This window comes from Diadema antillarum, unplaced genomic scaffold, assembly GCF_040938485.1.
Source record: "Diadema antillarum isolate AM-2024a unplaced genomic scaffold, OU_Dant_1.0 scf00000029, whole genome shotgun sequence".
NCBI lineage: Eukaryota > Metazoa > Echinodermata > Echinoidea > Diadematoida > Diadematidae > Diadema > Diadema antillarum.
The window spans coordinates 5689892-5755422 of record NW_027270918.1 but is presented as its reverse complement, the minus strand read 5'-3'; the positions used below and the strand labels follow the sequence as shown (position 1 = coordinate 5755422).

At 37.6% G+C, this 65531-nt stretch overlaps 1 protein-coding gene across 1 annotated transcript; it reads left to right on the top strand.

Moving 5' to 3' along the window:
- The first annotated feature begins 27493 nt into the window (after positions 1-27493).
- On the top strand, positions 27494-41127 carry LOC139738535 (thrombospondin-2-like). Its single transcript, XM_071649160.1, has 5 exons — positions 27494-27715; positions 28531-28686; positions 35676-35852; positions 37059-37235; positions 39450-41127. Exons 1-5 carry the CDS (start codon positions 27643-27645, stop codon positions 39770-39772), a joined length of 906 nt encoding a protein of 301 aa, XP_071505261.1. The 5' UTR covers positions 27494-27642; the 3' UTR covers positions 39773-41127.
- Positions 41128-65531: the final 24404 nt, after the last annotated feature.

Here is a 65531-nt window from a genome sequence, read left to right as displayed (position 1 = left end):
TCATGCTTCAAGATGTTGCGCTAAGTTAGTGAGAAAAACAGATGGAATGGGATGTTATTTTCTCCCCTGTCAGAGTTAAAGGACAGAAATGGCATACTACGTGCAGTATAGTAGTTCGAAATATAACCGACAATTCGTTTGCAAACACAGCAATTGAAATTTTCTTCTAAATAATGATCAGTTAGATATGAATTCGTATCAGCATTGGGACTGGGACATAATTGTGTTTGAAGAAAAAAAAAAACTTCGGAAGTTTCACGATTTTATGTGCAAACTATATGTCAAGTTGTGAGGTGATGACATCATCAACTCACTCATTTGTAAATTCATATATACTGTTCAAGAACTCTTCTGTGAAAAAGGCAAAACTGTAAAATTTCATAATTTTCATAATATTTATCCGATTTTGATCAGATTTTCAATGTTTTTGCAAAATTTTACTAGCTTTTTGAGATACGGACGTGTATAAAACTTTTATAGATATATCATTATATAATAACATGTTGCATAAACAAAAATCATGCCTATTTATTGTGATTGCAAACAAAACAGAAATAATAATCGGATGTAAGCATGAAAGGATAAAGTAGACTCATATCCCTTCCTAGAGACAATTCAGTTCCAAATATCGATAGTGAAATCTGTCTTGAAAGTCTTTGATGAGTGTATGTATTATAGATACATTGTAGTTTTTTTCCGGAAAAATTTGTATCATTTCATCCAAATCCTATAATGTAATGTATACACAAGTTCTTGAGCCTTTTCAAGTTTGAATGTACGCTACAGATAATAAGTCAGTGAGTACAGGACGCTACAGATAATAAGTCTGTGAGTAACATTCTGAAAAAAAAAGAACAAGACAAGACAACGAAGACGAAAAGCTCTCTCTCCGATCCTAGCCTCTCCTTCATCATCCCTGCGCCTGGCCCCTATCTTTCAACCCCTTATGCTATGGCCCCAGTCACATATAAACACGGATCCTCAAGGATCTAACACGATGATCAGGGAAGTTCCGAGATAGTTTCGACCTCGATGGAGCGTCGACTAGCGTTGATACGTATGACTGTACTACATGGATAAGGCCGGAAGAGCGCGGCGTCTACACGGACCAACACGGCATCTACACGGATCAACACGGCAGCTACACGAAACAACACGGCAGCTACCGGTTGCCAAACGGACCACCCCGGATTGCTCTGCCAACACGGCAGTCCCCGGGTGACAACGGATGTTTTTGACCTCCAAAAGTTGCCGTGTTGGCCTCCCGGATGTCCAAGGATGCCCAAGGCATCGACAGGGATCTCTCCCCGGATCACCCCGAATCAGATCCGGGGTGATCCGGCATGTCTATGTGACTGGGCCTTACGTCTTTTCCCCACCTTTAAAAAAGGAGACCTCCGGATGATTTTCAGACTTTTACATTTGAACAACTTTAAATCAGTTATCTCCTGAGTACAGCATTTTAGAATTATATAGTGATTGGGATGAGGAGTAAGAATGTTTTCAAGACTTATAACAAATTGCAATGAACAAGGATGATGACATGGCAGCCTCACCATAAGAATGCATGAGTTTGGGCTCAAGGAAGCAGAGCAAACGAAGAAGGCATGCATATATTATACACAGGGGAACTTGTTGGGCAAGCGGTGCTGTAATGGAAAATACATCTGAATTATATGAGACTCTATGTCATCAACGCTGTTCAGTGTAGTTTGTTCAAGGTTTTCAGAGTATTGGTTTCTCTGCTCAAGTACATACCACGATAAATTCCACAAATCTATACATGGAACTGTCGATTTATGTACTACATGATGTGGAATTATGAAAATCGTCTGGAATGCCCCTTTGATAAGGTTCTCAGCTAGTATCAATTTACACACAGACACAAATACAGACAGACAGACACACACAAAGACAGACACAAACACTCACACACATAGGAAGCTGGATGCACAAGCATTTATATTACAGACACATGCAAGCATTCATGAAAAGGTTTATTCTCAACATCTGCGCGAGCATCCTCTTTGTAGCTTTCGATGTTAACTAAGCTGTTGCCCATGTGTATAGCATGTTGGGGGTTTTTTTTTTCATGCTATATAGGGCCTAAAGAGAAGAATACTTACAATTTCTCTTTAGAAATTACGTGTCTTTTGGTTTGTATTCTTGTATTGTTAAGTTACAACGGTTAAACAGTCAAAGAGAACTTATTGTCAACCCCTCTTTAAGGTGACAAGGTATTCAAAAATTTTAGCAATAAAGACAATATAAGTTCAGCTAGATGAACTTTCACACGAGCAGCAAAATTGTGAAAGGTAAGACGAATTAGAAAGTGAAAGCTAATAGAGTGATGTCCGTTTATCCTCGGAAGGGAAGAGAAATCATGGATCATGATATGAAAGACGAAACTCGGGTTTGCACAGCAGTTTCGTATTTTTTCCTGTTTAGCCAATAATAGCAAGCCTTTGTCGTATATACGCAGGAATTTGTCCCCCTCCCCCCCCCCCCCAACTTGGGGGGGGGGGGAGAAAATGACTGTTCAATATTCGGGGGAACACGCGAACGAGGGAGCGCGGCGGCAGAGTGTTGGAACTTGGAAGGGGGTATCCCTCCTCTCACAAGATGGAACATAACATTTTTTGTTTGTTTTTTAAGAGAGAGAGCGAAAAAAAAAGAAAGAAAGGGAGAGAGAGAAAATGTGAATGGCTTATCGTATCTCACGCGCGTGTCTACACTGTACAATAAGTCTGCGTAGCTCTACCGAACCGGGGGTGTCAACGGGGAAGGTAATCTCCCTCAAACGCGAGGCATTGCCTTAAAAAATAAAATAAATTCCACGACCTACTGCATGCTTCTGGTAAAACAGTTTGAAAGTTTTCAATCCAAAGAGTAAGAAAAATACCCAGATAAAACATGGATTGCTAAATCGTGGTATATCATCATTACCTCTTGTTCCCGCGTGAATGTGCGTCTTGAACGTGTGCATGATTTAAAGTCATGGTGGTGTACCGAGGGATGGGAGAATGTGGGAGGGAGGTATCCCCCTCACACACGAGGGAGTTTTTGCATTTTTGGAATCGAAATTCAACGATATGGTGTTTAGGTGGAAGATCTGGTGCACACTATTTGGTGGAAAGTTCTGGCTGATTTTCCACCCCAAAAAGTAAGAAAATTATTATTTAGGGAAAATATGAATGGTTAAATTGTGGTATTTGTCGTCTCCTGTTCAGCGATAATGTCTTCAGCGTGTGCAAAACTCTTTGAATGTGGAATAGCCGTCACTGGCAATGACAAAATAAACGACAGTGAATACATTGAGTGATGACAGACATTACGATAATTCCGAGTGTATTTCAATTGAATTCAACTGATTTTATTTCCATATAAAGTGATACAAGGTAATATAAATAACGCTTACATGAGTAAAGAATTTAAACTCACACAAATATCAAGAATACATAATACAGTCATAGTAATTTCGTCTTAACATTTCGGTAAATGAACAAGTAAGCGACTAAAATTACATTTTCAACTGTATACATGTATATGGAAAAGAGAAACCCACAAGAAAATCATAGGTCATCATTTTTTTTTTGTGTGGAATTACTCAAGAAGATAAGGGCATCTCAAGGTCTGTCAAGGCAAGTACTCCATACGAAAATCTTGACATCATGACGTCAGACAAAACGGACAGAAAGAAAGATTATAACAAGGACAAGAATGAAAACTAGAAATGTCGCTATGGCGACTGGTATGCCTCCGCCATAATGCATGATTCTCCTAATAGGTCTATAGTACATGTGGACAATGTGTGATTACATTTTCACAAAATTGGCAAAATATTAAAATGACATGTTTGTCACAAATGTATTGAATGTTCACCTTCCTTGACCTATGTTTAATTGGATGAATAGGAGAGCGTGTATTTGGGGATTTAAGAACTTTAACTTCGACTTTGACCCTTTCATAAGTTTACACACTTGAGTAATTTTCAAGGTATGGAGAAAAAGTGCAATTTCTGTATTGAACAGTAAATTGTTATCATTTTCATCTGGCCTTTGATTCATAAGAGAATCACTGTCAGGCAGAACATACATAAATATATACTAAGCTTAAAGATAACTTGAGCCACTTCCGAGATATGGAGAAAGAAGTAAGTTCAGCACTTTCACTTGATCTTTGACCTTTTGACCTTCTTGGCAAAAAAAAATCCCAGAGAATCTCCAGTGGGTTATACATGCATACATGAAGTTTAAAAAAATATAATCCTGCTGGCATTGCATAAATATAAGGAAAATAATACAATTTTGAAGCATTGCCCTTGACCTTTGACCCCTGACCTTTGACCCCATGAAACCCCAAATTCCCTAGCTAACCACTGCCAGTCAGTACATGCATATATACTTTGTTCCATAAAGATACCTTGAACAATTTCCAAGATAGGAAATTGGAAATCCACGGACGGAAGGACGGACGGAAGGACGGACGGACGGACAACCCGAAAACATAATGCCTCCGGCACCACTTCGTGGCGGAGGCATAATAAGAACAGAAGTGGCAGGGAAAACAAACCAATTTAAGATAGGCATTAGAAAGGAAAGGAAACACAAACGAGTGGTCTATAAGTAGGGTTTTTTATGCCTCCGCCACGAAGTGGTGCCGGAGGCAATATGTTTTCGGGTTGTCCGTCCGTCCGTCCTTCCGTCCGTCCGTCCTTCTGTCCGTCCGTCCGTCCGTCCTTCCGTCCGTCCGTCCGTCCGTCCGTCCGTAATGAATTTTGTGGACAAGGTAACTATCAAAACCTGTTGAGGTATCCTAATGAAACTTGGCATGTATGTGTATTAGGGGGTGAAGTTGTGCCTATCAACTTTTGGGTGCACATGCTGAAGGTCAAAGGTCAAAAGGTCAAGGTCAAATACATAAAATTTCACTATTTCCACCATATCTATTGAATGCCTGAAGATATTTTCTTGAAACTTAGTGTATACATGTATTACTCAATTAAGATTCTCTGGTGATAGTTTGGGTCATGAGATCAAAGGTCAAAGGTCAAATGGTCAGGGTCAAATAGAGAAAATTTCACTATTTCCACCATATCTATTGAATGCCTGAAGATATTTTCTTGAAACTTAGTGTATACATGTATTACCCAATTAAGATTCTCTGGTGAAAGTTTGGGTCATGAGGTCAAAGGTCAAAAGGTCAGGGTCAAATACATAAAATTTCACTATTTCCACCATATCTATTGAATGCCTGAGGATATTTTCTTGAAACTTAGTGTATACATGTATCACCCAATTAAGATCCTCTGGTGAAAGTTTGGGTCGTGAGGTCAAAGGTCAAAAGGTCAAGTAAAAATATTAAAACTTCTTTTTTTTTTCTCCGTACCTTCGAAAATTGTTCAAGGTATCTTCATGGAACATAGTATATACATGTACTGACTGGAAGTGATTATCTAGAGAATGTAGGGTTCATTGGGTCAAAGGTCAGGGGTCAAAGGTCAAGTGCAACACTTCAAAATTTTACTATTTCCCTCATATTTATGCAATGCCAGCAGGGTTATTTTTTTTACACTTGGTGTATGCATGTGTAACCTAATAGAAATTCTCTTCTTTTTTTGCCTCAAAGGTCAAAAGGTCAAAGATCAAGTGAAAGTGCTGAACTAACTTTTTCCTCCATATCTCGGAAGTGGCTCAAGTTCTCTTGAAACTTAGTACATATTATGCATGTTCTACCTGAAAGTGATTATCTTATGAATTTTATAGGGTCAAGGGCCAGATGAAAATGGTAACAATTTACTATTCAATTCAGAAATTGCACTTTTTCTCTACACCTGTACCTTGAAAATTACTCAATGCCTAAATGTATGAATGGGTCAAAGTCAAGTTAAAGTCCTTAAAGGGATAGTACAGTTTTGGTGGAGATGAGAATTGGGCGTTTAACTTTTTGCGAGATACCAAGAAAACACTTATGATATAGTACAGAGCATACCATTTTAAGAGGAATTCAAAGTTTATTTGATGAAAATCGGGTGTGGAATGAATGAAACATCCAAAAACAAAGCAAAACAAAGCGATCGTAATAAAGTGTGGGTCCCACACTTTATTAGAATAGCTCTTTTTTGGATATCTCAGCCATTTCAAAACCAATTTTCATCAAATAAACGTTGAATTCCTCATAGAATTACATGCTCTTTCATATTTCATAAGAGGTTTCTCATTATCTCACCAAAAAATGTTAGAAACCTGAAATTAGGTCTCAACCAAAACTGTACTATCCCTTTAAATCCCTAGATACATGCTCTCCTATTCATCCAATTAAACCTAGGTCAAGGAAGGTGAGCATTCAACACATTTGTGACAAACTTGTCATTTCAATATTTTGCCAATTTTGTGAAAATGTAATCACACATTGTCCACATGTACTATCTACACCTAATAGGAAAATCATGCATTATGGCGGAGGCATACCAGTCGCCAAAGCGACATTTCTAGTTTTTGTTTGTTTTTTCTTCGAAAGATCGCCAAGGCATGAATAAAAATCTTAGATTCAGTAAAGAATTGCCAATTTATCCGGACTATTAGCATTTCTACATTAAAAAAGAAATGTTTGCTCTTTTTTTTGATATATAGGATGACATAAGTGATTTTTTTTTTCACTTTTGATTTGAAGGAACAGTCAGAGCATCTTTTAGAGTGCAGTCAAGACTGTTCCAAAATTTTGGGCCACTGTAAACAAGTGTATTTTGAGCAAGAATTGTACTTAATAACTTTATTCTCACACTATATATAGACGATAAGAAAAGTAATTAGCAAACGCGAGAAATTGACACTAAATTCATCATTGTTGTGTGATATTGTTGTTGATTTTACTGATCAAATTGTTTGAAAATCTTTTATCCTTAATCTTTTAAAGAAAAATGTGAATTTGGAAATTTTGTGGCTATGTACAGCTATGCCAAAGAGGGAATGTCCCAGCAGGATTAAAGGTAATTCTAGACCAGTTTGATAACTGGTATGCAAAGAAAGAGTAAAGTGCTAAGCACAGACTCGGTCGTTCATGATCGGGGAATAAGCTAAACGGTACTCGAGGAGGTTTATCATAACATCGTCTACTATACACTGTGGAAAATCCAGTTATGAGTTGGATATCATTAAACGCATATTAGGGACATGTATATGCACTATGTGTTATGCGCTATATAAGCACTGTTCAATTGTTAATTTAATTTGACATTCATAACAGTTTGAAAGAAGCGATCACAGCATTTGAAAGCAAACGTCAGCAGTACAAGAAATTCTCTAAAATTTAGTATTATCGGGATCAGCTATCAAACTGCAATGCTCGTGAGCTGTTCCGGAAAGTGGACAAGCTATCTCAACCATAGTCTTTAAATCAACTTCCAGATAGCAGTGGACCATTAAATTTTCTTCTTGAGCGTTTTCAACAATTCTTTGCTAATAAAGTGAAGACCATCACTGATACACTACACTCGCAGTCTGGTGGCACCAATTTTCCCGATTTCCCTGATCAAAGGCAGCTTAACTGCTCTTTCTCCAACTTCAGACCTGTCACCGAACTAGAAGTCACAAGGATGATAAGGAAATCACCTTCAACAACTTGCAACCTTGATGCCAGTCCCACCGGTGTTCTGAAGCAATGTCTTGTAGAGCTTGTTCCGACCTTGACTTTTCTCATCAACCGATCCTTTCAATCGGGATATTTTCCAGGAGGATTGAAGCATTCTAACATCTCTCCTATCATTAAGAACACCAAACTAGATAAAAATGATCTCAAGAATTATCGTCCGATTGCCAATCTCAAGTTTGTTGCCAAGACGGTTGAGAGAGCGGCTGCATCGCAAGTCCAGAAGTATGCGTCTGAGCATCATGTGCAAGCAAAAACACAGTCTGCTTATCGTCCTTTCCACAGCTGTGAGACAACACTCCTGCGTGTGTCAAACGATATTCTTATGTCTCTAGATGAGGGCCAGGAGGTAATAGTGATTCTTCTCTACTATTCATCCGCATTTGACACTATCAGTCATGATGCCATCCTGCGGAGACTGCCTCAGTGGTTTGGAATCCGAGGTTGTGTACTTGAATGGTTTCGGTCATGTCTTACATCTCGCACACAGTCTGTCGCCATCGATAGGATCCAGTCATCACCCCACACTCCAACCTGTGGGGTCCCACAAGGATCATTTATTGGACCTTTAATCTTTACAATGTACACTGCTCCTTTGGAGAAGATAATTGAAGCACACGGTTTCTCTAAAATGTTCTATGCAGATGATACACTCACTGCATCAGACATATCAGAACTACTTCCCAGAGCAACAAACTGTATTACAGGAGTTAAAGAGTGGTCACGGTTGAATGGTCTCATGTTGAATAGTAAGAAAACAGAAGTTCTTCATATTACGCCCAGACTTCGTTCTCATACGTGTAGTTCTTTTCCATCCAGTGAAATTGATGGCTCACAGATTATCCCTGTAAAAATGGCAAAAAATCTTGGGGTCGTGTTTGATAATCATTTCACGTTGCATGAATTTGTTAGCTCTAGATGCAGGTCAGCCTCATTTGCTTTGTGTAAGATCAACAAAATTCGACCGTATATTGACAAAGGAACCACTGAAAGATTAGTTCATGCATTTGTAATGTGCTACATTGACTATTGTAACAGATTTTTTTTTTGTTTTGTTTTTGTTTACCAGACAACCAACTCCAGAAACTACAAGTTATTCACAACGCTGCTGCAAGGCTAGTGACAAAGATCAAGAAACATGAGTCAATATCACCTATCTTACGTGCCTTGCATTGTCTTCCGGTCAGATCACGTATTGAATTTAAGATCTTTGTTTATTAATGTTTCCACAAAATTGCTCCTTCTTACCTTTCAGAGCTTCTTGTAAACTATGAGCCTATGAGATTTCTTAGGTCATCACGGGAGGATCTATATGTGATACCCTCCATTTCAACAAACAGATGGCAAACGTATAGTTTCAGGCATGTCGCCCCAGAACTGTGGAACAGCATCCCAAGTGATATAAAACATGCAAGTTCCATCAATAAGTTCAAAACGTTTTTAAAAACGTATCTGTTCAAAAAGCAGCATAGTGATTGTAGATGATGATTTATGTAGCATTTTATTGTTTCTGTAATTACCCTTTCCTGTTTATCTCTTTGTTTCCCACTCTAAAGCGCATAGAGACCTTGCCAAAGATATTATGCGCTATATAAGAACGGTACTTGATTGATTGATTGATAATGGTTTATTAGAACAAACATGCAAAGTAGTAGCCCGAAGGCTAAATTATAATGCATCACATAAAAACGTAAAAATTACATCAAACAACATACATTGTATAAACATTTTAACAATAACAAATTCCAATTACATTAACATAACAAATACACAACATTTCCCTGTGATTAATTCAATGCAATACAAAAATTCAATAAATATATTATGCATATCATCCGTAAAAAAAAAAAAAAAACCTCATTAACCATTAACACTTTGACGCTCAAATAACTGTGTCTGCATTCATTTACCCCAAATCCAATTACTCATATCAATTATTACAAAAAACACAAAACAAAAGTCAGTTTCGGACACAAATAATAATAATAATAATAATAATAATAATAATAATAATAATAATAATAATAATAATAATAATCGTATTACTGCCTACTGGACGTAAAGTGTGCGAGGTAAAATTGCAAAGAGTAATAATTGATCAGCGAACTCTTTCCTGTAACCTCCTTGTTGAATCCGGACGTGATCACAATTTCCTTTGTCTATATGAGTACTTCATCTAAAATGTTTATTTGTTTATAGTGTATATTCTTCGCTCTAAAAATCATCGGTATCGTGTCCATTCGTTCACTAAATATTTAGAAAATGGCAAATATATTATGTGAACACTGACTTGATATTTCGAAGTCCAGTGGGAAAGTTTCACGATAAATTCAAATATTGCCATTTGATGAGGGGGTATTTCACTTTATAATCGAAGCTTGGTAGATACTGTGCTTGCAGAGTAGTTTCTATTTTTATTTTCAATTTCATTAATTTTCATCTTCCTCTTGTTTTGTGGTTTTGTGTATGGGTGTGTGAGTGTGTGAGTGTGTGACGGTGTGTGTGTGTGTGGGGGGGGGGGGGGGTGCAGTTGAACCGGACACATACATGCCTGTACATGTTATAAACGGCCTAACAACATGATACGGGGAAGCAAACCTATTATACCGGTACTTGGACTGGTCGCAATGGAGCAGAAGCTAATTCAGTGGTATTGCACCAGTCGACGTTGCATGACCACTGAGGGAAACACTCTAGTTCAAGTCCACGTCACTTCGTGAAGTTGGAAGCGAGACATTACCAAGTCGAAGCTGCATCGGAACATTCTGACGGGCGAAACAATGACGTTACCGGGCAAAGCGTGCCTGGTTGCGTTGGTGATTTTCGTCACATGCAAGTCCACTTTTGCTAGAGGTAAGCTCTTCTTTCAATGAATTTTATCACCATCGTCTTTTTTAAACTGGAAATATCTGATTTTCCATAGAGGGATGGTATAGTATTGTTTGAGATGAGGACTCAGTTTTAAACCTTTTGCGAGCTACTTAGAAACCACTCTATGGGATGTTAAAGAGCATGTAATTCCAAGAGGAATTCAAAGTTTATTTAATGAAAATCGTTTTTTTTTTTCAAAATGGCTGAAATATCCAAAAACAAACAAAGTGATCCTAATTAAAGGTTGGTCCCATCTTTTATTAGGATCGCTTGTTTTGGATATCTCGGCCATTTCAAAGCCTATTTTCATCAAATAAACTTTGAATTCCACTTAGAATTATTCATGCTCTTTCATACTTTGTAAGAGGTTTCTTATTATCTCACAAAAAAGTTATAAACTTGAAGCCCCATCAACCAAAACTACACCATCCCTTTAAGGTTCGACAGCTGGATGGGTGGGTGTAATAATACGCATGAGTGTGCATGTTATACACCCATGCAATGAGACACTTCACTATGTTCATCCATAATTCAGGCAAGACGAATCTATGTAACTCGGTAATAGCATGCGGACAGTTTCACGCATGTGCAGCTCATAGAACTTATCGTCATCGCTCATTGACTCACTAGAGGGCTTTTTACACTTGTGTTTCTTAACCCCGGACTTTCTCCGACCCAGGACTGTCGTTAGTCCCGTACCAATTTTTTCAGCTTTTTACACTCGCCAATTAGTCCCGTACTATGTCTTGTCCGGGGCTAAGGAGAAAACTGACCTTTTTACACTCGTATTTCTTAGCCCCGGACTTTCCAAACCACATGAATATTCATAATTACGCTGTGTACTGTACACGTACACGCACGCACCGGCAGCACTTGATTACCTCGTTTCTGATTGGTCAGTGAGGGACCGGACTTCGTCTCCGTCGCTTAGCCCAGGATTATTTTTTCGTTCTGTTTACACTCACTTGCTTGGCACCGCAATTGCGGTGCTAGCACCGCAATTGCGGTGCTAACCCCTGCTATTTTGCAGGGCCAGATAGTACCGTACTATCGGTGGGGCTAGCCCACTTTGGCAAAAACGAGTGTAAACAGAAAGTGGGCTAAGGATAGTCCCGTACCAACGGTGGGGCTAAGGCCCCCCTTAGCCCCACCGTTGGTCCGGGGCTAAGCAAAATTTTACAAGTGTAAAAAGCCCTTAGGATGTTCTCTTATATATTTCATTGTGTGTGATAAGACAGTTAAATGAGGAAAATAATTGAATTTTTTTTTCGTTTCCTCGATTGCATACGAAACGTCAATGCCTGACCAAATATCCTCCTTAACCTTGGCAGTGATCCCAGCGTCTTCTAGCGGTAGTGATAGGTCGATCGTATGCAAATTATTTCCTGGATCATCGCCCGACAGCAGCTGGAATGAACCGTTAGTAACAGCTGAGAAAGTTGTGTCAGCGCCTCTATCAAGGACTTCATTGAGTGCTGTTATACAGAATATATATATATACATATTATATACTATATGTGTGTAATGAAAGAAATTAGACTTGAGGCAGACGTTGCTCTCGATCTTGTTCTCCTTTTAATCAATCGAGCTTTCGGCCTGTCATCAGGCCTTCATCAGGATTTACCAACAGAACAATAATATGTAATTGGCATAATGTGCCATGATATAATGTAATGTCATATAATGGCAATCTTCCGAAGTATTACCTTTATATACACAAATCAATCATTCAATTCAACACAAAAATACAATATATCATCATTTCATCAACAGAAATATATCATGTCTCAAAAATAGAAAATATATATTAATAATAAATAGTTACTTTACCGTCATTTTAAGCATAATAATTACAAACAAAATAGCATCATATATATATATATATATATACATATATGCATATCATATAATGTATTCATATATGTCTATATGCACTGCACATATGTGTATAATATATATATATGTAATATATATACATTATGTATATATATATATATATATAAAAAACTACAGTTGATATAACACTATCTTAATCAACATTATAACATTATGTTGTGTATACATTGGCATCATATGACATTGCATTATATATCATGTCATATCATGCAAATTATTGTTCTGTTGCTATAGATCTTGATGAAGGCCTGATGACAGGCCGAAAGCTCAATTGATTAAAAGGGAGAAGGAGATCGAGAGCAACATCCGCCTCGGGTCTAATTTCTTTCACTATATGCTACAAGGAACAATCTCTCGCACTATAATGTATGAATACAAATATGAATATATATATATATATATATATAAATACATTGTATACATGTATATATATATATATATATATATATATATATATAGAGAGAGAGAGAGAGAGAGAGAGAGAGCAGACCTTAGGAAGGATATATACGTCTACAGACATGATACAATATGCTAAAACTTCTTTTTTTTTCTAAATTGGAAATAATCATGTGACTATCATTAATTTTTCGACAGTTTTTTTTAGATTCTTATACATTATATGAATTTATAAGTCTATGTATATGCCTGTATAATATGCTGCTTGTGTACATATCAATACACACAGACACTTAATTGTGTTCATCCAAAATTCAGGTAAGACTATTTTATGTAATTTTTTAATTTAGCATTCCGACAGTTTTCAGCAGCACAGATATGATTCATTAGTCACTGGTGATTTACTCTAATGTTCTGTTGTGATTTAATGTAATTTTTTTTTTTGTAAAGAAAGATATTGAATATACTCTTTGCGATTAACCGATTTAAGGCAAAACGCCAATGGCTAATCGAATAACTTCCTCTGTGGAGATTTTGGAGTCCTTTCGAACAAACGATGGGTGGAGCGAACTCTCTGATGTTCATCTTCACTTTTAATTGAAGGTGAAAACTTTTTTTTTTTAATTGAGAAAAACGATGGAGTAGACTCCTTGCAATTCCCCGAGTCTAGGCAAAACGTCAATACCTGACATGATTATTGTCCTTTTATACCTCTACAGAGATTTCTTCAGTATCTTCTAGCATGGTTGATATTTTTTGGAGCGAGACTACAACAGAGGCTCAGCTGAAGATCGGATGGGACTCAGATTCTCTGTCATCGTATGACGCCGAAAATGAAGCAACAGTTGAGAACGCGGAAGGTGCTTTTTCTTTCATATTGTACGAATTTATATGGGTGTGTATATGTGTGTATATTGCGTGTGCACACATTAATACACTCGGACACTCCATTAAGTTCATCCATAAATCAGGCAAGACGATTTTATGTAATTCTGTAATTTAGCATGCCGACAGTTTTCAGCAGCACAGATATAATTCATTGATTAGTCACTGATGATTTACTCTAATGTTCTGTTGTGATTGAATGTGATTTTTTTTTTCTGTAAAGAAAGTGATTGAATATACTCTTTGCGATTAACCGATTTAAGGCAAAACGCCAATGGCTAATCGAATAACTTCCTCTGTGGAGATTTTGGAGTCCTTTCGAACAAACGATGGGTGGAGCGAACTATCTGATGTTCATCTTCACTTTTTATTGAATGTGAAAACTTTTTTTTTGTTTGAGAAAAACGATGGAGTAGACTCCTTGCAATTCCCCGAGTCTAGGCAAAACGTCAATACCTGACATGATTATTGTCCTTTTATACCTCTACAGAGATTTCTTCAGTATCTTCTAGCATGGTTGATATTTTTTGGAGCGAGACTACAACAGAGGCTCAGCTGAAGATCGGATGGGACTCAGATTCTCTGTCATCGTATGACGCCGAAAATGAAGCAACAGTTGAGAACGCGGAAGGTGCTTTTTCTTTCATATTGTACGAATTTATATGGGTGTGTATATGTGTGTATATTGCGTGTGCACACATTAATACACTCGGACACTCCATTAAGTTCATCCATAAATCAGGCAAGACGATTTTATGTAATTCTGTAATTTAGCATGCCGACAGTTTTCAGCAGCACAGATATAATTCATTGATTAGTCACTGATGATTTACTCTAATGTTCTGTTGTGATTGAATGTGATTTTTTTTTTCTGTAAAGAAAGTGATTGAATATACTCTTTGCGATTAACCGATTTAAGGCAAAACGCCAATGGCTAATCGAATAACTTCCTCTGTGGAGATTTTGGAGTCCTTTCGAACAAACGATGGGTGGAGCGAACTATCTGATGTTCATCTTCACTTTTTATTGAATGTGAAAACTTTTTTTTTGTTTGAGAAAAACGATGGAGTAGACTCCTTGCAATTCCCCGAGTCTAGGCAAAACGTCAATACCTGACATGATTATTGTCCTTTTATACCTCTACAGAGATTTCTTCAGTATCTTCTAGCATGGTTGATATTTTTTGGAGCGAGACTACAACAGAGGCTCAGCTGAAGATCGGATGGGACTCAGATTCTCTGTCATCGTATGACGCCGAAAATGAAGCAACAATTGAGAACGCGGAAGGTGCTTTTTCTTTCATAGATTGTACGAATTTATATGGGTGTGTATATGTGTGTATATTGCGTGTGCACACATTAATACACTTGGACACTCCATTACGTTCATCCATAATTCAGGCAAGACGATTTTATGTAATTCTGTCTATTTAGCATGCCGACAGTTTTCAGCAGCACAGATATAATTCATAGTCACCGGTCATTCACTCTATTGTTTTGTAATGATTGAATGTGAAAAGTTTTTAATGAGGAAAATGATGGAGTACTCTTTGCAATTCCCCAATTCTAGGCAAAACGTCAATGCCTGACATAATATTGTCCTGTTATACCTCTGCAGAGATTTCTTCAGTATCTTCTAGCATTGATGATGGTGGGTGGAGCGAGACCAAAACAGAGGCTCAAATGAGGAGCGAATCGGATTCACCTCTGGTATCATGGTCTGAATAAATAACGGCGAGGACGATTCTGAAATAACGACCAGATCTTTGATTATCTACCGGCTTGGATGACGACTATAGGGCAACAGTTAAAGGTCGTGTTTACCTTTGGGAGCAGTGATTTAATGTTATAAAATGTTCAAGATATCACCTTTGATGCATATGTGTAGATCAGTTGTATCACAAAAACCTCTAACATATGAAACTTTTGCAATAAAGCCTAAAATATAAGCAGATATCACTATTTTTCTCACTAAACCGTAACTGTAGACGGTTTAGTCCGGAAACATTTTTGTTTGAACTTTTGTTCACATTACATTATACTGGTTCAAATTTTTCTCTCCAGTGACAGTAAATGTAAAGTTGTGGAGAGTATCGCGTCGTTGAAAAAAGCAGAGTGCATCTTCAGTGTTAAAGGTATGATATTGTATTGGTTGAGGTGAGAATTCAGTGTTTAACTTTTTGTGAGAGACTTAGAAATCCCTTTCTGAAATATCAAAATGGATACAATTCTCTGAGGAATTTAATATTCATGTGATGAAAATCCGTTTTGAAATGGCTGAGCTACCCAAAATGGAATAAAACAAAGTGACCAAAGTCATTCAACCCTAAAACTCTGTACTGTGCTGGTTATATATTATTTGCATTCTGTTGTCTTTCTGGGTCTGTAATTTCACCTGTGTCAGGGCACTTCATGCTCCTTTAGAATATGAATTTTGTAAGGTTGCTGCAATTTTTTCAGCTACCTTGGAGAAGTTTAAATGCAGTTTTGGTATCTATAGTGTCAGAAATTCAAATGATAAGATAGCATATCGACATCACACAAGACACTGATATCACTAATCAGCAATTGCATTATCTGAAAATTGTACATGTTTTGTACCCTGTAAGATAAGATTATGATTTTCATGAATACGTCAGGAAAATGTCTGTGTACCTGGGTTGTTTGATATTCAACAATTGAACAATAACATCCTTGACAAAGTGCTGTAATAGAGTCTTGAAAATGTGCCTGTATAGAACTTCATGTTCACGCTGCAATGTTGCAGTCGCATGACCAGGGCCCTGTTTTATGAAGAGTAAAAATTGATTATAAGTTGATTTCAGCTGTAAGTCTATGGAAGACTGTGTAGTAAGGACATTTAAAATCGATTTTATCTTTTGATAAAACGGGACCCAGGAACTATCCTATTATGAAAAAGAAGACAGATCTGCCAGACCCCCCCCCCCCCCCCCACACACACACGCACACACAAGATTTGTTTATCTATTACACCGATCTGAAGGAGAGCAGCCAAATTGGTGAAGGAAATAAACATTGCAAAGGATCCTGAAACTTGATCTCAGGTGTTGTTGTCGTACACGTGTCCTTGTTGGTTGCATTCTATGAACAATATAGAGTTTGCAGATGTGTGTCATAGGGTAAAAAAAAAAATACACAGAGGCACTCTGTCCTTGAAAAGCAATTTACAATGTATATGCCATTTCCACAGAGTTTAGTTTGCAATGCCTTGTCGGTATTGCAATTTTGTGTCACATTCTGTTATCAAGAAGAGCGGTGAATATGTCAGACATCACGAGCTATGTTCATCCTTATTAGCTAGATTCATTTTTTTCTGTCAAGCGGAAAAACAACGTTTGTTTGTTTGTTTGTTTATTTGTTTTTTAATTCAATTCTGTCTCTGTGATGTGAGACAATAACAGACACTGCGTATTTACCCAAAGAGAAACAACAAGTGTCGATGCTTTGGCCCGAATTCACGAAGGTAGTACAACTGAAACCATGGTTTACACCAGGGACACAAAGTTCGTAGTTTTATATGGGGCACCAAGTGTCGCATGGCCTATTTCGTTACAAAATCAGTCATTTCGTCGATTGAAATGTTAATATTACGTCGACGAAATGGGCGGTGAAATGGGCGGTGAGTTGGCTCAGTCGGTAGCGCGTCTGCCTCACGACCACGCGGCCCGGGTTCGAACCCGAGTCTGGACTGAGCAATGTTGTGTGTAAGCATACCGTCCCTTTTGGCAAGAGGCAAAACACTCTGACCCTCTACTCGGATAGGACATAAAATGGAGGTCCCGTGTATGAGAGAGTAACAACTCATGCACGTAAAAGATCCCGCTTCATTCATTCATCGCAAAGAGCAGGGTGTTTAACCCGGTGAAGTGGTCCCATCTCACATACAACTGGACCCCATGGAAGACCAGCTTAACGTAGCTGAATATGCCCGGGCTATCCAGTCATCTTCTCAGATGGAAAAATGAACAAACGAACAAAACGAAATGACTGATTTCGTAACGGAATAGGCCATGCGACACTTGGCGCCTCATACAAAACTACGGTCTTTGTCCATGGTTTAAACCATGGTTTCAATTGTACCACCTTCGTGAATTCGGGCCCTATAGGGTCCAGCTGATTGAAGTTTTTCTGCTAACTTTCTTGGGAATGTAGACTGAGATTGTGTGAAGTATGAAATGTTGAATTTATATGCTATATACATTGCATTGTAGAATCTTATGTAATGCATGGGCAGATCTGTCTCTGAAACATGACAGTGACAGAATGATGTAAAAGCAAGAAAGAGATAGAGGAAAAGAAAGAGAGCGAGAGAGAGAGAGAGTGGGAGAGAAAGTGGGGAGAAGGGAGAGAGGAACAAGGGCAATAATAGTATCATTGGCTTCCCCCATCAAATCATAAAAACTAGGTCTATGATGGGTTGTGATTTACTTTTCAATTGTAATTTGAACTATTCCTTGTTAGTACTTCATAGGGAAGGGTACATATTGATATTGATCACATAATAATTGTTTGGTTTGATTGTGGAATTCATAAAAATGTCTAATTACTAAATTTATAACTGATGATGAAATTTGACGACACAATCAATGTAATTAACATATACATATTGTTCAGACGTCCGTCGTAGGCGCTGGGTAGTCCGTCGTGCGTTATTCGTCGTGCGAAACTTGTAAAGTGGCGGTCACATGATACATTGGGATGACCAGTGCACTGAGAAAAGTGCGATTTTGGCCAATCGATAGTACGTTGTCCTTCGCTAATTGTGCGTCGGCATTCGTCACTCGTTCGTCAGGCGCGCTGCTCCTAAGCTATGCAAACGTTGTCATTCGCTCTTCGTTGGGATTTTGTGCATGCACAGAAGTGTGCACGGACCTATAAGAGGCATGAATGTACTCGCCAGAAGGACGCCAGACATGTGCAGGGCGCGCTGGATCCACGCAAAATACACGCGGAGCATACGCTGGGTATTCGTCGTATGTTCGTCGGTGGAAGTGTAGCGCATACTCAACGCACATTTACCGCAGCTAATATGAGCGTGCTGAACAGGTGCTGAGCGAATCTCTAGCGTATCAAATGCATATTCGTTGGGAACGACTGGACTAGAGTGAGGTGTAATTATCAATTGTTCATTTCTGTTTGTTCGTATTTGTTTGTTATGGATAGAGCTGTAAATAGTGATTTAGATTTTGACAGTAATTTCGATTGTTCGTATACAAATCTCAATGAGTTATGTAAAATACATCATGATACCTCTCAGTTTAGTTTACTACATTACAATGCGAGGAGTCTTAAGAGAAACTTCGATAATATAATCGGTGATTTGACGATATTGAATTTCCCGTTTTCTGTTATTGGGATTAGTGAGACATGGATGACTGATAATGGTAGTTTGTTTTCTTTAGATGGTTACACTTTATATAATTCTAATCGAATTTCTGGACGCGGTGGTGGAGTTGCGTTGTTCGTTAGAGATCACTTGAAGGTTTCAGTGTTAAACAGTATATCATTTTATTTCCATGGTGTGGAGTCTTTATTTGTAAGTTTTGAATATCAAAATCACAAAAATATTGTTGTTGGTGTAATATATCGCAATCCCTCCAGTAATGAAAAGGATTTTCTTAGTGAATTTGACAGTATCATAAACGAAATGCGTAATATTTCCAAACATATTTACATTATGGGTGATTTCAATATAAATTTATTACATTATGATACACATCCCAATGTACAAACGCATTTAGATTCATTATACTCTCATGGTCTATTTCCTGTGATAGATACAACCAACCAGTATAACTAAGGATTCTGCAACTCTTATTGATAATGTTTATACTAGTGTTATTAACGAAAACGGTTTATCTGGAATACTGTTATCAGACTCTAGCGACCTTTTCCCAATTTTTCACATGTCTAGCATCAAAATTTATTCCAAGGTTTTACCCAGTCAGAAATCTTCTTCGCGAAATATAACCTCTTCAATGATTAATTTCTTTCTTTCTGATTTGAAAAACACTGATTGGACCGATGTTTTAACCTCAAATGATGTTGATGTAGCATATGATACGTTTCTTCATAGTTTTTTGTCTCTTTGCGATAAACACATGCCCCTGAAAGAGTAAAAGCCTAAGATTCATAGAAATATAAAGAAACCATGGATAACTCGAGCTTTACTCAATTCTATTAGAAGGAAAAATACTCTTTTTAAGCGATTTCATTTTTGCCAAACTGTTGAAAATGAAATCAGTAATAAAAGATATCGCAATAAACTTAATTCGTCTTTGCGTTTTGCGAAATGAAAGTATTATCATGATAAATTCCATGCATTTAAAGGTAACATTAAAAAAACTGGTGTTTTTTTTGAATGACTTACTTGGTAGAAATATTTCGAAAACATCACATGGTATTTCTTATAACGGCAAAGAGTTACATGATTCTTCCGATATTGCAAACACATTCAATGATTTTTTTTTTTGTGATCACGATCACTCCCTGTTACCGATGTGAATTTTTCCAGTTTTATGCCGAAAATGTTCCATAAATCAATGTTCTTTAATCCCATCTCTGAATGTGAAATTATCGATGTCATCAGGAGCATCAATCAAAGTAAAAGTCCGGCATTATATGATAATGTATCTATTGATATTGTTAAACCAAGCATATATTTTATAAGTAAACCTTTGACATATATATGTAATTTATCTTTACAAACTGGTATTTTTCCGTCGAAAATGAAACTAGCTAAAGTAATACCTGTTCATAAGAAGAATTCTATGTCTGACCGTGGGAATTATAGACCAATTTCTGTACTGCCTTTATTTTCTAAGATACTCGAGAGACTTGTTTATAATAGACTGTATAATCATTTGACAAGGAATAGTTTGCTTACTTCTCAGCAGTATGGATTTAGGAAAAATTGTTCCACTGAATTTGCAATTATTCATTCATATGATAAAATTTTGAAGTATATTGATATTAACAGACATGCAGTCGCCATTTTCATGGATTTGTCGAAGGCTTTCGATACTTTGTCACACTCGATATTGTTATCAAAGTTACAGTATTATGGCATTAGAGGTATACCCTATCTTTGGTTCAAAAGTTATTTGAGTAGCCGGAAACAGTTTTCTGTGTATCAAGATCACTCATCCAATCCCAAAATCATTTCATCAGGTGTACCCCAAGGTTCGATTCTGGGACCATTGTTATTTTTTGATTTACATAAATGATTTGGTTAATTGTTCACAATTTTTATGCCTCCGCCACGAAGTGGTGCCGGAGGCATTATGTTTTCGGGTTGTCCGTCCGTCCGTCCTTCCGTCCGTCCTTCCGTCCGTCCGTAATGAATTTTGTGGACAGCGTAACCAAAAAACCTTATGAGGTATCCTAATGAAACTTGGCATGTATGTAAGTTGTGCCTATCAACTTTCTGGTGCACAATAAAGGTCATGCTCAAGGTCAAAGGGCAAAAGGTCAAGGTCAAATACGTAAAATTTCACTATTTCCCCCATTTCTATGTAATGCTTGAAGATATTTTCTTGAAACTTAGTGTATGCATGTATTACCCAATTAAGATTCTCTGGTGAAAGTTTGGGGTCATGAGGTCAAAGGTCAAAGGTGAAAAGGTCAAGTAAAAATATTAAAACTTCACTTTTTTCTCCGTACCTTGGAAATTGTTTCAGGTATCTTCATGGAACATACATGTAGTATATATAATACATGTACTGACTGGCAGTGATTATCTAGAGAATTTAGGGTTCATGGGGTCAAAGGTCAGGGGTCAAAGGTCAAGGGCAACACTTCAAAATTTTACTATTTCCCTTATATTTATGCAATGCCAACAGGATTATTTTTCTTTTACACTTGGTGTATGCATGTATAACCTAATGGAGATTCTCTGGAAAGTTTCTCTTTTTTTTCATTTTTTTTTGCCTCATAGGTCAAAAGGTCAAAGATCAAGTGAAAGTGCTGAACTAACTTTTTCCTCCATATCTCGGAAGTGGCTCAAGTTATCTTGAAACTTACTACATATTTATGCATGTTCTGCCTGACAGTGATTATCTTATGAATTTTAGGGTCAAAGGCCAGATGAAAATGGTAACAATTTACTATTCAATACAGAAATTGCACCTTTTTCTCCATACCTTGAAAATTACTCAATGCATAAACATATGAATTGGTCAAAGTCAAGTTAAAGTCCTTAAATCCCCAAATACATGCTCTCCTATTCATCCAATTAAAGCTAGGTCAAGGAAGGTGAACATTCAACACATTTGTGACAAACTTGTCATTTTAATATTTTGCCAGTTTTGTGAAAATATAATCACACATTGTCCACATGTACTATCTAGACCTATTAGGAGAATCATGCATTATGGCGGAGGCATACCAGTCGCCATAGCGACATTTCTAGTTTGACTTTGTTTTATTCGCTGATGATACGACTCTAACTGCCTCCCATCAAAATTTTGAGACTTTGGTCAGTAGGATTGATATTGATTTGGATAAAATATATAATTGGCTTGTTTGTAATAGATTATCTTTGAATATTTTGAAAACGAAATTTTCTGTCTGCAGAAACAGACAAAATAGAAGATCTTGTTATGATAATGTCCAACTTTTTATTAACAATACTTTGATAGAGCAATGCTCTGTTGTCCAATACCTTGGGGTACAACTCGATGACTCCTTGACGTGGGATTCTCATATAAATTTTGTCTGTGGTAAAGTATCCCGGATTGTTGGAGTTATGAATAATCTGGAAAATACATTGCCTTGTAATGTCCTTTTGTTATTATATAACGCTTTCATTTTACCTCATATAATGTATTGTAATGTTTTATGGGCTTCGTTACGTCCCTTTAAAGTGTCAAGAGTGCTACGACTCCAGAAGAAAGCACTCCGCGTTTGCGCGAACACTCATTATCTTGCTCCGTCAAAACCATTGTTCCACCGCTTTCACACATTGAATGTCCATGACTGCAATGTCTTACAAGTTGCTTCTTTGATGCACAGGTATTTCACCAAGAGCCTTCCCCCTTACCTCGCCGAAATGTTTTGTTTGAATGATAAAGTGCATAGTTACAACACCCGTCAGTCATCCAAATTCCATCGCATGGAAAATGGAAACAAACATCCATTCAAAATCAGTTCGTCACCTTGGTCCGGTCATTTGGAATTCACTACCGTCCAGTATTCGAAATACACAATTTAACAGGTCTTTTAAAAAACAACTTCAAATATTTCTCATATATGACATGTCTCTGTTGGATTTTTGTTTTTGGTCGTGCTAGACAAAGAAAAGAAGACTTACAATTTTTCTTTGAAATGTTGTGTCCTTTTGTTTTTATTCTTTGAGATCTTACCTTAAGAATTGTCAACTGTCAAAAGGTCCAGAAATATTTAAAAGTTAGTATTGGAGAAAGCAAGTCTATATGAAGTGAAACCCAAAATGATCCAGGGAAGAATAAAAAAAAGAACGTTGACATAAAGACACAGACAGATAAGTAGGATATCATTTCGCACGAAAACTATTGTAAAAGGTATAATGTGAATTTGAAAGTGAAAGTTGAAAACCTGGGATCCGCTAATATTTGGAAGGAAAGAAAGAAAGATCGTTAACAGTAACGGGAAAGCCAATACACCGTAGTCGGTTTGAAAGCCACTTCCGTATTTTTTCCTGTTGCCAAAGAGGGACTGTCCCAACTCTGGTAAAGACGGAGTCACAATACCTTGTACACCACAAATTTCAGAAGCGTAATTAACAACCCTGACTCGCAGACGTCTAACGCATGTCCTGCGAACTTTTCACTTTACTCCACCATTTGTTAGTAGGAGTGACGTCACCAGTCTCTAAGACCACCCGTCCAATAGAAATCAAGGACCTTTTCGGAGGATAGCTGATAGTGAATTCTGCACAGCATGTCACTTAATAGGCTAATTGTTGGAGTTCTGTACTGCTTAACTTCTGTCTTTCGGGAAATAAGTCAAATGTTACACTAGAAGGATGGCCGTAAAGCATTTCATTATCAATTTCATGTTCAATTTACATCAACATGGTGACAAAAGGAACTTTCTCAGCCAGGAGATGTTATTTTACTAGTTTGTACATACAACGATAAGAGTAAAAACACGGCACAATAGATTCAGAGTAAAAAAAAAAATCACTGGGAGAAGATTAAATATATATAATGATAATACTTTCTTCTTCATCATCTTTTATATAGATATATATATATGTAAATATATATATATAATACATTATATATATATACATACATTATATGTATATATATATATATATGTCTGCTTCAGAAACGGATTTTAATCTAACATCACATCGCATCCTGGTCGCTGATGAAGAATGCGATGACTAACCTGTTTGTTGTCTTGTTCTATATGATGCGCTCTCCTCGCCAGGATACGTTTTAGTCTATGCCAGACTACACGAGACACGCATAAAAAGTCAGTACCACTCATCACATGACAATAGTAATCTTTATAAACAGGAATTATCTTTAGTGTGTGATACATATTCAACTAAATCAGCCGCTATTTCAAACGAAACCTGGAAGTCTTAAAATTCACAATCTTACTATCATTATATTATCGTATTTCAATGCAATTCCCATAATAAAAGAAAAGGTGACAAAACAAAATTACATACACCAAAGCAAAGAGGCATATGAAAATGCACAAAGCAGCTAGGGGCTATAAGTAATATAATATTTAGAATCAACATAGGCTAAGACCAGCCTTAAGATTAATCCCCAAGATCGTTTAATTCAAATTTATTATCATACACATAACAAAATACATACTGTACATACACATCACACGGGAGGACTTGAAGAGAAGACGCTACAAAGAACAGAACGTGCAAAAGGTAAGTTCATAAAGCAAGGTAGTATAATGTGATAATCATAATATATGACAATGATTTAAAAAAAAATTCTGAAGCAAAGAAACTATTGACTTACATATTATTAAAATAATTAACCTACAATTGCTTAACTAATTGTTATAGATTATTGACTTTGTACATTTTCATAATGCATCCATTTGCCGTGTATTGTGACTTCGCTTTGATAAGTTTGTTGCAGTTCCTCTTTGGCAACAGAAAAATTGTGGTTTTCAAAGTGACTATTGGCTTTCACGTTGTTGTTCATGGTTTTTCTTTCTTTCCTTCCGCAGGAGATGAATTTCATTGCATCTTTTCCTGAATGAATTCAGACTGTTGGTACACTTTAAGTCATTTGGTATAACATTCCATAAGAATGGACCAGTAATACAAAGTAGTCTCGAATGATAATATCTGAAATTTTGAATATACAAGTTGTGAAATTTACAGTTGCCAAGAAATTTGGCGCGATATCATTGAGACACAAGTACATAAAGATGCAGACACTGTGAATAATCTAAACATGCAGACATATACAATGATACACATTAAATGACAAGCGCTGAACAAGTTACAAAAATGAATTAAGTGTTAGCAAAAAAAGCTGCTGAAAACTGCTTGTCCAATAAAGGCGAGCCAATGGAGTAAAATGGAGTCAAAAGGGGCCTGAGCTTTCGATCCTAGCAGAATCTTCGTCAGAGGCAAAATGACAAACAAGCAGGGGAAGCAATCACAATGGAGGACTTCACACTACAAGAACAGACAGGGACAGGCTGGGTACACGGAACAAAGAAAACAAAGGAGAGGGTGGGAGGTCATGGGCAAGGAGCCCAGTAGGTAAAGGGAGGGGGATTAGAGCAGGAGGGTGGACAGACAAAAGGCAGAGGAGGGGGACAGACAAAAGGTGGAGGAGGGTCAGTAATGATCATGAGGATCAAGGGGGCAACCATTGAAGGAGCTAAGGAACATCAAAGAAGCTAAGGAACACCAGAGGGATAAAGAAAGGGAAAGAGCGAAAATATGAAATAAGTATTTACATATATTTACAAACATGACAAAAAAAATATCGATATACTTCTATGGACACATTAAGGGAATTCCGCTAACTTTAGGACCTTTTTCGTGAAACTTTTGATGTCACTGGATTGTTCTTAATCCAATAAGCGGGAAGATTTTTGAAACTTTTACATGCAACATAAGATTGGCTATTCTGGACAAAATTAGAACGAGATTTTCGTATCACAATTTTAGTATTTAAGTTTCTTAGAGTGTGATTTTAAATGATCTGAGGTAAACACGATAGGACAGAGTTGTTGGAGCATGGTTGTACAACAGTTTGAATAATTATTATACAGATTAAGGCTTGTTTTCCTCTTCTTTCTTTGAGTTGATTAACCTGTAGAGAAGAATAAGGAATTTTCCTATTTTATGCCTATTGTAACGGGTGTCAAACCTCGCACCATTCTTAGGCATCTGTTCTTAATGACTTGCAATCCATTTAGCTGACCCTATAGACCAGTCCTCCAGATTACACTACAGTAAAACGAATGAGGTTGGACTAAGGTTTTGTATAACAACAGGGAGGTGTCTTTATCAACGTACTTTCTTATTCACCTGACTGTATGAAAGACTTTGATCGTTATGCTTCTAACGTTTTCTCAATTTGTGGACTCCATGTTAGGTTTTCATCGAGAATGACCCAGAGATGTTTGCATTCTGAAACTCTTTGCAGAGTTATATTTTGAACGTTAACATGAGCATTCTTAAAATATCGCAAATTCAGTTTAGATCCAATCAACATAAAATGACATTTATTTTTAACAATAATTTAATGCCTGTGAACCATTCGAAAAGTCGCTCTAGGTCATCATTAATATTTTGCTTTTTGTTTTGTTGATTTTTTTTTTTGTAAGCAAACTGGTCATTTGAAACAAAATATGAGTACATGTCATCCGCTTGTTGGGAAAGTATACATCTCTTGACAGATTTATGCAGATCGTTTAGAGCTAAGATGGACAAAAGAGACCCAAGAATTTGTCTTCCCTGTGGCACTCCACAAATATAACTTATAAGTTAGTGTTTATCAAAGTTGACTGCTCTCTGTTAGTGAAATACATGTAGGCACTGAACCAATGCAATGCTTGTGAGTCGAATCCAAGATATCTTAATTTCGAAGGCTTTTCTAAGTCCAGTGTAAGAACACCAACAACGTTAATTTTTCATTGTCACTTTGTTTACTCATTTCATCTGTTAAATACCACGATGCGGTTAACGTGGGGTGCCCAGGACGGAAACCAGGGGTGAGTTTGTCATTTTGACACAGATAACTATAGATTTGATCAAATGCAATTTTCTCCTATAAATTATGGACAATACTGGTAAAATTGTTGTCGGTGAATAGTTTGACGGGTTGTCTTTTTTTATCACTTCCTTTGTGGATAGGTGCTGTCACAAGTGCCCTCTTCCATTTATACCAGGAATTTTACTAGTGTTCAATTAAAGATTTAAGATATGGGTCAAAGGCTCTACAACGAAATTGATAGTATCATTTATGATACTGGAAGGTATTAATAAATTTGATCTTAACCTGAAGCTTTATTCCTCAGAACATTTCTTCATTACATCATTTGGGGGAAATTTGAGTAAAACTGAACATAGATCTTATGCTAGATAATGTATTGTTGTGTATTTTTTCCAAATTTTGTATTAGACTCCTTTGTGTGAGTGCGAATTCGTGTGTGTGTGTGTGTGTGTGTGTGTGTGTGTGTGTGTGTGTGTGTGTGTGTGTGTGTGTGTGATTGTGTGTGTGTAGTTGAACCGGATATGACATGAGCGCTACAATAAATGCCGAAACTCGACGACAGTGCACGGGAAAGTCGCAGTTGATGTGGTACTATAGTTGGTGGTGCGTAGGCACTGAGGGAAACACTCTTGCTCACGATCGTCAGCCAAGTCCACGTCACTTCGTGAAGTTCGAAGCGAGACATTACTAAGTCGAAGCTGCATCGGAACATTCTGACGGGCGAAACAATGACGTTATCGGGCAAAGCGTGCCTGGCTGCATTGGTGATTTTCGTCACATGCAAGTCCACTTCTGCGAGAGGTGAGCTTAAGCTTCTTTTAATGAATGTTATCACGATAGTGTTATCCTCATTTCGGTCTCAAAATACTTGCACATTTTGCCCCTTCACGAAATTTTATGTGCTATTACAACACATTTCTCGGTGGTACTAGCTCAGTTAGATATTGTTTATCCTTAATTCATTCATAAATATGAATGTGTGATTGACATATCAAAATAATCTTAATCTTACTTTTGAGTACAGGGTCTACTGGGGAGGGCGTGGAAATCGGGAGAGGATGGCAACAAGTCTCGTGTTTTGTCGAGCTCCTGGCAGACTTGAAAAAAAAAAGCCTATCAAATGTCAGTTAATGTACAAAGTGATGGACTACTTGCAACTAATTGACAAATTGCCCTACATCGACGTAAATAGTAGTAGCCATGATAAAAAAAAAATCATGGGCGTACAATTACTCGAGCAGGATTCGAACCTACGACCTTAGTACCCGCTGCATGCTGTAAGGATTAGAACCAACACTTGCTGTCGGGCGAAATCTCGGTGGTCTAGTGGAGATGATGCCTGTCTGGTGATCAGAAACTTGAAGACCGGAGCAAATGTTGCAGGAGCAAATGTCGTGTCACTCCAGTCATATTTTTTTTTCTCAAACACAGACAGTGATAAAGTAAGCGGAAATATCCACTACCTGGCTAATCTTACGAAAACACAATGATAAAATTCCGCTGCAAAATTACCTAAAGGAGTTTAAAGGGTTGATTATAATTACGTATCAAAATGCATGAAGTGCAAAATAATTCACTGTGTTGGTTTGGTCGATACAATGTTCTTTCCTATGCAGGTTTCGGAGAGTGGAGTAATTTCACGGAGTGCAGCCGGACCTGTGGCGATGGCTTTCAGCTGAGAGAACGCAGTTGTCCCCAACATCCCCCAGGCCGTCGTTGCAGCCTCGAGGACATACTGGACACCAAGTTATGCTTCCTCCGTCACTGCCCAAGTAATCAACTCCCTCCTACATTTTTAAGTATTTGCATAAAATTACAGACATGTACATATAGCTGTCCCAATGATCAATTCAATTCTGTATAGGTCAATTTGAAGCGGTTTTTTTTTTCCTCTCTCGCTGATCATGCTGATAGTGAATTTTATTTCCGAAGCTCACATCCCGGATTCGCAGCAATACCTATCTGATGCCATGTGAGATTTGTCAGAACATTCTTCCTTGTATTCGGTCTCATGGGTGTACACCGACATCAATATATAAATATACCAGGCCTGAGAGGTTCTGGTTGAATCTATGTGCATGAGGTGACTTAAACAGTGTTATTGAAGTCACCGAAGTAATGTAGTTTAACCAGAACCTCGAACAATGGCCTGGTATATTTGTGTTATATAAATCCTCCTTGTGAATTTTGAGAAATTCTCCTTGTGAATTTTAAGAGCAACAGCGAAGTAAAGTGGATGGTTGACAGATCTACACTAAGTTAATTTTCCCCCGCACAAAATGATATGTAATGCATCGACTGCGCGATACTATTTACTGTTTCTACAATTCAGAACCTCAATCCTCATATTTCATTTCAATTTCATTTCAATTTATTTTCATATTTCTCACATATATCACAATATAAAATAAATTGATACGAAATCTATACAGAACATAATTCAAAATAGAACTTCACCGGAATGTTCAAAAGTTTGTCTTGGTATACACAAGGTCTGTATACATGCGAGTTAAACTGAGATCATAATGCGAAAAAAAATATGATGGGGCCTGCGTAAAAGCAAGCTTGTATAGAGCCGCAGGTCCCGTGGTAAAATCAGATTAGGGGAAGCATAAGTACAGATATTTTTAGACCATACTATAATTGGGGGATCCGATTAAAACGAACATGATCAAATCAAATGTTGCTATATAAAATACAGAATAAAACACTGAAAGGTCACATGTTGCAACTATAACCTACTACAAGTAAGGACATTGAGAGAACAACGACTGAGATTGTAAGGATTTAAGTGGGTGTGGAGGTATAGATGATGACGTAACAATTGGCATAAATACATAAATGGAAGGTGGGCTAAAAGAATTTTGTCGTGAATATAAAATATGCACACAAGGACAATGGAGCTCAGGTGTCAAATTCCAGCGGGGTCCTAAACCATGCAGGCCGTGTGACCATGGTAACAGACAGCTGCCACGCGCAAGAATTCCAACAATCGAGTGTAACAATAAAAACTTAGAGAGCGCAACAGGCAGACTGATCGAAGAATAATAATGTACATGGTTAGGATCCCGTCGGACCATTACTAGAAGATAAATGAGATAGACAAGGGAGGAAATACTGAGCAACAAGTACTATACAATATGCATGCCGTAGCTGCTCAAAAGATATTGTTTTAATTTTCGTTTGAATGAGGTTAAAGTGGTGCAGCTTGTAAGTTCCGTAGGGAGTTCATTCCAGTACTTAGGTCCAGTGAACATGATAGTTTTTTTCGCAAAAATTGTTCGGGTACGTGGAAGGTGATACGCATAACGTTGGCGGGTTGGATAATCATTAACTGTATAGTTTCTTGTGAACATTTTGGAAAATGCATCTGGTAATTGGCCAGTTGAGAATTGAAACATAAACAGGCAAACGTTGTACGAAAATAACTCAGGAATTTTCAAAATTTTATTGCTTATAAAAAGTTCATTCGTATGCGATAAGTATCCAGCGTGGTTTACAATTCTAATAGCGCGTTTTTGCACAATAAATAACAAATCGATAAGATTTTTAGAAGCATTTCCCCACGCCAGAATCCCATAATTAAGATAGGGAGATATCAAAGTTGAATATATACTCTGTAGAATATTACATGGAAAATAATAACTAAGTTTGTTTAGAACCCCTGTATTTCTAGCAATAATTCTACTTACATAACCAACATGGGTTCTCCAAGATAAATCACTATCAATGTAAAGACCCAAGAATTTTGTGCTGTTGACCTGTGACAAATCAATGTTGTTGATCTTGACAGAAATAGGTAGTACAGGTGGGGAATTACTAAACAAAATATAATGAGTTTTTTCAAGGTTTAAGGAAAGTTTGTTTGCAAAAATCCAAGATTGAACAGAAACAAGTTCTTCATTTATTATGTTTATAAGTTCATCAGGATTTGGATGAGAAAAGAACAAATTTGTATCGTCTGCAAAACAAACGAAGGAAAGGATCTTAGATGAGTTCTGAATATCGTTGATATACAAAATGAAAAGAAGTGGACCTAACAGGGAACCCTGAGGAACCCCGCAAGAAATTAACTTAGGTTGGGAATCGTGACCGTGGATACTTACAAATTGTTTTCTATTTGTCAGATAATCAGAAAACCATTCTAGCGCCTTACCCCGAATTCCGTAATGATTTAATTTATAAAGTAAAATATCATGATCTATTGTATCAAACGCCTTTGAAAAGTCAAGAAAAACACCAACAGTATGAGATACATCATCTTTAGCATGAGCTATCTTATCAATAAAGTTGAGTAATGCGTGAGTTGTACTATGTTTTTTGCGAAATCCAAATTGAGAATCAGTAAATATTTTTGACTGAAGAAGAAAATTAAGGGTACGTTTATACACAAGTCTTTCGAGTATCTTTGAAAAGGAAGTTAAAAGGGAAATAGGACGATAATTACTAACAAAATCTTTTCGCCCTTTTTTAAAAATGGGAACAACTCTGGCTACTTTCATTTTACAAGGAACTTTACCACTAGATAAGGATTGATTCAAAATAAAAGTAAGGGGTGAAATTATTTCATGAATCACGTTCTTTACCAAAAAATTTGTGATTCCATCGTATCCCGAACTTTTTTTGTTATTTAATCTATCAACAATCTTTATTATTTCATCTTCAACAATCGGTACAAAAAATAAAGATGCCACATTCCTATTATCCAGAAAAGAGTGAAATTCCTGGTGCGCTGAAGGGATTTTGTCAGCCAGATTTGGGCCAATGTGTACAAAGTAATCATTAAAAACTTCAGCTATGTCTATGGGGTCGTCAATACGAACATCATCCTCTTGAACATAACTAGGAGCATTATTGTCAGTATTACATTTCAACGCCTGATTTATCACCCTCCACGTACCCTTCACATCATATTTGCATTTATCGAATTGATTCATGAAATACATCCGTTTGGCTAACCGTAATGAAGAAGTAAGGATATTACGATACCGAGTATATCGGGACTTATTCATAACAGTGGGTACTTTACGATATTTACGAAACAGTTTATTTTTCTTATTAATGGATTTTAAAAGTGATTTAGTAACCCATGGCTGCCGAGGTACTATTTTATGATTTGATTTAAAACATTTACGACAAGGGATAACAGTATTGAGCTGAGTAATGAAAATATCTATGAAAATATCAAATGATAAGTTTACGTCATTTTGATTATAAACAATCGACCAATCAACGAGTTTTAACTTTTCTCTAAGCCTGTTAATATTTGAGTCTGACATCACACGAAAACCGGAAGTGTTGTGCACACTTTCTGTCAGAGTGTCAACGTTACCAATAAGTGCATACACAGGAAAATGATCAGAGATATCAGTAACCACAATACCAGGTGAAATAGGAGAAGATAACTTGTTAACAAATATATTATCGATTAAAGTAGAAGAAATATCAGTGATTCTTGTAGGTTTTCTTATAAGAGGAATGAAAGACTTAGACAGCATTTGATTGAGAAATTCTTGACAATTATGGTTATCGTAGTTTAAAAGATTTAAATTAAAATCACCCATAAGAAAACATGATTTATTTCTGAAATACTGGTTCAACAAAATGCCATCGAGTAATTCAACGAACTCAGTTAAATTCGAATTTGGTGGCCTGTAAATTTCCCCGACAATTACATTTCCTTTATTTGGTACTTTTATCTCGATGAAAATACTTTCAAAAAATTCTGTCATAAAACTGAACTCCTCTAATAACCGATGGTTTAAATCTTCTGTGACATAAAAACCAACTCCACCTCCTTTCTTACATAATCTATTGTTTGTTATAAGTTTAAATTGATCAATGTGAAACAAGGAGGAAGGTGACTTCTCCTGTAACCATAATTCACTGAGGCCGATGACACCATGAGTAAATCGTAGTTCATCAATGAATAGAAGAAATTGAGTTTTGTTGGTTTAAACTCCTTATATTAAAATGAGAAATGAAAAGTTGATTTGGGTCAGAATGGGATGATGAAATGAGATCTTTTTCTGAGCAGTAATTTGCAGAAAACATATATGCTGGAATGTCATTTAGATCAAAATCTAGTTTTAATTCATCAGATTCTGTAGTTAAGAACATTTTAGAAGCAAAATTATCATCGTTCTCATTATTTGTAGTGGTTACGGAACTTCCACCTTCCGATAACTGAACATCTGCAAGAGTATCATTCATATTCACTGGGATAAAACTCTATGCAAATCATCCTATTTTCCACAGTATTTTCGTTGAGAAATGTGACAAAATGAGCAGGAATACTAAACATGACATATTGCCATTGACCAAGATACATGGTGGTAAAAGACACGGTATAATATTTGTCCTGGGGACATGTATGCACCTGAGTAGCTATTGCCGACATTGGGAAAACATGTTTACGTAAGAACGGGGAAAAATACACCAGCATCAACGCATGGAATTCGGAAGTGCAAATAGCGAGTGAGCGAATAAAAAGTACTGGGGTTCTGCAAACACGAATGGAATGTGTCACTCGATTGGATAACGCGTGAAACAATTTATACAACGGATACAGTGGATACATATACATGATTCATGCAGCTCTCCAGCTATGTACGCCACTGTTATGAACAGTAATAAGGTTGGCCATTTCTTCAAGCCGTGTTTAATATGGCGGTCATCTTCACTTCTTTTTTAAGTGTCAATACCGATGCCTACCTTCCCTCATGATATAAGATCAACTCAAGTCTACCTAAGTAATTTTGCTTTTAGTTATCGGCCTCGTTGCGACGCGTCCGCGTCCGCCGCAGAGATTTTCTTGTGAGCGCTGCGGTCTACTGGCTGCAATTCTTTTTCGATCATCTTCAAATTTGGCATGAAGGTGTATTATGGTAAAACGAAGACGCCTATTGTTTTTGGTGATGGCGCCCTCGCTTGTTCCGTCTTTATACAAAAAAAAAAGGTAAATCTAACAGGGTCTGCTTGTGTGTGCGACGCTGGCCTTGTTTCTCGACCGATTTGTTTCAAATTTGGTATGTAAATGTATCATAGTCAAAACTATACACTGTACACCTATACCTATTGATAATGCTGCCCTCACTGTTCGAGCTTTTACAGGGTCAAAGGTCACCCTGATCATGTCAAAATTTGCAGAAGTGCTTATTTATGCAATAACTTGATCGTTACTCCATGGATTTCATTCAGACATAGTAAGGAGATGTATGGGTGGTCATTCTACACGAAGGACACAACAGTTTGTGGCGACGGCGCCCTCAGTGTTTCGACTCGGATGCCCATGCACATTTCTCGTCTGTGCTCTATCAGCCACATTTTTTATCAGATTTTCTTCAATTTGGTAAAAAGGTGCATTTGAATATAGTTACATGAAGATGCCTACATTGTTTTTGGTGGTGGCGCCCTCGCTTGTTCCGTGTTTATACATGAAAAAGGTAAATTTAGAAGGGTCTGCTTGTGTGTGCGACGCTGGCCAGAATTTTTTCTCGACCAATTTTTTTTCTTCCAAATTTGGTATGTAAATGTATCATAGTCAAATCTATACACCTATACCTATTGATAATGCTGCCCTCACTGTTCCACTTTTTTTAAGGGTCAAAGGTCACCCTTACCATGTCAAAATTTGCAAAAATGCATGCTTATTAAGGCAATAACTTGATTGTTACTGGATTTTACTCAGACTTGCTAAAGAGGTTTATGGATGGTCATTCTACATGAAGGACACAACAGTTTGTGGTGACGGCGCCCTCAGTGTTCCAACTTGGAGGCCATGTCACATATGCTGTATAAGCCACATTTCTTGTCGGATTTTATTCAAACTTGCTATGAAGGTTTATGGGGAGTCATTCTAGGTACCGTAACAAAAGTTTTCATTGTTCAAACTTTTATAGGATGACGTGTCATATTCCTTGTATGTGCTATATATACTAGCCTCATTTCTCGTCGAATTTTATTGTATCCTGCGGCAGATGCCATATTATACAGCATTCTGGCCTTAAAAGTAATCCAGATGGGGTATGGGAGACGGGTTCGGGGATACATGTGCTCGATTGCGAGTGCTCTAGTTTCTGTATGAATTCATACATTCTTACATTTTGTCCCATGCTATTCATGAATTTTATGTTGTAAAATGTTGTAAAATATTGGTTGATATCAAATTTATGGAAAGTGAAGAATTAAAGTTCCTTCCTGAAGTAATGATAAAGATGGGACGCGCAGCCGGTTCACCCTTGTAGATCCGCCACTGTTTTCGTTTGTAATTTCTGTATGAAATCAAACATTCTTACATTATGCCCCATGTTGTTCATGAACTTAATCTTGTAAAATGTTGTAAAAATATTGGTTGATATTAAATTTATAGAAAGCGCACGCCCCTCCCCGTTTTTCTTTGTATTTCTTTTGTTTTAACAAAAAAAAAACAACAACAAACAAACATGAAGATGGGACGCGCACCCGGTGCCCCCTTCTGCATCCGCCACTGTTTTCGTCTTTCTATTCACCTTCATTCTGTGCTCCTCTTGAAGGTTGTAGACAGTCATTTCATTAACATTTAGAGATACAGTTTAGCGTCCTCTCAGTTGTATTGTGTGCGAGGCGTAAAAAGCTTATATTATATACTACAAGTAGTAACACATGTATTACATAATATATACAGTATGTTCGGTACCATGTATAGTCATCTTCCAGGATTTGTGAAAAAATCTGCAATTAGCATAATAAAATGTTTAATTTGTCTCCACGCACGCTGCAGTCGACGGGGGTTGGACTAGCTGGTCACGGTGGAGCACTTGTTCGAAATCCTGCGGCAACGACGCCATCAGGGCACGGTCTCGGTTCTGCTTCAATCCACCTCCTCGATATGGCGGGCAAAACTGTCAAGGGCCAAGACGTGAAACAGGGCCCTGTCCCAATAGGAGGGCGTGTCCAGGTAAAACCAAATAAGGATGTGTTCGAGCGCTTTCCCATTATGGTGTTGTATCGTGAAAAAAAAATGCAAGAGTTTAAAAATGGTCTCTGCCGGGAATCGAACGCGGGTCATTGGCATGGAGCGCCAACGTCTTACTCGCTCGGCGACGGAGACTTCATAGCTGTTCAGGCAGACCCAAGTTCGATTTCCCAACGGACAAACTCTTCAACCCTTTCCATCCTCTTTTTTTTTATATGGGGGGGGGGGGGGGAGTTATGAATAACAGTCTCCGTGGTTAAATGGTTAACGCGTTGTCGTTCCACGCCAAGCCCCGGGTTCAATTCACCGGGAGAAACTTTTTTTTTTTCAAGAAAAGACGAAACAGTAAGAGGAATGACAATTTCAAAATCAGAAAGGTATGCACCGTTTTGTTTTTCTTTACTCACATCTCACGTATGCAAAATTATTTTCAGAAGAAGCCAAAAACTCTGCATCGGTGACCTCGCTCACTCATATTAACGGAATACCGAGAGAATGGTCCACAGAAACGGCGATACCCCGTCAGGAGTTAGCCAAAACAAAAAATTGACGGAATCATTTACGGAATCATTCATGAAAAACATCTTATTGTCAATCTCTATTTTCTTCCTTCAACTGCATCTTGCACTCTCACCTGCAACTGCACTGCACTCACCTGATCACCTTCCTCCAAGAGAGTTATGTCGTTGGATAGTCATTTTATGAGGCCTCCATCCATTTCAAGCTTAATCGCTTATGATGGTGGTCTCCTGCATTCATTGATCTCTGTTGTTAATTGAAAAAATACTGTATATCTTATTTTATGTTTCTGTGTATCTACATTGCTCAATGCAATCACCTATGTGCATCTGTTTACTGTTATCGATTTATTTCACTGCACCTGTTATTCTTTGTTCTTTGTACTTTTTGAAGTTTGTATTCAAATTGCATCTGATTGAATGCAGAAATAAAAACAAACAAACAAACAAACAAACAAACAAAACAGAATAGTTTCACACCCAGTAATATACGTATATAATAATCTTTGGACGTCACCTTAGGAGACACTATGCACATGCTTATTATCACTACATTAAGGAGTGACTACATACTGTATAGGAAGACAAATTTGTGTCTCCTTAACGTTTTCAACTATATGATATCCATTCGCTACATGCTTAACTGCTGATAATACTTGTCTTGCTATAGCGCGTGCCGAATGGTCGACCTGGACGGAGTGGGGTGAATGTAAGGCTAAAGCGTGCAGACTACAGGCCTACCGATACCGTCGGCGGACGTGTGTCTTCCCGACGGCAGCGCCCAACGCACTCCCCTGCCCCGGGTCCAACCTGGAATCGGAGACGTGTAGGATGGAAAGATGCGGAGGTATATTCAAACCACTAATCGTTGGTGTGCCCCTTTCATTTCTGCTCATAAAATGAACTTTGTGCACATTTCACTTAAAAAAAGGTTTCATTCCACTTCATTTCAGGAAGCCCATCCTGTCCTCTCAAAGAAAATAATTGATAACGCAATGCATTACCAAACGAACAAAATGAACTAAATAAACCCAACAGAAAGGAAACCACCATATTGTTATAACCCTTTACATCAACAATAATTGAAATAACAGTCAATTATTAGAAACACATAATACCGTTATGATAAGTCTCTACATGCTTGTATGTACAGTAATTACAAAAACCATGCAAATATTATTTCACACAACAGAAACATAATTAGGAATTAGGAAGTAAAATTGTGAAGTTTTGTTATTGTTGTTGTTGTTGTTTATAAGCACAGATATTGAATTTGTGGAAATCTAAACTATGGTCATTAATGAGGGGGAGATTTTTCCATCATTCTGTTGCCATATTTCCAAAAAATTCCGTCACCTAATGTCTTGCATTTCACCTATATTTCAGAGCGGAGATTTGTTTCACCTTACTTTGAACGTAGGTTATGACCAGGCTGATGTGGCTTAATAAGTTCACTACTCCCCTGAAGACAAACTGATTCCTCCTTTTTTAAAATCTGGATAACACTTTCTGTATGCTTCACTTCACTTTTCAATGTTCTTAAAGATATCTTCCAGGAATCTCACACATTAAAAAAATACTTTGTTCAAGAGTTGCTTGAACATAGAGGCCGCAGATTCGCTTTGATCGGCATTTATTCTTAAATAATGTTTGTGTTGCAAAAAGAAAAAGAAAAGCAAATTAAAGATCGAGCAATTACGACTTAAAGAGAGAAGGGGTTAGTTGTAAAAATATTGACCAATCACCTTTCTTCTTGGCTTTACTTTTGTAAACCGACTAACATTGGGAGAATCGTGAGATCATAACCTGCATGCATACTCACCTCATCCAATTACCCCGCCACATAGGCTAGGTGGAACCCGAGTCCGATGGAGATAATGGTTTTTTTTTGTTGTTTTGGTCATGTCTGTCTGTCTGTTTGTTAGTCTGTCTGTTTGTCTGTGAACAAGAAAGCATGGGAACCGATGTACGAATTCGAGAGAATTTTCAGGTTGTGTTCAATCATAATATGGGAAGAAAGAAATAATTACATTTTTGGGTCATGAGGTCAAAGTCAAATGTCTTATTGGTCATAAGGGACATAAAATGATAACTCAAGAACAGATATTCTCATCTTCACAAAACTTCTCTGTGTTCATAATGAAGTAAGGGGGTTGATTCAATTTGGTCATAAGGTCCGGAGATTTATTTTTAGTCCGATTTTCCTGAAAATGTTAATCATCATTTTGACAGTAAATTATAGGGTTACAGTTCCTTATTCCGAAGGACCGTTAATCAAAAATATGAAATGAGGTTCGTTATTGCCAAGGTTCGTAATATTGAAAATGAAATAAGATTCGTTATGCCGGAGGTTCTTTAGTCCGAGAAAGGATAACAAAAAATATGTTTTCCGGCGGTTCGTTACCATGAAAGCAAAATAAGGTTCGTAATTGCAAAGATTCTCTAATAAGCACCTTCGTTTAATTTTTAGATTAACGAACCTTCGGAATAAAGAACGAGTTATGAATTGAGAAAGTGCATAAATAGAAAAAAAAAATTATAATGTTATATCTTGTCTTCTTCCACTGCCGTTGCGTACGTGTTCTTAATACCCCGTCAATACTCACTTTATAGATGAACCTCAAATTAACACAGATATAAGATGCATCTGAGCATAAAACATAAAAACACATGTAATCTAAGCATACATAAACACACACACTCACACATGCACATTATATTCATAGATAGTGATACAAATGACTTGTGTATTATGTATAATATGCATACGATAATGGACGGGTGTGAGTACGCGTGTGCATACATCAACGCAGGCGAGACGAGCTTCATTCCATATGTCTATACGTTACACACAGGATTCAGGCAAAAAGTAAAGAAGGAAAAGAAAAGAAAATATATGTTATTCTGTAATTTAGAATGCAGACAATTTCCCGCAGCACATACATGTATTATAGAGAGCATAGTCGTGATGGTCATCAGTCGTTCACTCTTACTGAACATGAAAATCCTATATGAGGGAAAATGATGGATAACTCTTTTTTTTTCGTTTCCACGATTCTAGAGAAAACACCAAAGCCCGACGCCGTATCCTCCTATAGCTCCTTGGGTAATACTTCAGAGAGTTCTAGCAGCAGTGATTTCGAGTGGATCTCTGTATCAAACGAGGCTGAAGTCACGGACGGAGCGTTGTCTATTTCTTGGCAGGAGTCCGATGTGCCAACGTCTCCCGAAAATGAGATTCTGAACTCGGAAATAACTGTCGGCTCGGATGGCAACTGGAGCGATCAAACAACAACTGAAAGCGTGGGAGGTGGGGCCACTGTTCTACAAGGAACAACACAGGCACAAGAGGCATCATCTTCTTTCTCCTGGAGCGACGGCTGAGAGGAAGAATTGTGGAATGTACAATTATGGTCTTGGACGTTTGGCAACTACACCCTAACATTCGCCTTTAATATCCAGAGCTTTATCCACATTGTTGACAGTATCTAATTCGACCCCCCGACATGGTCTTCTCTCTTTCATTTTCTTTTCTCTTCGCAATCTGAAAAGTGTCATGTGTTTTAAAATTCTATCAGTTTGTGCTTGTTTCCGTTGTGATCAAATGCTTGAGAATGACAGCAGATCTACGGTATACTGGTGCAGTGCCGATAGACAATGATACATGTTTTTATCTCTTTGCTCCTCGTGTACAACTTCATTTGCCCTTCAAAGATTAAGATGATCACTTTCCACTACAAGAACTGAAGCACAATGATGATCATGTGAATGTTCCTACAAAGCTGATTATTGAGGGGGTGCGGTATCTATGTATTATGTGGATATACAAATACCGGTATACGCTCGGCACCAAAGAAAAAAAAGAAGAACATTTTTTTTCAATTCATACTTCTCGTGTAATATTTGGCTAAAATTTAATGTATTATATGCCATAATAAAGGTAATTTAAAAGGCTATTGACCTCGTAGGTCAATAAAAAGGGAGACTGTATGCCGCACACAATTGTTTTTCTCTTCCAAGGAACAAAAGTAAACATTGCAAAAATGAACAACTTGTCATTCTCGCGTAAATGGTCCATATAACAATGAGAACAAAAGACGAAATTAACACTTGAGAAAAATGAATTAATTTGCAAAAATGAACCTATGGTTTGTATAACGTCTTTCTGGCCCAAAAGATAGAGAAAGGCTGAAAAAATGAAGAATCTTTTGTCAACTCCAAAGTCAATTGACATTAGAGAAGAAGCAAAATTCGCGTATGAATTATTTTATTCCTTATATATCAAAAGAATGAAGTCTAAACATTTTGTCCATTAAATCCCCTTTGTTGTTTTTCTCCCTATGCCATTTCAAGTTGATGTTAACAGTAAATTATCATGCGATTATTATTTCCCCCTTTAGTTTTCCACTTTGATTTTGTTTGAGGCAATAAAGAGATATAAGAGAAGGGAAACTTATTTTTGCTATTTCATTTATGTCTCTCATTGTGTTCAATTCGTCTTTTGTTATAATTTTTATCTCGAAGGGCATGCATTTGAAAATGAATGACAACGTGTCACTTTTGCAATGTTTACTTTTGTGCCTTGCGTAAAGTTTCCTTTTGTATAGACCTATCAGGTTTATAGCTAAATTTCCTTTGATATAGTACAGAAAACACTGATTTTTATCAAGTGTTCATCATCTTTTTTTTTGGTGAGTGTATATAACAACCATACAAAGAGAATTGCTTGATGATAACACCTCATATGATTTGCATTAGATTTGTGGAGTAGTGATTAAGCATCGATAAACTACTAATAAAATACCTGTGTGAGTTATTAACTCTTGTTATTTCACTATACCTTCTTTGCACCGAGTATAACTCTGTACAAGATAGCCTTCACAAAAACTATATATATATATATATATATATATATATATATATATACATATATTATTTGTTTGCAAAAACCGATAAGTCCATTTTTGAAGATTTTGAAGTACGATCTCTTTCATAAAGTACAAAATAATACCTTTTAAATAATATACTGGTCACTACATATAAAGGTATATTTTTGAAGTTATGGTCAAAAGAAGCAAACATTTTTTTAATATTCTTTTAATTTTTCTCGACCTTTAATCGCAAATATCTCCATTTGGCAAATATGGACTTATCGGTTTTTGCAAACAAACTCTTCATATATATATATATATATATATATATATATATATATATATATATCCATAGCCACCGGGAGATTACTCTCTCTCACACCATGTATTTGATTGGCTTTCCAGCTTTCTCTCTGTGCAGACGTGATGGGGAACACAATATCTCGTACCTATACAACGCTCAAATATCATCTATTAGTATATTCACATGGAAACATCAAGGCTTAATAGATTTAAAATCTAACTTCAATTTCTAAACTGTTTTAACATTTCTCAGGAAAATGTCCACAAAGAAAGTAACAACTACACAATGCAAACTTACACAGTGCAAATTTAATGAAACCTTTACATTGTTAAACTCTCTCGATATAAACAAAAATGAGCAAAACTGACTTTTACAAGAGCATTAGACACAGTGATCTTACAAATTAGGAGAACTATGACGAACACAAATTGCAACATTACGCATCAATTTCGTTTTAAAAACATATCTATGCATATACGACGCCATCACAACGAGTAAAAAATATCGAATTACGAGCAGTATTGTAAAATCATACAACTAACCCAGAACATGTGGAAAGGTGTACATACACGTATACTATAGCATACGGTTTTCTGTGTAGAGGTTAAAGGGAGGAAATAGCATTGGTTGAGATGGGATTAAGACATTAACTTTTTGCGAGATAATTAGAAACCAGTTATATGATATATGAAAAGGAATACAATATTCTTACAGGAATTATTTGATGAAAATCAGTTTTGAAATGGCTGAGATATCCAAACGCAAAGAGATCATAATAAGAGGTAGGTCCAACGTTTCTTTGGGATCACTTTTTTTTTTAAATCTCAGTCATTTCCTCAATCATTTTTTGTTGTTGTGTGTGTGAGGGGAGGTATGTGGTTGTCTGTGTGTAAAACATGGCGTATCAATGTGAGAGCATGAAAACATGGATGGTGTCGAAAGGCTAGGTAACGCAAGAAAAACGTATCGAAGGGAGTCAGTAGTGTGTGATTTGCTATATATTTTGAGAGGCGGAGGAGCTGCATGAATATGAGAATATAAGAAAGACGTCGATTTACGCATTGGAGTATTTCTATTCTTGATTTCATTATCTATTTATTTATTTATTTATTTATTTATTTATTTATTTATTCATTTATTTATTCATTTATTTATTTATTTACTTACTTATTTATTCATTCATTCATTTATTTACTTTACTTTAGATGTATATAAAAATTGTTGAAATTCCGTTAGGTTTCCCTTTTTTCACCCATTCTAATGCACATTTTATAAGGGTAAGGCAGATAGAATAGAGGGGGGAGGGAAGAGGGAGAGGTAGGGTTGCTAAGATGCGCACACATTTTTGTGTACAATGTGTATAATCACGGGAAAATTATATTATCTGTAACGTTTTCCCGCTCTTTGGCTCAAAACATTGCAATCGGTGTATTCAATAAGAAAACTACATGTAGCAACCACGATTGGATATGCTCTGAGATTTTGTGTTTTGGGTAATAATTCGCATTTTCGCAGTTACCCAAGTGAAACCATATTACCATAGTGTTCTCCTCCGTATTATGCATACATTACAACGCAAAAAAAAAATCTGCAGTTCTGCAGGTATATGAAAACTGTGTTTCATCTTTAACAGATAGCAGCACAATCTTTCATTGCGGAGAAAAACACTCACACCCACACACAGTTCGCATCCACACACACACGACGCGAACATGACAGCAGGAATAGTTCTTGACATGCCAAACTCCATACCGTGCGATTCCTGCAATGAAAGCACGCCATCTCTCGATTTTCGTTTCCCCACATACAGCTCTAAAAACAAAAGCGTCAAGGATTTTATGGAAAATCTTCCGACTATTATGATATTGATAGAGAAGACAGAGACTTATTTCAATTTGAGGTTAATAATCAACGATAATTCCATGAGAAGCCATGGTAGGTCTGATAGGTGCAATTACAAACCACGTCATCAATCTATAATTCTCTTTCCCTTCTCCGACAGAGACACTTCCAAAGACAATAATGCCAAAAGAAATAACAATATGCAAGATTCTTCAATTGAAAAACATAGGGAAAAAAACATAGGGAATCCCATGTCTCGTGTACATGGTAATATTACAGGGGCGAATCCAGGATTTTGAAATGGGGGGTGGGGGGGGGGGTGGGGTGTCAGTGGCGAGGGAACGAAGCAACTGAGAGGGGGACGGTGTTGAAGAGGAATACGCCCTCCCACGGTACGGACTTTTTCACACACAAAAAAAAAATAATGTTCGAAAGTTACATTGTTACTAGCCCTTGAAATCGACTACATTGTATTAATCTAATGAAAATGTCAATATATAAGAAAAAAATGTCTGGTGAAAATAAGGGGGTGGGAAAACCTCCATGCCCCCCCCCCCCTCCTCATTGTATATTGAGATCAATAATCAATAATATTTCCATTAAGAATGCATAATGGGTTTGATGAGTCAAATTTCATATGAAATACCAGATATTTTTAATAAAAAAAAAGGTTAATAGTTTTTAACTAAAATCTTAACGGCAACTTACCTGTTGTTTTTTTTTTTCTGCCGAAAGACTGACCAGCAATATGGGTACAAATACAATCATTACAGGCAGCAAATTTGAACGTGGTACACATTTTACGAACTATATAATGTTGTAAAACAGCTACAACGATAATAACGACGATGATATTGATTATATCAATGCAAGTAATAATACCACAACTGTATCGATAGTGTAAGAATATATTAGTTATGTTAATAATGATAAGATGAATTAAGAAAGAATTGATTAGAATAAATTTCAAGATAATAGATATAATTTAGATTTTGGCTGATGTTTACTCAGTTATAAAGTTTTATTCCTCCACGCCATGGCCCATACAAGAGCGATTCGGCAAATAATTTTCTTTTTATTTCAAATATCATCTTTTATGAAGATACGTAAATCGATCGACAAATAAAGGCTTATCTTACATGAATGTGTTAATTCGTCCCATTGTATTTGCCTTTTTCTTTTTCCTTGGAGCGCCGGAAGACTAAAGCATTGTAAGGACTAATCAATTAATTCAAGACTTTAGCATAAATGAAAACGAGCAAGTCTGGCATTTCTATGCGTCTACTAGGTAACGCATATTCTCTGCACCGCCTGACTTTTACTACTGGCACCCTTGGTGACAAAACCCGCAGATTCGTTGGTATTATCAAATACAATCGCCATCAGATACCTCGGATTAAAATAAACCAACGGGATACTAGCCGGCAGGTGAGTGAAGACCCAGAGCAGAAAAAGACAATAAAATAACACACTTTTGCAGAGATGGATCGATCTGGACTGGCTTTGCTTTCCTCAAATTCACCTGCCGCTTGGCTGACGAAAGAAGAGATGATACAGCCTTCTCTGGCTTGTCGTGGCAACGGATGACGTGTGATTTGTTTATTGGCAACATGATTCTGTTGTCTCGTCATAAGCACGCGAATCGAACGCCAAGCGAAGATACGGCGGCGGGGACCTCAATTATCGCTTTATATCGACGGCGCACGCACACTTTCACCGCAAATGGAAATTCTTTCTCGTTGAGCGGTAAACACAGCATCATGCGCACACACTGCGGACTCTTTAAATGAAACCTCTACTGTACTGGCTTATAACTGAATACACGCCAACAGTCGTTGTTCAGTAATCGACGTGTTTGAGCTTTTCCATGCACGGACTTTGCAGGGAAAGGAATCTTATGTGCATGCGTGTGTCGTGATATTCTGTCTGAGTTTGCATATATCCTTCTACTGCTTGGTGGTCATCGAGACTCTTAATATCGCATTCCATCTTCGGTAGATGGCAAGTTATCCTGTTCACTTACTGCATTGATTAGATAGAAGAACATAAGAGTTGTTGCGGTATACACGGAATACGTTATATAACTACAATCGAAAGTGTCTATAGTTGACGTATTTACTGGTGCGTTTTCAACCGGTTCATGTCATTTCCTAGCCGTAACCAGCCATTGCCCCCGGTCCCTGCTCCGTCTAGAACTGCGGAACCCTTGTCGCAGAAAGCCCAGCAAGTGTCGTCGGTCTCGTCGGAATGGTCATCATCGACAACGACGCCGATCCCCGGGAGCAAAATGGGTCCTCCTCAGCCACCCCCAAATCGCTTGTCCGATGCCCAGTTCGAATTGAATCAAAACATCGTGCGCCCGACCACGGTAGACGGCGCTGTCGACTGGATCAACCGACACAAGCCCCAAATCGATCACTTCTTGACGCTGCTAGAGCAGTATCCCCAGCTTGTGAACTTGGAACGTCTCGACGCCGGAAAAAATCCCCTCCCTCCCATCAAAAGGTCAGTGAGTGAATCTGATGTCACGCCACCGAGAGATAGACTTCAAAACATACCCGTCTCGCGTTTGGATAATCGACACCGTCGCAGAAAGCATCTGAGCGGTGATAAAGTTGGACATTTCAACCATGGGAAATTGCCGTCGACTGTAAACAGCGATAAAGATAATGGCAGAGATGATACAGTATCGAATGAGCGCTATATTTATGTTTGCGATGTACTCCCGCAGGGTGGAGAGTCCCCGGGGAAGTCATCCGGTGTGTCGTCAGCATCACTCCTGCCATCGTTTCGAGAAAAGATTGTGACAGCCTTGTCGACATACTGCTTCGTGCGAACGGGGCCCGATAGGCTCCACAGTGAGGCTGAGTTTATTGAGCTAACGCACACGATAGCAAACGCAGATGCCTTCGTTCTGCTCATGAACGAGCGCGTGCTGGCAAGTGGAACGTGCCTTCATCAGCTGGCCGTGGCTGCCGCTTACGACGTGCCTGTCATCCCGGTTCGGGACGGTAGCTTCAAGTTACCGGAAAGACTTGCCAGCGAATTACATGATATCGAAATCATCCGGTTGTACAGCAAAACAGGCCCTGAGGATGAAAGTGAGCACGAACGGCATAAACTTACAAGAAGTCAAAGCGAGAGAGGTGATTTAATTGAATCACATTCGAGTGGTTTCTATTCAGAGGGGGAAGATGCAAAACATTCAACCCTAGCTGACTTGATAACGGATTGCTACAACGACTCCCTCTTGTACGTTCCCAAATTTCACAACTCGTGCATATCTAAACTGCTGGGAAAATTGTCCGAGTATCTCGGTGAAGCGTATCTCGACTTTGAAGTTGGCCGCCAGATCGGCGGCGGGGACGATCCGATGCTGACCAACGACAAAGCTGCAATGCCTCGCATCGGCGATAGGACAGCTTCGATACAATTTCCTGCGATGAATAAAGGAGTCCTGAAACCTATTCGGAGTGAGCGGGGGGACAATACCCTTACAATGCCTTCAAAGGACGACAGTGGTTGTCTTTGTGATACACCGATGTCAATAGACAGCGGGACCCCTACCTCCATCGCCAAGCTTCCCCCTATCTCGAAACCGGCTGATTGCATGTCGCAAAAATCCCGGGAGAGGGACGGCATGAGTCTGTCAACCGAGGTGTCCATGGAATCCCAGGAGAGCCATAGCACGGTCCAGTCGAGCCTGCTGGACTCAGACCAGTCGGATTGGGACGTCAGCCCTGAATCCTCACCTTTCTTGGAAACCAAGTACATTGTCTTCCCTTCCGCTGAACCCGGCTTTGAAAAACGAGCTCCGTTTACCGTAAATTTCCCCCATGACATTTCGACAATTGACCGCCGTCGCAGCTCAGCATCTACCGACGACTACGGATTCAACTACGTGAAATTAGACTTTGAATATGACATTATCGCACCGTCGCCAATCGGCATTTCTTTTTCAGACGACGAGGAGGAGGAAAAGCCTAAAAAGCCACCTCCAAAGAAAGAGACCAAACCCCGCGTCAAGAAGGCACCTAAACCTATCCAGGTCAAAGTCAGAAACAATAGACCAGTTCGCGAGCAGCAGCTGGTTAAAATGGCGACGATTTCTATCAAATATGGCATGCCCGTGTAGGTGTCAAATATTACGTTTGCTAACACTACATGAAGTTGATGAGCTACGTTTGTTTGTTTGTTTGTTTTTTTGGTGCAACTGGTTACCTGTTGTTCTGACCACTGTGCCTGATTACAGTCTTAGTCATTATGTACTTTACAGCTTTTGATATGATTTTGCTGTTATGGCGATAGCAACAACAAAAACAAAAAGACTTCAACTTATAATGAAGAATCAAGTTTTCATTCCAGCAAACTTCTATAGTCTTACTGACCATTTACTATACACTTGGCGTTATCATATTTTAAAGAATGCACCTCTCCAAATAAGCATTCGTGATGTTTAACATGTCTTATTTCCTCGATAATATGATTTTTTTTACTGTATGTTTCATACGAATAAGAGTGTTTTATATATATACATGTATATCGGAATTGCATGAGGTGATGCTCTTGTATAACGTGACAAAACGGTTACCATTGTTATTGAGAATGGACAAAACAACTTGGACAATGATGTATATTGTTCTGTTTGTAAAAGTCTTTCTTGATGTGGCCTTGCTAATCTGTCTCTCCGGCTTCAGTTTACGTATTAAAGTTTGAAACTCACAGTGCCAGTACGATTAAAACAAACTTCACAAGGTAATGGAGAATTATCCTGGACGAACATCCGAGTATTTAGAGGCGGCTGGAGTGAAAACAAACCCGCGATTTTTGCCGAAATGATCACTTTTTTTTCAAAATTGGCTATCAAATTCCACGAAACTGTCAGCTATTATCCATCTGAACATTTGTGATAGAAACAAATATTGTCGACAAATTACGGAAAGGAATGATGATCGAGGATTCTTAACGCCGACGTCGGACTGTTTTGTTTGTATCACCACGTAGGTTTGTGCATACACATCATTCACGCTCTTAAAGCTCCGCACGTGTACTGTATGTACATATGCGAGCTATTTGTTTTCACTCCAGCTATACCGGAAGTGACGTATTCCAAACCTTGAGAATATCGCCGCAAAAGTAAGCCTGCAAACATGGACGATTGATTCCGCTCTGTGATAGCATCGAAGTTTATTTGTCATCGTATAACAATTCTTATGGTAGGATGCCATTTCACACACTGTGTTGATACTCAGTAGCAAGAATACTGAGCTTGATGACACTCATCACGAAATATTGTATAAAGATAAGAAAAAAGAAATCCTATCCCACACTGAAGGCCCCCCCCCCCCTCCATGTTCTCTTGAGGGGAGTTGAGAAAGAGAAGGACCTTTCGAATGCGAAATGTATTCGGGTTATTTTTAAGCATTATTTCGTTGCTGAACATTGTGAAAGAATTGATCAAATATTCAGTTTAGCGCAATATGGTATGACGAGCGTAATAAACAGGGTGTGCGGTGTGCATAAAATGATAAGGAAGAAAGAAGATCAAGGAAACAAACAATAAGCACACAGGATAGACCACTCTGTTTCAAGTCTTTGGCATAACCCTTGTTTACCAGCTGAACTGTATTTAATACTATTGAATTGATATGGATTAATGTACTGAGTTAGTGACCCACAAATTGATAGGTTGCATCCTTCTTCACTTTCATCAGGCTATTCAAGAGATGACCCCTTTCACATTTGTAAAATGAATAAGAGATATTCGAAGGATCACTCTAGAGTTCTATTCTTTCCTAGTCAAGAGGATCTGGGATAAAGTTTGCATACATTTTGTTGATTTCTTATCAAAAGTCATGATGCCTTTGCGGAGATGCAGTCGACTTTGTTACTATTGATTGTTCGATCAATGTCGATTATTGATTACGATGGTAGTAATCATACTTTCATTTCACATTTGGACATAATTATGGACAAGAATACGTTCTGCATGCCCGATGCTTTGTAGCATCAGGTTTCTGTGGTAAATGCAATGGAAATTCAAATAAAAAATGTCTATAAATCATGTTACTCAGCTAAACTACATGAACTCTATATAAGAAAGCCAGGCTATCACATCATCATACAGGCCATGATCAAAACAAAAGTCCTTTTATCATTTTGAAAGATCTAAATGAGCTTAGTTGATTCCTGTTGAGGTTCAAGAGAAATCATTCGAGAGATGTCATGATGACTACTGGAAATCAAGCTTACTTATGTGTTTATAATCACTAAGCAAGAATTTTTTAATATTTCATACATGCATGCAAACATTTTTCGACATTTGTCTTCACACTTGACCCTCTTGTATACCGGTTGACAAAGACCGAAATGATTTTAGTTCCTCCGAAAAGAGCGCAGGTACATAATGCTAAGATAAGAAACATGGTTTTAATGACTAAATGTGCCCACTGATTGTACAATATGACGGAATATCTTGCCCCCTTTACCTGTCCAATGACATAAATCCCAATATTTGGGTTTTCACATCCATTGTGCGCCAGTCCAATGGTGAATATATGTATTACCTGAACTGTCTATTGCATTCGGCGATCACACTTTTCACCTTTTAGAACATCATAAGATTCCAGAAAGAGTGACATAACCGCACCCGTTGCCTTGAGAGTAGGCCAGATTATTTGTATTTTTCATCCGAATTTGTACTATGACACTTCATTTCATCTTTTGATTATTGTCATTAAAGTATCTTGATGAAACGTGACGAATTCGTCTGAGCGCTGTCCCTTATTTCAATGCTTCTTACTGTAGAATTGACAGTTTGAAGGTCTTGGTCGATTAAGAGTGGTGCGCCTTTTAAATGCAAATGTGATTGTAATGATATGTAATCACAATCTTTGTAATCTGAATAATGGTTGGATAGTCAGCATGGCAAAACATGTGTCAAACGTGCCTCAACAATGACAAATTCTTCGCAGCCACTCAGCGATGAGGACTGCCATTATCACGTGACACATCTGTCCAGGGTTCAACATCTCGCATTTCGAGTGACCTGGAACGTAATGAAGATTGGAGATAATCTATCACGATACAAAATTGAACACCATCGACTAGTCACGTCAACAACAGCAGAATTCTCACAGTAAAAGTATCAGTGAAAGCAATAAACATTGGCATAAGAGAGAGGGAGGGGAGAGAAGAGAAAGAGAGAGAGAGGGGGGGGGGGGAGAACGAAGTGGGAAAATGAGAAGAGAGAAAAAAAGATATTAGAAAGAAAGTGCGAGAAAATGGACAAAGAGTGGGTGCGAGATACTGGAAGTGAATCAGATTTCCCTCCATAGTGTTTTATCACTCTTTCAATTTTCAGTCATTTCTTTAAAAATGCAATTATCACGAAAGTAGATTTCAAGAAAGAGTATTAATCGCAATCTCTATACATAATACATACTAATATAATACATTATATCTTCTTACACTGAACAAATAATGAGGAGCTACACTGGTTCTGTACACGATCAGGACCCCTTCTCGCACTCTTATATATATATATATATATATATATATATATATATATATATATATATATATATATATATATAACTTCCTTGTGTGTATGTTCTGCTTCAGAAACGGATTTTATTCTAACATCACATCGCATCCTGGTCGCTGATGAAGAATGCGATGACTAACCTGTTTGGTGTCTTGTTTCTAAAACATGCGCTTTCCTCGCCAGGATAAAGCGTTTTAATGCCATATTGGGTTTTAATCTCATATATATATATATATATAGATATAGAGAGAGAGAGAGATATATATAGATAGACAGAGAGAGACAGAGAGAGACAGAGAGACAGAGAGAGAGAGAGGGGGGGGGGGGGAGAGAGAGAGAGGTGATGACGTCTTCACCACACACCTGAACTTCCTCCATGATTTGTTAATGAAACTATCATAGAGCTCATGCTTTGATCAGGGAGGTGGTTTCCTCTCACCTCCCTGCTTTGATCCATAATTTCGCAGCCAAAGTCTCACCGTATAAAGCCATTGTTATTCACAACCCGATAATTGATTGATGTGGAAACTAGTAGTCTGTCATTTTATTTCAAGAGCGTTCCCCTCCCCTTGGGAGATTTATGTCTCAGTGAATTATTGAAGAGTTGCATGGTGAGGGCACCGTCATTCCATTACAGTTGCATTTCCCATTTTGTCCGACATGAAACTTTAGAATTCGGCAACTGTTACATTTCGTAAAATTATGTTGGATTGTAATGGCCTTTTACTGTTATTTCAATTTGATCTCACTCTATTCATCAATCAGCATAAAATGAATTGAATTTATGATTCAAACGTGAATTCTAATGCAATGCAGTGTGTTGAAACAGTTTCACCATGAGTGACAAGACTCTACAGCAAGTTCTGACTTTTGCCAACAAGAATCAACTTACAATTGGGTGATATGAAATTGATTTGTATTTCAGCAGAGTTCTTATTGCGCCGGTGCAAGTCTTGTTCAGATTATCTTAGATTTCTCAAAGTGTAAGCCGACAACACGTGAAAGATAGCAATGATAGGATCGTTTATCTGAGTCATCAAGACTGTAAATGTCAGGCATGTTTTATTGGTGAGGAAAAGTGGAAGAAAACAAGCAACTGGTTGCAGCAATGGTGACAGCTGACACACGCCGCCGCAAAAGCTGTGAAATTTCCCCTTTAGTATGCCATTGCACTGACAAAAACAAATGGACCCTCCCCAGCAAAGCCTCGATTTGTACAGTCACATGGTATTCCATTCGCCACGAAAGATAATTATCAGTGCATTCTAGTGCAAGCTCGCCTTTCATGCAGACCGACGTGCGACAGTTTTCCCCCTCATTGATTTTACTCTTGATAAAAAGAGAAATAACGCTATAGAAATTTCTACCGCTGCCGAAATGGGTATCTTTCCTCCGCACATGTCACACAATACGGAGCAGGTGCGCACTTGCATCGCACATTGATGATTGTGTCGTATCGAGTGAATATGTTTGGATTGGATGTAATGCGTACACACTTGATGGCGTGTTGACGTTCTCTCACATGCCCTAACCATGCAGCTTGCCGCTCGGATTAAGCTAGCTTTAAGTGGACCCCTGTGGAAACCAACTCTGTTGATCAGGGTGTTCAACTTACCCCATGAAGTGGTAATAAATTCAATTCAATTCAATAGTCAACAACACTATAATTACGATATCGACCTAAAACTCTGGGATCGTATCCAAGGGGACGCTAAGAGGCAGACAATCCGATTCATGTCTCCTGGTACAGCTCAACTAATGCAACTTGAGCCTACGACAGAAAACCTGTCCTGTTTATAGATGCACATGCAATCTATGTAAATTATTATGACGCAATATGTTGTACCTCTGTACGTAGGTCCACATGCATTTTGCGTGTATATTATCTTTCTATGCAGTTAGCACTCTCCCTAAATCTCTCTCTCTCTCTCTCTCTCTATTTCTTGATATCCATTTATTTCATATACATATAGGTAATTTCTCGTTACATATTATATACATATAGCCTTTTGTAAAGTGTAGCTGTGTGTTCGTGTGGGTTCGTGTGTGTTCGTGTGTGTGTGCCCGCGCACGCCCCTTTCAAAATAGTGCATAACTATTCTGGATTCTATGCATCACATTGCACGTCAGCCTTCGGCCTCGGTTGATCGAAAAGCATACTAGTAGCCGGAGAGTTGACTGTGCATTTAGAGTAGACCTACATACAGCCTGCAATTATGTTTTGCCAAACCTGTGTCGTAATATCCTACAATAAATGAACTCGATAGCAAGTTGTTAGCATTCATTACTTCTTATTTTACACGTGACTCCTGTTGTCTGATGGTTTTAGTTCACCATCGTATGCTACAACAATATCGCATGACACCCGTTACACTTTTGTGTCAAACAATAACACCCATCAACTCATTCAGTCCTCATTCCGTCTCCTGCAATGCTATTCAACCGAGGCAACACTGTTCTATTTGATAGTCAATATGAGTCTAGGCTGATAGTCTATAGAGTGTTTTACAGATATATACAGCGCGCGCGCGCACACACACACACACACACGCACACACATATATATGTATGTATATAATGATATACGTATATATATGTATACATAATTATATACATACATATATGTACATATTATATATGAAATACATGTACATAAACATACATATGTACATACATATATATACATGTGTCACATCATATTATATTATATTATATTATAATGAAGTGCATATTTTATCAGCTACACTTGATGGATTCAAATGATAGTTTAACATAAAAAAAGAGTTAAGCATTAATTCGAGCAAGCAAAATAATCATACGTTCGTGGACGTCCACTCAAAAAACACGAGAAAACAGACTCAGTCTTTATCTCGAACGAGACACACCTACACATCCTCCTATACACGCGACACACACAATCAGGAGTGAATATGACAGTAAGCCAAAGCTCGTGCACAATTTGAATAGATGAACTACCATAACTACTGAATAGTAGCAACTGGACTTGACGATGTTCGTGCCTATGAGTCATCCGGTTTGACAATGGGAGATGGCCAGGAAGTGAAAGGTACATCTCCTCTCTATTCATTAGTTTATTCGCCTCTGAGAGATAGACCAATTATTACTTTATGTGACTGTGTATGGCATTGATACAGAAAGAAAGAACACCTGACGCTATCTCGTTTTTATCTCAGATACAATAGATACAGGGTGAAGGACATGGACATAATTTCTAAGCGGAAGACCATGAACGGACAATGCGCTCCGTCTATACAACCTTGAACGCGTTAACAATCAAGTCATAACCATTAGTGTTTTGTCCATGCGGAATTCCCTCAAGATGGGTATTTGACATTCGACCAATGTGTAAACATCATACAATTCCGTTATCTTCTTGATTCGTTAGATTCGGTGAATCTTATCCTTTTACGTTTCCTTCGGTCAACCTTGTTTGACTTTTTTTTTGTTCTGAATCGCCTTTAAACACTCTCCTTCGTTAAGGTTTGATTTTTTTTTCAGTTTGTCTTTCTCTAACAAATGAAGTTTGTAAGATCGCAATTGCTGATCTGTAATTCAACAATTGTTAAATCAAAGATGAGCAGTTGCGATCATACAGATTTCATTTGCAAGAGGGAGACACACTGAAGAAAATTCAAACTTCAACCTTCACCCCTCTTCTTAATACTCTCTTGCACTCTCCTTCTTGTACTCTTACCACTCCGTACGAGATGTACTTTTATGGTGTATAGAACAAATATTTCTCATTCTCCATGATTATCATATTGCTTTCCCCAACATTTGCCGAGGTAATCCCTATCACCTATTGATTATGGGCGATGACGGAAATACGTGACAGAGCGTTGAATCACATATTTGCATTGCATATACATCATGTACACGGGGAAAGTAATAAGCAAAGCACGCCCTACTGCCAACTGTTAAGAAGCTGTCTAAACGTAAAGAAAAAAAAAAAACTGTAAATTGCAACAGCCCGAATAACAATTCCACTTACATGATTGGTTGTTTCCTGACAGTTGCACTGATCATTGCAATAATTGCTGCTAACAGTAACAACACGTATCTTTTGAACTATAGATTACAGACTACGGAGGAATTGATCAAATCCCTGGGTTATCCCAGAGGAAATTTGAGGTAACACGGCGTGTCTTACCTTTCTTTCTCAATTAGGGCCAGCTCCAGAAAATCATGCTTCCTGGGGCAGTTTTGTTGCAGAAATTATCATTTTCATTATCAAATTCAACAATTTAAATTTTACTGCGAATCCTCTATATTGAAGGATGGTTAGATAACATCAGGCATTGGTCAAACCCATCAAGACTGCCCAAAACGAGAAAGAGATAAACGCAAACACACACTATGAGAACAGGATCGTGTTAAATGAAATGCGCCATGTTGCCAATTTAGGGATCCAATAATACAGTATTACTTCAGCAATTCAAAATAATCTACAACTGAAGTAGGATTATGTATATGAAAAAAGGTTCAAGTTTAAGGAAATAATGTTTATCTCAACCTTATAAAACATAAACAATGAATGATCCAAATTGTGGTTAAAAGATACAGTATCAAATCAAACTTAATTGCATGTGCTACGAGGGACTTTAATCACCATTATTGTCATTTCAAATGTATACTGCTCTGCATGTAGTGTGAATAGAATTCTAGAGTATAGAGGCTTGCCACAAGATTTAACACTCCTGATGGTCATCTATTGGAGATGCAATGTGTTAGAGAGATGTTGTGGGGGAGGATTCGTAAATGAAAACAAGCAGTTGTAACTTCTTATTAATCGTATATGTTGACTGACCCCCCTTTTTTCAAATATTAGATTGATGGATTAGGTCGACTCTGGTCGAAAAAAAAGAAGACTACAGCTCGAATATCGTTAGTCAGCATGAGTTATTGGTTCATACCACTATTTTGCAGTCACTGTCTACATTGACTTAAAGCAAGACGAATCGGTTGCCATGACTGCATAAAGAGGTCGGAACATTCTTCACGTCGTGTGTGGGTGGATCGATATCTGAAGCTGTCTAGGTTCAATGAATTTCTCCATAAAATCTATGATATACAGCTTCCCGCTTCTAATAGTATTTTTGACTTCATTGACATTTTTTCCTCTTTCCATTATGTCTCCGGAAAGGAGACATCGTTCTCCATCACAAGAATTCAAAGAAACATAGAAATTGTATGCCGCCTGTCAATATCCATTAATTCTATATTGCAGAGCATTTCGCACACGACAACCAATTCATTACTGGTCATGCATACACCTATACACAAGAAGGACACACATTAAACGTGATCCATTGTTAGATTTCCGTCTAAACAGAGAGACAGTTCAACGTTTTCTACTATTGTATAGTACAGGTATTATAATGCATCGCGTGCATTAGGATTCGTGCATTAACTCGCTCCTACCCAATGCTTTTATAGACTACTTGACTGCCAGCAAATTCATGTAACACACATTTTGATAATCCCCGTTTGTTGATGGTAACTGCACAATTTCTTTACAGAATGATAAGTTTAATTAGCCTTTGCATTAATGTGTATGTTTGCCTTTGTATAAATTATATTATGTATGTTTCTAGTCTGACAGCAATCTTTTATGTTATGTAGACGAGGTCGTCTCCATGATCGTGAATCATGCTTTTACCATTAATAGGATGGAATGCTCCTATACAGCGATGCCCATAAAACACAAATGATCGTAAAGGTAATGTATTTATTTTGCTTCTGTGTTCATAATCATTCAATTCCCTTTTGTGATGGTATCCTAGCAACCCGAGTTATCGGCCTTTACACTCTCAATCATCCGCTGCCATCAAAATAATGATATACTGGCATGTCCACGTGCTTTTATAGTAGATGGTACAGCCCACACACCGTTACCTCGATTGCCTATTACTCAAATTAAATGTTTTCTAAGGTATATTGCAGTTTTCTGATTACGCGCTATATCATATTTACGAGTGAGGGTAGACGGGGAACGGTCAAACTTTTTTCCATCGAAAGTTTAGAATATTGCACTTCAAAGCATTGCTTACCAATGGGAGAAGTGTTTTCAAAAATGTTCGAGTTATCACATGTTACTTGAGATACATAATCAGGAAATAGTGACACACAAGCCTTCGAATAGATTAATTAATATAATATGTATATGTATACATATATATATATTATATATATATATATATATATATATATATATATATATATATATATATATATATTTGTTTTTATGTATGTGTGCATGTATACATATATACGTATATATATGACTAATTTATGTATACATTTGTACGGGTATAGAGTATGTAAGCAGGCATTCGTTCAATTGTATTTCGCCAGTCAGACATCATGTTGCTCATATAAAAAAGCGACCACCAATCATCGCACCCCTATACCTGAACGGCCGCATGAAACTGCCTTTGGCAATATCTCCGTATATGGGGCCCATTCAATAATTCATGCTGGGCTTCTGTCCGTTGCTTGGATGCCTTGCATTACATCAGCAATCCGGCGGCAAGGCGATAAGACGATGATGAACAACAACAATATTATCATAGAATTTGGGCTTCAACAAAGCAACACTATTTACACGAAATATGATAATCGCTTGTATCTTGAGAGAATTTGAATCATATACGAGAGCTGGCTTGGTTCTGGAAGGAGCATATATACCTCTATAACTTCTAATGTTAAAGTCTTATCAATAGAAAAATCAATATTTCAGCCAAATCAAACAAACTTAAGAGATTTCAGATCAAAATGTAAGGCATGATGAGCACCACAAAGCAACTAAACAAACAAACGATGATATCAAATGATTCTGTTTTCTTCACATTCCTCCAAGTTTCTTCTCAGAGAGCTTACCTATTCATTTCAGTAGGCATATTCCACAGATATACGACACTTGTGAGTCATTTATCTTGATGGAACTGTGTGTTTTGGTGTAGATATGTTTGTGCGTGTGTTAATGCCTATGCGCCCAAGCATTGTAATTGCTGCAATATTATTTACCCATTTCAGTAATTTGTAGGCTTTACAGTAAACAAACTGCATGGTAAATTCTAGTCTTCGATATTACTCATCATGAGGTATGAAAATTAGAGAAATATTGTCAAAACGAGGTACTTTTCAGTATTCCTAAAGTTGCCCCATGCACGCCTGTTCTGTATAAATTCTAGTCTGTACCAGCAATCCCGTAATGGAACGCTAGAACTTGTCATAATAAAGGGGAGGAAAATATCACTCTATTATTTACAACCCGACCTGTATCCACTCGCTATTCCTCCACAGTCGTCAACACAATCTCCAAGTTAATTAGCACGTCCTATAAAGCTCTGAAGGTTCACCGTTGGTTGTTGCCGTAAATGCTTTAAAAGCAGTGGAATTACTACGTCGTGGGGAAGCGTGGTAGAAGTAGGGAGGGTAGGGGAGGGAACGAGATCTGTGTGTTAACATTAGCATGGATCGCGTTGAAATAAGCATAAGTACGATAAAAAAATAGTTGCGTTTCTAAGACTCAGTGCACACCAAATTTAACTTACGTTGGGTGGTGGGATTATAGTAAATTGAGCCTGAAGTAGGAAACATGTTATAGGTAAGACAAAAGAAATGAATAAATATAACAGATAAATGATTATTATTTATCTATTATGTTTATTCATTTTTGTTTTACTTCATTTTTTTATCTATCTTATACTGTAGGGTTGGCCTATACCGTTTTGTAAACTGGCATGCTTTCCAAAGGCGCATGGTACATGTTTGAACATTAGGAGGGAGTGTATTAAACAAATTGGCTCCGACATATGCAAAAAAAAAAAAAAAAATCTTTTAGATTCTGTCTGTGGGCGGGGACGTTGGAAGGGGCATTATAAAGAAAAACGTGCCCTGTAATTCACAGCCAATATATTTACATTTACAATAGGCTAATTCAATTAGTAAACGCAACATTTCGTGGGACCAATGAAACATACATAGGATTGTAAGTGTGGAAGAGTAGCGATTATTGGTGAATATCATCAAATTGACTTGTTTCAATAACGATGAATAATCATGTGTCAGTGATAGTCGAAACTGTTATAGCAAGGTGGTTTCAAAAAAAGTTTCTTTCAAAGACAATGCGACACTACCTTGGATACACTTATCTGCCCCCTCCTTCCCCTACCTCTGTCCCCCTCCTTCTCTTTCCCTCCCCTCCACTCCCCCTCTCTCATCTCATAATCTCACCTACTAATCATCTCCACTGTCATTACGCAGCAAAGAAAACGAACAGTTTTTGGCGAAATGCCAAACTTGCAATTTACGTAAGTTCAACGTTGAACGCGCCCCCTGCTTTTTTTCCAACCACGGAAAGTAAATAAGAACAGTGAAAAGGACATTCTTTTTCAACTAATATTGTTTTTTTATGGCATGTCTTTTCGCGTATACTTGAAAATGCGGGAAACTTCAAAGGAAGAAGAGTTATGTCCCCGGCAGATGGCATTTACGGCATTATAAACAGATTTTGATACACATTTAGCACTGTCAATATAGACTTAGGTAGGTTAATAACGGTTCTCTTTCCTCCGTCTCATCCTCACCTTTCCTGCCGTGTCTCTCTCTCCAGCTCTCATGCGAGTTTTTCTAGGTGTCTCCCCTTTCTGCAGTTCTTGTAGTCTGTCCGTTTGCTGCCTCTTTATCTTTTCCTCTTGTATTTTTTTTTTACCAGTTGCTCCCCTTTAACAACAAATGGCTCTTATTCATCGTTACAAGAGTATACCTATCATCATGCATCACGATCTTGTTAACGTGAAAATCGTTGAGTGCAGTAATCTTAGATTATTAAATTTGTCTTAATCCTGACATTTTTTGTACATAATTCATGAAATATACTGCAGTGGACAATCAATGATACGATCGGATTAATCCATCAAATCTAGGGGTAATTTTGATGCAGAATTATCTTTTTTTTCCCCTAAAATGACCCTGAAATGGGAGAAGGATACGGTGACATTGGTTTATTCCTTAAATTCACAGAAATCCAGAATAAACAAAATACAGGAATTCGTCCATTTCAGGCAAAATTCTAACTTGCAATCATTCTATAAGTGTTGCCAATTTTAGAACCTGCGAATTTAGAGATTTTCGATAATTCTACAACCAAAATAAAAAAAAAAATGTTATAAACGAAATGTACGTCATATTGCACTTTATGATAAAACAATGAAACAAGTAATTCATGCTGAAATGATGCAGAATCCAACCACCATTTCTGAGGTTTCTGGCACATCAATGGTAAAGTGGCATTCCAATGTCTAACTGTTATAAGGAGCGGCATTTCATTCGTCTTTCACGAGGAACTGTGTCAGTCATAGGGTATCAGGTAGTAGATCGGAGCCTTGTCTTCGCAAAAACATGTATCTCTACTCTTCGGTAGCCTATTGCTGAGTTGGAGATTTTATGTGATAGAAGACATTGCATTAAGCCCTTCAGGTTTTATACTCTAATGTATATCTATCTATCTATCTATCTATCTATCTATCTATCTATCTATCTATCGATCTATCTATCTATCTATCGATCTATCTATCTATCTATCTATCGACCTCTAATCTACCTACATATCTATCTATCCCTCTATATATCTACCTATCAATCTATCAATCCTTCTATCTACCTATCTATCTATCTACTTATCTATCTATCTATCTATCTATCTATCTATCTATCTATCTATCTTTATCTACCTTTGTATGTACATCTACCTCTAATCATCTATCTATATATCTATCTTTCCTTGTGTATTATACCTAGCAATCTATCAATCCTTCTATCTATCTATTCATGTATCAATCTCTCTATCATATACCTTCTCTATTCTGTACCTCTCTCAAATAGGCATGTATACACACTATATAATGACATAAGCAATGTCAAATACTTTGATAGCTATTATTTCTTTAATGTAACACTATGACAGAGTCACAGTTGGTTCATTTACTTTGTCGTCTTTAATATCGGGTGCAGTAATACCTTTCATTACTGCCGTGCCTGTTATATTTCTACTCTTTGTGTCGTTACTTTTGACTGTACACCTCTGACATTTCTAGCGCTGTCATCTCTTGTAAAACATACACCAATTCTTCCTTGGTATCGGAGATACCCAGGACCTTTGGTTTTGATTCAGTATCATCAGAATTTTAATTCAATATCATTAGAAAAAAATGCTTGTAGAAATCTTAATTTCACAGTATTTTTCTTCATTGTTATACATTGTATTGATATTGTATAATTATGTGTATTTCAATGTTTTTTATTGTTGGAAATGAAATGAAATAAAATGAAAATGAAATGAAATGAGATCAGTATAAAGCAGGAACCTACGGCAGTAGCAGCATGCGTATCATCTCTTCTACCACAGATATGAAACTACTGTACTGTAAGAATTCTTAGAAATAATATTTCAGTCTCCTGGTGTGTTTTTTTTTCTCAGCATCAGTGAGTATCATTCCGTAAGAACGATGTTGGAATAATGGTCTCTGTTTCACGTTCTTGAATTATCATAATTTTTGGACTAACTAGTTATAGGAGTGCCGTATAAGAGTGTATTATCCATAAAGGCTTCTTCACTATACAGTGCTGTGTCATTATGCATATCCCGTGTACCAGGCATGGCGGGGAGCTATCGAGCTACGTCACAATCGCGATCGATAGGATTATCACAAAGAGCAGACGACCGATAAAACCACACTATCAAAAATCGATGGCATTTCAACCAAGCACACGAGGCTTATTTTTGGTTGCCTGGCGCTCTCTCCCTTCTCCCCCTCTCTCCCTCTATCTCTCTCTTTCTCTCCTTGTCTCTCCATCGCACGCCAGCAGGGCTTACAGAAAGTCGCTGGCTTAAATACTTCGAATAAAAGTCGTCATTATTCGAATCATTGATATTTCTTTTGTTGACATGATACATAAACATGTACCAACAAATTTTGCATGAATTGTCATTCCTTGTCGGATTGATATAATGATATATTTCCAGAATATGAACAATCATAACAACAGCAACGTTGACAACAACAACAAAAAAAAAATGGAAAAAATGGACTGAATGCAATAGACTACCTTATCGTATTTTCATTTGACACTGGTAGCTCGACTCACAAAATTTTAATGCGCTCTGATGAAGTGTGTGTGTGTGTGTGTGTGTGTGTGTGTGTGTGTGTGTTTTATCGTCTCACTCCTGACCTCGCTAAGACAGGTGCAAATTTACTGTCGCTATGGCAACATAAACATCGCCGATATTCCCTACTAGGGTCCCGTACCAGCGTTTTTACTCCTCTGGCGAGAATGATATGCTATCATGCTTTGGCTTAGCGGTTCTTGCCACGTGCAAGGGCGTGTGAAGGGAATGGTGACAATTAATGTTATTGAGTCTACGTGCCCATCCCAACTCTCATTATCCATCGCGCTGACTATTGGGTGACTCTCGCTTCGGAAATTGCAGCAAAGTGGAAAGCAGTTTGGTATTATTGGCCGTAGATGTATTGACGGCGCCACTATCAATCTGGGAAATAACTGATGGATTCAATAAAGTAAGCACTTTGCGAATGATGGCGACAATAGGTGTGGAAGGCTCAACGTGTACTATAGAGTTGCAAGAAATGATGGTTTTGTTACGGCGGTTTTCCTAGGAGGGAAGTAAATTTGATAGTCGCATCATAGTGTCCAGTTAAAGTTAGCATGATGTGGGTGTTCGATGTAGGCTGTTCACGTCCTTACGACATTAATATGCCCTTGTGTAGCGGACGAGTCGCATCAAGAAAAGAATGATTAAAAGTACGTAAGCTTCAAGGTAACCAAATGACGCACAATTTTTACATAATATGATAGATATCATGGTGTCAAATTAATAGGTATATGCGACAGAGTCCCCGAGGGAATCATCTTTATGTAGCATAATGACAGCGGTAAATAAAAAGTACCAATGATCTTTGGGAAAAGATTCTCACTTCCCTGCAGATTATTTTGTCAGACAAAGGGGGCGTCCTCTACCTGTTTTAACTGCTGTGAGAGACTCCGGCCCTTTTATTGAAAAAGAAGAAGACGAAGACGAAGAAGAAGAAGAAGAAGAAGAAGAAGAAGAAGAAGAAGGAGGAGGAGGAGGAGGAGAAGAAGAAGAAGAAGAAGAAGAAGAAGAAGTTCCTTTAAGATGGATTTGTTCCGCAAACAATATCCAAAAAGTAGTAAGCAAAGTGCCACTCTATATTTTGACGGATTAAAAGGGCCAGATTCGATAGTTGATTGTCGAGATATCAGTATCATAGAGTAAGAATGGACACAGGCATCCGTTTATGGTGCGAATAAGTATTTGCGATTAACAAAGTTTAGTTTTGAACAAATAATGACAAACTAATTCGGCAATCTTTTCACGATCCTAATATTTATTTATGGCATTAAACTACTAAGCGCTAGCTGTGATTACTTTTCCTTTAACTGTTGTAAAAAACAAAATCAAATATTTCTCATCGCAGACAAAAAGCTGCATTTAGACGCAAAGTTTATGTGTACTATACGTTTGTACACAATCATCATGCTAGTGTCATTACTTATAAGATCATTTTATCCGAAAGAATTTGATTAATACTACAATCATGACAAATTTCATGTCTTTAATACACTGTAGATCAGAGAAGCTAGCTGATTTCTTCTTTTACTCCAAAATTGCCCCCCCCCCAAAAAAAAAAAAAAAAAAAAAAGAAGAAGAAGAAGTTTGGCATAGTCCCGGATTAGTCTCAGTCCAGCACTGGTACAATGAGTACTGCCATTCGTCGGTGGAATAAGGAGTGATGAAAAATAAATTTAATGTCTGCGAATTGACCTTAACATGGGAACGCAGCACACTAAATATAATACATATAATGTATAATACCCGCATGCACATTGGAACAATCTAATCAGGCCACTACTAAGAATGGGATAATTTGAGATATAATGAAAGAAAATTATCATTAAGGGAACTTACAAACTATGTTTTTGAAATGTAGAGCAACTCAATATTATGTACTCGAATGTGATCACAGTCATGACAGTAGAGTGGTCATGACATTGTGTTCACGTATGTGCGTTGTAGAAGTTAATCTATGCCATAATGTTCTGTCAATGTTTGTACGTTGTTAAGAGCTGATGGGAAGAAGATATAGCTTGGAGAGAGATTAATACAACAAAGAAATAACACCCATTACCAGTATATGAATATCTCGAACTCATGTAACAGAGGAACAACTAAGATTGGCACTCATCGAAGATTTAGTTCCTTCCAGAGTAACTCAAGTTAATTATATTTCTTTTTGTGGCATACCATCATTATTTACGTTGGGTAAAACTATCATGTTAGACCTGTTTTGACCGTATCGAAATGCTCATGTGACGTTGCCGGATGAATGTGGGTATAAAGAATAGACCACACACACGTATCACATATACACACAAACCAAATCAACACATAGTATGACATACTCACGTAATGTCGGCAGCAAAAGATTAAAATTTGATTTGTTGGTTCGATCTAAACTACTTCAATATTGAAATGTCTCGTTCTAAATCTACTCCCTTTGATGAGGTTAGCATTGGGCCGAGAACACCTGCGTTAATTACTTTGTATGTGACAGAAGTAAGTGAATATTGAGATTCTGAACACTAAAATGTTTTTCTTCTGAAATATAATGTGCTTCCATAATCTACGCTGCTTTAAAGGAATTGATCTTTGAGAAAACATACGGATTTGAAGGGAGTCAAAAGTGAGAAAAAAAAACCCCACTGAAAATGATGAATGAAAATCGGAGTGGATTCCACTTCAAGTGCACTGTGGCCCCATTATATCACCACCCACGGCATTAAATATTTTATACTATACGGCGCCGACCTACGTAAGGAAGATATAAAAAAAACCTCTGGAATCTAGAGAAACATCAGAGTAAAGCGTCCTGTCCAGCCGGTGCCATAACTTTTCTCGTATAGTACCCTGGGGTTCGTATCTCAAGGTGCTCATAACGAGTTGGTGATTATCTCAGCTAGTCGCAAAAGGCCGTTATTGTTGCCTCCACGGATCGACAGTGTTCCGTCCCTGCTGCACATTGCAGAGTGTCATCCTTCATTAGCTGGTCCTTGGGGCGCATCTCGTAAATCAATGACATCAGGCTGAGGACAGTCTTATCCTAAGACACTACACCCAGGATGAATAAATGATTTATAGTTCTCTCTCCTCCTTTCCTATAACATTGCCATTATTTCATCCCCTCTTCGAACGGCAATCGAGCACTGGTAAAAAAAAAAATGATAGCGCTATGATCCTCGAAAAGACGCGTAATATTGTTCCCACAGACGGCTTAAACTGATGGAGGCGCACTTCTAATAAACAGAGGGAAAACCGAGAAAGTCAGTGTGCGTGTGTGTGTGTGCGTGTGTGTGTGTGTGTGTGTGTGTGTGTGTGTGACAGACAGACAGACTAAAAGTAGAATTTGAATCGAATTATCAACCGTCAGTTCCATAAACATCATTACTTCATTCTCT

Excerpts from the sequence above, each read along its gene's own strand:
- LOC139738535 (XM_071649160.1), top strand. The coding sequence starts at position 27,643 with ATGACGTTATCGGGCAAAGCGTGCCTGGCTGCATTGGTGATTTTCGTC. Across the intron at positions 28,687-35,675 it reads CTTCCTCCGTCACTGCCCAA|TCGACGGGGGTTGGACTAGC; the intron begins GTAATCAACTCC and ends CGCACGCTGCAG. Across the intron at positions 37,236-39,449 it reads TAGGATGGAAAGATGCGGAG|AGAAAACACCAAAGCCCGAC; the intron begins GTATATTCAAAC and ends CCACGATTCTAG.